Raw genomic sequence first — 72,089 nt, 5'->3', positions numbered from 1 at the left:
TTCGACATTGCTTCGATTACTGGTCTTCGACCAACTGGAGAAACATTTGACCCCTATGAGATGAGCAAAGATACCATTGGTTACGACAATCAACTTCATCAACTATATAACTGATCACCATAACACCGAAAGCAATGACGTTTCTGACGAAGAACATATTGCCTTCTTGGCAATCTGGTTATCTCGTTGCATCTTCTGCTGCAAGTCGTTGAAGGTGGCAAAAAGGTTTTTAACTCTGGAGAATCAGTTTCATGCTAGACACAACATATGCCTTAGTCAGCTAATACTGGGCTGGCTTTATAAATCCTTGGGATATGCTACCAAATTCTTAAAGAAATATCAACTAGGTACGAACCTATTGTTGGATGGTCCATATTGGTTGCTTCAATTGTGGCTCAATGCTACTTTTGAACCTTTGCTTAAAACCCATAACACATTCAACAAAGATGATGAATCCATTAGAAATAGGAGAATCGAAGGAACTCGACTGGCCCTATTGAATCCTACTGATGAGGGACTAAGTTTAAAGGAAGCCTTTACTGGGTACGTGATGATGTTCGCCAAAAGCCAAAAATTCACTCCATCTATGGCTCATTTCGCCAACAGAACTCATGGTCCCGAATGGTTCACCATAGAATTCCCCTCTCCTTCGACATATCAAGAATAAAAATCTTTGGCCATATGGGAAACATTTCTCATCCCTAGGTTAATTGCGACTAGACTTAGGCCCTCAAAGGACCAGTTCAACTTTCTTAGTTACCAACCTAACCTTGTCTCTCGACAATTTGGCCTTAACCAATTGCTTCCCAAACCACTCTACAACAAGAAATGCGCTCTCTACCTTTACAACATGAATTTCTCTGAAGCTGAATGCAATGAACGTCTGACTCAACATGCCTCTGAAAAGTTGCCCAGCTGATTCCTATCTCATTTCGACCATCCTTTTATTGTACTCAAGAGTTTGATACGTGGTGGAAGGATTATTATACTACAGAAATCCTTAACGTCCCTTCCCTTTCTCGAAATCTAACCAACGTTTTTTCTTCCATACAAGAGAGATTCAAGAAAGGTACAACAACTCACATAAAGGAAATCCAAGCATTCCATAAATACTTTGAAACTGCATACATACTTGATGATCTTAGTCAAACCATTTGTGAAGCAACAATTACCTTAAAAGAATTTTTTATGAAGAAACTCCCTGATTTAAAAATCCCTTTGTGTGTCAAACACGAAGACAAGTATGAGTTAGCTTTCAAACTTCTACCAACAAAGTTCCCACGACTGCCAAGTGCTAATTTTGGCTTGGCGTTTCGACCTTCATTCCCATAATGGTTCGTCTGTGGGTCTGATCTAGCTCTTCTAAAAAAAATCACAAAAGCTTATCAAACCTGTGGTTCCGACTAAGAACACTATGGAAAATTTCAAAGGTCACCTTCATGTTAACATAGAACATGTTCGCATACTTTTTCTGATACATGAAGGTGCAAAAATGGGGGGATTTTTTCGACCTGCTCTTCTCAAAACTCTTTCGACATACTTCTAACTTTAACAAATGTATTAGTATCTTATTTCCTTTTAGTTGTTGATCGAAAGAAGCAAATAAAGGATAAAGTTATCGCTGCTAGGGATGCTGTTGTGGTGAAGGAAGCGGTTGCTGCTACAAAGACTATTGCTTCAGCCAAAAGTGACACTCAGGGTGTAAACGCAACTCTCAAAAAGGTAGGAACAAAGGTTTTAAACTTAACTTGAAGAGTTTTTACTCCATATATAATATATATATTTTCTAATACCTTTATCATTTTCAGGTTAGCAAAAAACCTCCTCCCACTCCCAAGAAACGCAATCAGACCAACCAGCCACCTCTAGCGGCAGAAGAAGATGTCGAAGACCAATCACCAGATACTTCCAAACCCATGAAGAGTTTCTTATCTCTCTAGTTTACACCACACAGAGTTGGACTGCTAGCACAATAGGCACCGTAAAACTTTGTATGTTTAATAAAGAATATGACTTTAACCTTGATCAAATGACTGACTTGTTACAATTTCCTCATGGAGAGGGTGTTATTTGTGAAACACGCTTAGATAAGGACTGGGTACATGAAGTTGGTCCATTATGGGAACAATTAATCGAAAACTGGGCTGCTAGTTTTGAGGGCAACAACACAACTCAAATCCATAACCTGACCGTATGCTATTTTCGCCAAATTTTGGCACACACTATTTATGGTCGGGATAATGAAAGTAGAATTAATTGTAAGGAGTTGTTTTACATATATTCTACTTTGAGCATACACGGGTTAATTCAACCTTGTTCATGTTGGCCCACATGCAAGCAGTTTGCACCACAAAGAAGGGATCCATTTCATTTAGAGGAGTAATTACCTCCATAGCTCGCTCCCTTGGCTTAGATATGAAGCTTTCTTCGTTCGACCCACTACCCATGCTCTCCCTAGATATAGATGCACGCCGTTATATGTAGTTAATTAAGAATATGAGAGATGAGATATATTCTTTGATGATAGGAAACAAATAGGTGCCTAGTATTGTTTTACCTTGCCCAAACCGCACTGATGTGTAGGTGAGGGCCAATTGGATTTATAACCTGAATTCCGTTGCTGATGTCAGATTGGTGCCCATGGAAATTCTTGAAAATGTTACTGCTAATGGTGATACCGATGATGAGTTTGACTATAGAGAGCGAGCCTCTCTTGTACAAGAGCATCCACCATACCACTCCCCATATATACCTGATTCACCTGCACACACCACACATTTTTTGACCATTTTGCAGGTACCTCTTTCGGAGCCACACAATTTCACTTGATGGTATACTCGGTGAGATGTGTGCCTGGAACATTATAGATGTCGAGAAAGATATCATGATTTGTACCATGATGTAACAACAAACATAAATGATGCAATATATGCATCAAATGCATCAGACACCCACTAATCAATCTCCACAAGAATATAACTACTTTGCTATCCGGATAGCCCTTGATGAGACTCTCCAAGAGCTCTAACGCTAAAATGATATTGATGCAGAACGTGATGTGAAGTTCCAAGCTATACAACAACATAAGCTTGACATGATGACACATATTCAGGATATCCAGACCCAACAACATGACTATGCAGGGCGGCCTGAGCACAATATAGGGGATCTGATCGAACAGATTCCGACATTACTGGTGATGATGGACGATATGATACAATATACGCATCATGTAGGAGTGCCACCTCCTCAGATTCATGGTCGTGGAAGGCATGGTTGGAATCTAGGTTGTGGCCGCCACTGAGCCACCTTATCCCCGATTCTTTCTTCCTTTTTCTAATTTGATCAAAAGATTGTGGAAAATGTTTGGTTTAAGTATGGGGGAGGAATTTTATTGCTTTTGAATTTATTGCTTTTTAGTTAGAATTTTCTTTTTCCAATTTATTAGGACTTTGCATTTTTAGTCAATTGTTGTTAGTTGTTGTTAGTAAAGTCAATGCATGTGTTGTCCAGTCTTTATGCATGATTTATTGATGTTTATTGATTCTCCCATTTTCTTGAGCCATAAAAAAAATCACTTTGAAAATCATTGCATGTTTATAAAGTATTAGGCCACATATGAAATTGAGGATAGATTGTAGAGACTTGAGAAAACCCCATAAAATCGGTATCGTTTTAGCACCTTAAGTCTCCTGAATATGGAAGTCGATTTGAGTACTTATTATGTAATAGTCTTAAATTCTCATCCTTTAATAGTCCTTAAGTAGTTTATTTAGCAGTCAACATCATCCTAAACACACACTACACAAGAAGTCAATGCAAATAAGTGTATGATCTTAACCTAAAAAAAGAAAGAAAACAATGAATGAAAATGAGTGTTCCTTCTAAGTTAGGTGACCCTCACCCGGTCATTTAACCCAATGATGCAAACCTCTTTAGTTGTTGATATTTGAGCCAAACTGCAAGAAAAATAAAATAAAATAAAATAACAATGAGATCATAGTCACTAATAAATTATCTTGATATGACTGTGAAAGAATAACAAGCTTAATATGATTGCGCTGAATGAAAAATGACGAAAAAGAGGATAAGTAAGTTAGGCGTAAGCATAATAATATGATTCAAATTGGTTTGCATAAGAGAGAGGTTGTGACCGCACAATTGCAGACTTGTGTTCTTACGATACCATTGGTGTACGAGTTAGTACCTATCAATATAAATCCTAATCGAAGTAGAGTTTGTGGCCCAATATGAAAATTTGAATGCAATTTCTTTTCATAAGCCTTGACAATAGATGTTGCGGTTTTCAAAGTTTTTTTTATATGTATAACAACATTGCTTGAGGACAAGCAAAGGTTTAAGTATATGGGAGTTTAATAACCATAAAACTTATAGCATTTTCTGACTCGAATCACATGCATTATTACCTGTTTTATATCCATTTTGCGTTTATATGTAGTATTGTATTTGTATTTTGATTGTGTTGCAGAGATTCTCCATTTGAAGTTGACATAAGATAAAGTGAAGAAAAATTGACCCAAAAGTGGAGAAAAATAGCACATAAGCATGAAACACTTCAAAAGTGATGTTTACTAAATGTGGCGTTCACCACAGGGGCATGGCGCTCGCCATAGCCCCCTCACTTACCACGTCACCCATATTGAACTTATGGCGAACGCCATGAGGCCATGGCCATTTTTTTTAGTTGTTGCATGACTGAGTTTCTCCCATTCACCCACTTTTTTCTTAACTGATCTCTACACGAATTCTTCATCACTTCAGCATTTATAACATTATATATAGTTTTACCTTTTAGACTTTAAAGGATCCAAGTTTTATTTTAGAGTTAAGTAGGCAGAAAAATTTAGTTTGTAAAATGCTAAATTGCTCATCCCGGATAGTTAGCACACCATAGTTTTCAGAGTTTTGAGTTTGTACTTGGATCAATTACTGTTTAAGCATTTCTTTTAATTCAATTGCATTCGATTTTATTCAAATTTTTTCGCTTTAATTTCATGCACTGCATTTATTTCCCCTAAGTATTTTCTTCTTAAATTTCATGCACTTATTTACTTCAAGCTTTAAATATTATTTTTAATCATTTCCAATTATTACTGTTTTTGTTTCTAAACTTTACTTATTATCATCAGTTTTGGTATCACTTATTTAATATATATATATATATATATATATATATATATATATATATATATATATATATATAACTTTGCATGCTAGTTTGTGATATTATCTTGAATAAACATCAATTTATTATGTTCATGTTTCTATTTTGCAATAATAATAATAATAATAATAATAATAATAATATTATGAGCTTTGTTTAAATTATGTCTTGTTAAAATTCTTAAGAGTCTGGATGTGAGGACCGTCGTTCCGATGGGACTCAACAAATCAAATTGGTGTATAATTTCAATATTAACTTATTTTTTCAGTTCTGATTTTTAGTTTTAACTTAAAAGATTTTGCGTGAAAGCGAAAACACTCAGGTATTGATCAACAATGCGACATTGTGAGACTAGTCACCGGATCGTAAAATATGGGTTTAATTTCAAAAAACTGTGGTTGCACTTTAGTTATTAATTAGAATTTATTAGTTTTCAAAAATTGTTTTGAAATTGTAATATGTGGAGCGACAACATGACTTTTACGGTTTCGAAACATAACATGGGTTGTGCGAAAGTGAGCAGTCTTTTTAAGTTAATAATTTCTTCCAAAAAATATTTTAAAAACCAAAATAAACGCCAAAGATTTATTGAGTCCTATAGGAGTGATTGAAAATTACATTCCAGTCTCGCTTTTAATTATCTTCTGAAACAAACTTTAATTCTTTCCCCTTCTCAAAACAAGAAAAAGTCGACCAACCTTAAATTTACATAGCAATAGTAGATATAGGTTAAGTTGACCGAAAAGTTTATGTGGGGTTTGATATCTTTTGTATTACTTTGATAAAGTTCGTGCACTTACGGATAAGCTACCACACGGGTTAACACATCAAAAATCACAATCAAATCATTTTTTTAAGGTTTACATGCATGCACTGCCGCCATTGAAGGTCCTGAAGAGTTGTAGAAAATTCAGCGATTGGTTGACATTGCGATTTTTAGGGACAAGAGTGCCACTTTTATAGATGTCGTCTACCTACGATACTTCAAGGACTTCAACCGGATCCATGAGTACAGCTATCGGGCCACTTGTTTGGTCTACTTATACTCGAAGTTATCAGAGGATTGTAGGTGAAAGACGAAGCATGTCACATGCAACATCACACTGCTGACAATAATATTTATTGGTCTTTTAATGTTTTTGTGTCATTTTCATTTCATTGCACTGCCATTACCGATGATTCGTATATTCTAACACTTTTCAGGCTTGGATCCCCCAGCACTTCCCACGCATCTTCGGACGGGCGGGTGTACCGACTTACCATGAGGATATGTCGTGTGCTTCTGCATTTTCCCCGTTTTGAGGGAACCAGACGACATAGGCATTCAGAGTGTATCTTGACCGCTTGGTTGCCGAGGACATGCACTTCAACAACTATGTCGATGACCGTAAGACGCAACCATTTGACGATACAATGATATACTCATGATGGTTGGCTTGCGGATCACGTTTCATATGTCGATGACCGTAAGACGCAACCATTTGACGATACGATGACCATTAAACTCTCTTTTCAAAACATTTTCTAAACAGTTCTCAAACACTTTTTCAGACAAGAAAAACATAAGTGATTAAGCAATTAAGAGCCCATGGATAACCATGGATACAAAGGGTGCTAACACCTTCCCTTTGTATAATGTACCTCCCGAACCCAAAATCTAATCAAGGTCTTTCCTGTTCTTTTTCGCCTTTCCTTATTGGATAAAAGAAAAGTCGGTGGCGACTCTTGCTATCCGCGATATTTGCTTTCCAAAGCAAAAACACACAAAGTCAGTTCACCGTATGACAGAACTGGCGACTCTGCTAGGGAATCCATCTGAGGGATATAAGAGGAAATCTGGGGATCAACCACCAAATACCGAATCTTCCAGAGAGGACACATCTGCTGAGGAGGAAAGATCACTGCTCTGCTGAAGGGAAAAGGGGTAAGTAACCCCAACAAGCACTCTACTTGGTGGGATAAACCACAACAATATTCTGGAGGAAGAGGACTCTGTCATACGGTGAACTGACTTTGTGTGTTTTTGCTTTGGAAAGCAAATGTCGCGGATAGCAAGAGTCGCCACCGACTTTTCTTTTATCCAATAAGGAAAGGCGGAAAAGAACAGGAAATACCTTGATTAGATTTTGGGTTCGGGAGGTACATTATACAAAGGGAAGGTGTTAGCACCCTTTGTATCCATGGTTATCCATGGGCTCTTAATTGCTTAATCACTTATGTTTTTCTTGTCTGAAAAAGTGTTTGAGAACTGTTTAGAAAATGTTTTGAAAAGAGAGTTTAACTTTGTAATGATTCTTGTACGAATGTATACAAAGTATTTATCTCGTTTAATTTTGAAAGTTGTTTAGAAAAATATAACTTGGCAATGATTCTAGTACGAATGTATACCAAATGGTGATTTTCTAATAGATGTTTTGCAAAGTGTGAGGTGTGAAAAGTATTTTAAGTTGGGAGTCAGCATTTAAGAGTTATACCTACCCAAGGTCTTTATGGGTATTTCCTATCCTTATGAAGGTAAAATTGTCCTTACTACTGAGAAGTAAGTAGTCTTGTCCTTTGGATGTAAGGGACATCGTAGGGTCATCGATTGGTCATTGAAGGCAACATTTGTAAGAATACCTTAGCTTTCGAAGGGACGATCATCATTTAACCGTAGGCTACAACGACGGGCCATCGAGGGACAAAATCATATATCCGCAGGCAACATCCGAGGGACTATGATTTATCTTATAGTGACATGATGATTTAATCGAAGGGTCTTTGCTAAGTGTATCCCCACATTCACAGGACATGACCGTAATACCGTAAGGCAACAAAGAGAGGGCCAATATCATATATTCAAAGGCAATATTTATAATCAGTTAGGTAATTAGGATGAATCTCCACAAGGGTATCCCACAAATAAAGTAGAATACCTAGCAAGCTACCTTCTTCGGGAGTATGTGAGCCCTCACAAAATTCAGCAAACAGGTCAGAATACCAAATGGGGTGCGATTAATAGTTGCACCGAACAAAGGAATCACAACAGTAATAATGTCAGGCAAATAATACATAGCTATGATAGAACATGTCAGATAAGCACAGAACAGAACGGAAAAAAAAATCAGCGACTGTCATGTTCGCTACTGCCTCGCCTAGCGAAGGCTTGGCGAACACTCGCTACATGTTCGCTTAGCGATGTGCTAGCGAACGGCTGCGGGTTTTGAGTTTAATAACAGTACGATTTCAGCAAGCTCCAAACCCTATGGCATCCATTACAGAAATTACATGGTTAAACATTCAAGACATCCATGCATACTTAAATCCACATGCAAAACCTAAGATATATTTATAAATTCAATCGTAATGTCACATGTAAATTGGGAGCATAAAGCGGTAGTGGTAGTGCAAACCTGTTTGCAATTGAATTGCAACGTTGAATTGGCAGATCCCTCTTAGGGTTGGTGTCGGATTAAGTTGGGCGGAGGTAACCTTTGTGCAGATGAGTTTCCTTTAGGGTTTCCTTTAGGGTTGTTCTAAATTCTCTTGGTTAGCCTCCAGGATTTTTCCGGTTGCCTCTGTTAGGGTTTACTTGTTCCTTCCCTCTGTGTGTTTTTTTCTGAATGAGGTCTTGGTATTTATAATAGTTTTTGTGACCTAATGGACTCAGAATGAAGCCCAGAATTTCTGGTATTCGCAAGCTTCGCTAGGCGAGTGGTGCAGCGAAGAATTCGCTAGGCGAAGGATTTTGCTCGCCTAGCGAGCAAGCCAGTTTAAGTCATTTTCTGGATTTGGCCACCTGTGCGCTGGGTCTTTGTTCCTTTAAGATTAATGTCTTGAAAAATGAGTTGGAGTGCCTTGAAAAATGTCTTGCAAGATTAACGGGCAAATTTTGGGGTATGACAGCTACCCCTGTTCAATATTCATAAACCGAGAGAGTTAGAATGGTATGTATGCCATTCGTGATCTGGAGGTAGAAGATTATTGAACACTTAGAATGCCCCAAAAATTTGCGTTTGTTAATTAAAAGTTAGTCTTGATGGAGGTGGGCTTAGAGATGTCATCCAGAAAGTATGATGATGGGGGCTTTAGAGTGCGTCGTACATTAGACCATATCTGAAGACATGGGTGTCATACTGGGTCTTACGCTAGACCGTATAATGAGTCATCCATTAGGTGTTGTTAGGGTGAGCTGAGTCTGATGAGATAAGGATCCGAATGGGTCATACGCTGCTGGGGATAAAGGATCAGAATGGATCATACGCTAGATCGTATCTGAATTGCAGAATGAACCGTCCGTTCGGCTGCATCTGGAGAGGTAAAGATCAGAATGGATCGTACGCTAAATCGTATCTGAGTAGCAGAATGAGTCGTCCATTTGGCTGTATCTGATGATAAAAGGTAGTCGTACGCTAGACTACACTTCAGAATGTACCGTACGCTAGGTAGTATCTGAGGAATAAAGATCAGAATGGATCATACACTAGATCGTATCTGAATAGCAGAATGAGTCGTCCGTTAGGCGGGTGACTTCACTGGGGATGGAAGATCAGACCGAATCATACGCTAGATCGTATCTGAGTAGCAGAATGAGCCGTCCGTTAGGCTGTATCTGGAGAAATAAAGGTCAACATGGATCGTACGCTAGATTGTATCTGAGTAGCAGAATGAGCCGTCCGTTTGGCTGTATCTGATGATAAAAGGTAGTCATACGCTAGACTACACTTCAGAATGTACCGTACGCTAGGTAGTATATGAGGGGATGAACATCCAAATGGGCCGTACGCTAGACCGTATTGGAACAGTTGAAGGAACCATACGTTAGGCTGAATCAGAATGAACCGTACGTTAGGCTATATTCTGATAATATTTGTATATGTTGTATTTGCAATAAATGTCTGGGATGGGCTTAAAGATGCCATCATTAGGAGGATGTCAGAATGCTCATCAGAATGAACATCCATATGGATTATATCTGAAAGATGCATCTGAATCTAAAATATAACCGATGAGGGTGTCCGTCTGAATGAACCTTTATTTTGACTGTATCGGGAGGATAATTAACCTGAAAAAGGTTAGCCTCATGCCATGTCATGATGCATGCTTGTGAAAATAAATGTGAATATTGCATGCATGTATATGATGCGAAATGACGCATGAATGAATTATGCGTCTGAAAATTTTGCCAGGGGAAAATAAATCCCCATATTCTGATTGGAGATATTTGTATTGATGACCCTTTCTTAGCTGGGGATATTTGATTTCTTGTCTGATGGTAGAAATATTCAACAGGACCTGGTTGGGGGATAAAAGAGATGACCAGTCTGTCTAGTAATGCCAATTTCTTCTGGGGAATAACTGGTTTTTGCTGGGGCATAGGATTAGCAACCGGATTCATCGGAAAGCATGGTCAGACCTTCTCCTCGGTCCTGAAGTCTTTTAGTAATTGTTATTTCTGTTTTATGCATGTATTTTTGATAAACTTCGATCATATTCAAATGCATATATTAATTCAAATTAAATCAATGGACGTTTACGCAAACAAAACAGAAAAGTAAAACAAAAGCATCTTTTGGAAATAAAATTGTATTGATTTTGGAAGATGGCCTATAAACAGGCAATTTGAGTACAAGGAGACAGAAATCCTAGTAAGAGGAAATTGTCAAGAAAACAAAGAAAAAGCTATGCAGAAAAAGTCTTATTGATTTTAATTCCACTACTGTCATTATGTCTTCAAGCCTCTCATCTCCTGCTGTCGGATAGAAGTGATTGGCTTGTTTAGTCCCTTTGACTTGGGTGAAGCTGACCGAGAACGGGACATAGTCATACGCTTTAATCCCTAATTTTTGCCTGGACCGCCTTTTCAGGTTTTCAGTCCACCAGGATACCATTTTTTGCCCAAGCCGCCTTTTCAGGTTTTCGACTTGCCGGGTGTACATTTTTATATGTTTATCCCTAATTTTTGCCCGAACCCTTTTGGTTCGCCGGGATGCCCTTACTTTTGCCTAGATACGTCGACCTAGCGGGTCTCTTTTATGCGTAGTATTTTTTAACTATGTCTGCGTTCACGGGATGTGGGAAGTCTTCGCCATCCATTGTAGTAAGCATCATGCCTCCACCAGAGAATACCTTCTTAACTACAAACGGCCCTTCGTATGTGGGAGTCCATTTGCCTCTAGAATCACCTTGTGGTAGAATGATACGCTTTATTACCAAGTCGCCAATTTGATATACCTGTCTCTTGACTTCCTTATTAAACGCCTGGGTCATGCGCTTCTGATATATCTGTCCATGACAAACAACCGCGAGTCTCTTTTCATCAATCAAATTTATCTGATCGAGTCGAGTCTGAATCCATTCATCTTCATCTAAGCCTGTATCTTTCATAATTCTTAAAGAGGGAATCTGAACTTCCACTGGTAAAATGGCTTCCATTCCGTAGACTAAAGAGAAAGGAGTTGCCCCTATCGAAGTGCGCACTGAAGTGCGATAACCATGAAGAGCAAAGGGTAATATCTCATGCCAGTCTTTGTATGTTACTGTCATCTTTTGTATGATCTTCTTAATATTCTTATTAGCAGCTTCTACGACGCCATTCATCTTTGGCCGGTACGGAGAAGAGTTATGGTGTTTTATTTTGAACTGCGTGCAGAGTTCAGTAATCATCTTGTTGTTCAAATTAGTACCATTGTCAGTGATAATTCTTTCAGGGATGCCATACCGACAAATAAGACTATTCTTGATGAACCGTGCCACCACATTCTTGGTGACAGAAGCAAATGAGGCTGCCTCTACCCACTTCGTAAAATAATCAATAGCAACAAGAATGAAATGATGTCCATTAGAAGCAGTAGGTTTAATCTCTCCAATCATATCAATGCCCCACATTGCAAAGGGCCAAGGTGCTGTCAACACGTTCAATGGAGTAGGAGGTACATGTACTTTGTCCGCATAGATCTGGCACTTGTGGCAAGTTCTGGAGTGATGGTGGCAATCAGCTTCCATGGTAGACCAATAATACCCTGATCTCAGAATCTTCTTGGCCATCGTATGTCCACTAGAATGAGTCCCAAAAGTACCGTCGTGTATGTCTTCCATAATCTTTTCTGCGTCCCTTTTATCCATACAGCGAAGCAAAGTCGAATCATGATTACGTTTATATAATACTCCATTACTCAAAAAGAATTTAGTGGAGAACTTTCTCAGAAATTTTCTGTCATTTATGGATGCCCCTTCAGGGTATTCTTGAGTTTCTAGATATCTTTTTACTTCGTGGAACCAAGGTTTCTCTTCTGCTTCAAGTTCATAACAATATGTTGGTTCATCTAATCGTTCAATGGTGATCATGGGAGCTTCATTGTCCCATCTGACTCTGAACATAGATGACATGGTAGCCAATGCGTCTGCCAACTGATTCTCTTCTCGTGGAATATGTTCAAATGTAATCTCTTCAAAGCATGGGATTAATGTTAACACCCGCTCTCGATAAGGGATGAGATTCGGATGTTTAGTGTCCCATTCTCCTTTGATCTGACTGATTACTAAGGCTGAGTCCCCGTACACACTCAAAAACTTGATTCTCAGGTCTATAGCAGCTCTGAGTCCCAAAATACATGCTTCATACTCAGCCATATTGTTGGTACAGTCAAAACATAGTCTAGCAGTGAAAGGCGTATGACAACCCCTGGGAGAAATAATTACAACACCAACACCATTGCCCAATGCATTAGAAGATCCGTCAAAAACCATAGTCCATCGGGATCCCAGTTCGGGTCCTTCATCCGGTCCAGGTTCTTCATATTCAGTAACAAGCATGACATCCTCATCTGGGAACTCAAAATTCATAGATTGGTAATCATCAACTGCTTGATGAGCCAAATGATCAGCTAACACGCTTCCTTTGATTGCTTTCTGAGTAGTATATTGGATATCATACTCTGTTAAAATCATCTGCCATCTTGCTATTCTTCCGGAGAGGGCAGGTTTCTCAAATATATATTTGATAGGATCCATCTTAGAATTCAATAAAGTGGTATGATTCAACATATATTGTCTTAGTCGGCGAGCAGCCCAAGCCAAAGCACAGCAAGTTTTCTCGAGCAATGAGTATCTTGTTTCACAGTCGGTAAACTTTTTGCTAAGGTAGTATATGGCATGCTCTTTTCGACCAGACTCGTCATGTTGCCCCAACACACACCCCATTGAATTTTCTAACACGGTCAAATACATGATTAGAGGTCTTCCTTCAACTGGTGGCATCAGAATTGGAAGTTCTTGGAGATACTTCTTGATTTTGTCAAAAGCTTCTTGACATTCATCATTCCATACCATCTCTTGATTTTTTCTCAGTAATTTGAAGATGGGTATGCAGGTAGCAGTCAAATGGGAGATAAATCGGGCAATGTAATTCAAGCGTCCCAAGAAACCTCTGACTTCTTTATCTGTACGGGGAACTAGCATTTCTTGAATAGCTCTCACCTTAGCCGGGTCAACCTCAATTCCTTTACCACTGACAATAAAGCCCAAGAGTTTACCGGATCTTACTCCAAAGGTGCACTTGTTCGGGTTCAATCTCAACTTGTATTTCTTCAACCTCTCAAACAGTTTGTATAAATGATCGAGATGTTCTTCTTCAGTATGAGATCTGGCTATCATGTCATCCACATATACCTCTATTTCATGATGGATCATATCATGGAACAAAACCACCATAGCACGCTGGTATGTTGCCCCTGCATTCTTTAAACCGAATGGCATTACTTTGTAATAGAAAGTGCCCCATTGCGTCACAAATGTAGTTTTCTCCATGTCCTCAGGTGCCATCTTAATCTGGTTATAACCTGAGAATCCATCCATGAATGAGAATACCTTGTGTTGAGCGGTGTTATCTACCAGAACATCAATGTGCGGAAGTGGAAAGTCATCTTTGGGACTCGCTTTATTCAAATCTCTGTAATCTACACACATTCACACCTTACCATCCTTCTTTGGCACTGGTACCACATTAGCAACCCATTGAGGATAAGAAGTAACAGCCAGAAAACCTGCATCAAATTGTTTCATAACCTCGGCTTTGATTTTCTCAGACATTTCAGGACGCATGCGACGAACCTTTTGCTTAACAGGACGACAATCTTCCTTCATTGGCAAACGATGCACTACTATATCAGTATCCAGTCCTGGCATGTCTTCATAAGGCCAAGCAAAAATCTCTATATAGTCATGTAACATCTGAATCAATCTTTCTTTGACACTGTTTTCCAAGCCTGCTCCTATTTTGACTTCTTTTTTGTCTACTTCGGTACCCAGATTTACAGTTTCAATTGATTCCTCATGCGGCTGTATAGTCTTTTCTTCTTGCAGTAACAGTCTGACAAGCTCTCCAGGTACTTCACAATCTTCCTCACTTCCATCCTCGGCTTGGTAGATCGGATTTTCAAAGTCATAATGAACAGTAGCAGAATTATTATCAACAGGATCCAAAGTGGATATGGATCTGCAATTTGTTACGTGAGTGTGTGTAAGAAAGCATAGCTTGTTTAAAAGATGACAGGAAAGATAAAGAGCGCAATATTTGAATGCCAAAAGTCCATTGATTTATTGAATGTGGATATGCTTATGAAAATGACAAAACCCTTAACAAATTAGCTATTTGTGCCCCGGGCATAGACACAATGCTTTAAGAAGTTCAATTGTAAAAATTAAAAATTTGCAACACTAAAATAGGCAATAACAATTACTCCGGACTAAAGGAAATCGGGATAGTGTCTTCAGCTTTCCAATTATTGAGTCTGTCACCAATTGTTGGGAAAATCCAGCTATCCAAGTCGCAATCACTATCAACATCTTCTACAGCATTAATATGATCTTTGACTACCTTTTCAGAGCTAAATCCCAGGCCAAATCTATCAGACTTGTACGGTACATCGATCAGTTGACCCCAGCCAGTACGACCACCATCTTCGACCACGGCTTGAGCGTCTTTCAGAGAAGTCATAGCAGGAGGAGCACGAATAACCTTAGGCATACGGGCGGTTGGCTTAAGGACAAGACTGGTCGGAGGAACTACTTCAAATGACTGAGAAGGAGCCTCAAAGAACTCACCATCCATCTCGACGTATCTGAAGGTATGCACACTACTGACAATATACTCTTCTTCTCCGCACACAGTGACAATCTTACCCTCTATTGGATACCTCAGCTTTTGATGGAGAGACGAAGCTACAGCACTTGCCCCATGAATCCAGGGGCGTCCCAGCAAGCAGGAATAGGCAGGACGAATGTTCATTACATGAAAGGTAGTGTTGAAGACTTGAGGTCCTATCTTGATAGGGAGAACCACTTCACCATGGACAACACTCTTCGCACCATCATAAGCATGCACCACAACGTCACTAGGCTTCAGCTCAATGCTTTTACAGTCAAGTTTATCGAGCACAGCTTTCGGTAGCACATTCAAAGAAGAGCCATTATCGATCAACACATGAGACAAGGTGACCCCCTCCTTACACTCAATGGAGATATGTAGAGCTTTATTGTGATTCTTTCCTGCTGGTGTCAGGTCAGCATCGGAAAAGCCTAGGCCATTGTCAACAGCCAAGTGAGCAACATAATTTTCGAACTGATCGACAGATGTCTCCTGAGGTATATGAGCGGTCTTCAAGAATTTTATCAATGCATTGGCATGAGATTCAGAAGATAGCAACAAGGATAACATCGAAATTTTAGACGGAGTATGCCCCAACTGTTCTACCACATCAAAATCACTCTTGCGGATGATTTTCAGCATTTCTTCCATTTCCTGTTTAGCAACATCTTCGGTAGTAACTTCGACTGGTGTCCTTGACTGAGAAGGATTGATTACTGGTTCTTTTCCTCGAGTTTCAGGGACGGGAGGTGAGATTTCTGGAGAAAAGATCCTTCCGCTTCGAGTAATTTTACTAGTCCCAACAATGTCAACGTCATTAGGATTAGCAGAATTATCATCTTGCTTTATGCCGTGGATGTAAACATCACCTCCATAATTCCACGGAATGGCTTTGCTTGAGGAATATGGTACTGGGCCAGGTGCAGTAATAATTAGGGGAGCTACCTTGGGCTCAACAGTAATCTTCACAGGCACTCTAGTAGCGGTAATCTTCACTGGAACTTTGGATCTGGCAATCACATATGTTTCTTCAATAGGGTCTTCCACCTTAGGAATCTTTTCAAAGAGAATTGTACGATCATCCATCAGTTGTTGAATACCATTCCTCAATTTTAAGCAATCATTGGGTCGGGGTATACAGAGATCGCAATTTTCAGCACAACCTGGAAATAAACTAGCTTGCAATAAATTCTTCTTGATGATCATGAGAGGAGACGCTAAGTCAGCTATATTAGAAATGTGAGAATTGTCATCCACAACATTAACAGTCTTGTCATGATTAGGCGTAGGAGCAGTGATGACATTAGGAGTCTCCGGAGGATCAAATTCAATTTCTCCAGTGTCGATCATATCCTGAATCTTATTCTTCAACAACCAACAATCGTTTGTATCATGCCCGGGGCTATCAGAGTGATATGCACACCTGGCATTGGGATTATAACGAGGAGAAGTAGTGTTGGGATTTGCAGGAGGATCTCTGAGGGTAATTAAATTTGCTTTTAGCATACCCGGCAGTACTTGTGCTAAAGTCATATTGATCTTCGTAAACTGTCTTCTTGGCCTGTCTTGTCTGTGTTGGAAGTTTTGAGATGACGGTGCTGTAATCGTAACTGCTCCAACAGTATGGTCACGATTTTTCTTGTTATGACCCCTTTGACCGTACACAGCATTTGATTCGTTCCTCCCCTGATAGGACTTTTTGGTGCTTGCAGAGGTAGCCACCTGTATCTTTCCACTTCGAATGCCACTCTCAACACATTCACCCGTTAATATAAGTTCAATGAAACCCGATGAGGAACTTCCCAATAGATGGCTGTAGAATGGGCCAGTCAATGTACCCATGAACATGTCCACTAATTCTCGATCAGTCGTAGGGGGTTTGACTCTGCCAGCCAAATCTCTCCATTTTTTGAGCATATTCTTTGAAGCTTTCTTTAGATCCCATAGTCATATTCTGCAATTGTAGCCGAGTAGGCGCTAATTTAGAATTATACTGGTAGTACTTGTAGAAAGTTGTCGCTAAATTAGTCCAGGTGCGGATGTTAGAGCTCTCGAGCTGATAATACCACTCTAACTGTGTGCCAGACAGACTCTCTTGGAAGAAATGGATCCATAGCTTCCTATCAGTGGTATACGGCTGGATCTTTCTCACATAAGCTCTCAGATGCATCTGAGGACAAGACACACCGTCATACTTAGTGAAAGTGGGGACCTTGAATTTGTGGGGAATGACCACGTCAGAGACCAGACCTAAGCCTTCGAAATCCAGATCGGGCGCCTTCTGACCCTCCATAGCTAGCATGCGTTCTTCCAACAACTTATACTTATCATCTTTTGGAGAGTACTGTTCATTTTCATAGTCTTCATCGTCGTCCTCAGGGTCGAAGGGATCAAAATTCTCATCTTCCGAATCATTTTCTGTCTCATCTTCTTTATCCTTCAGAATTCTAATCTTAACTCCTGCGACCTGTCCTTTAAGCCTTCTTCCCGGGTTAATGTAACTCACAACTTTCTTGTCTTTCTTCTTCTCGAGCAAGAGAGCCTTCAGCTCATCCTGCCCCTTGGATAAGTTCAAGATCATCTCCTGGAATTGAGCATTATGAGTCTGGAGATCTCTGACAGTTTGTTCGAGAGCCATCTTTCTGTTTAGAAGGAAGACCGTGAGAACATTGATCTTTTAGAGTACCTGTTATGCAATGTTATGTTATGCTATGCAATGTATGAAATGTTTTCAAGGACTTTTGGAATTTAACTTTGCGTAAACCACCAAAAGAGGGAAACTTTTATTAATAATTTCTTTTAATCAATGTTCATTACAAAAAAATAATAAAAATACAATGAAAGCTCAAGTCTCCCAGGGACGGCTTCTTTTTGGGCGGAGATATGCATTGAGTCTTCGTTCCTCATTAAGCTGGCTGGTGAGCTCTAATACTTTCTTCCTTTCTGCACCGAACTGAGTTTCAAAAGTGTCCCTTTCCTCTCTCAACTGGGTCCAGGATTTCTTCAATTCTTCAACATTGGTAGGCATATCTGGATAAGGAATGATCTGAGGGGTACCTCCTTCTACTTTTGGTTCAACAATCAGAGGTCCGATCGCAAGATATGGCATGATAAGCTCACGAGCTCTGGCGCGTACCCATCTGAGATAAGGTTCCATAGGAATAGAGTTTTTCTGTCATAAAGTACTTCTTTTCACCATGCCGCAAGCTCGTACAAACCTTTGACGGAGACCTTGAGAGTCGTTGTCATAGTCAAACACAGTGCCTTGAATAATTATTTCATGTGGACCGTCTCTTCGAGCATAACCAAACTGACGTAGGGCTAAAGCTAGGTTATAAGTATTACCTCCTCTTATCCCCGGGAGTGGTACGTTAGAGAATTCTCCGCAACGGTCAATGATGATAACATTTTCTTTGGGTTGGGGACACCAATGGATGTCAGAATGGGAGAGCGACATTATCCTTTGAGACCATTTCAAATTTTGCTCATTCTTTAAGACTGATTGAGGAAGGTGCGAAATAAACCACCTAGATAATAAAGGTACGCAGCACATGAGAGTCCCTTGCCTTTTCATAGTACGAGTGTGAAGGGAATGCAAAATGTCTCCAAGCAAGGTGGGCACAGGGTTATGAGTGAGAAATATCTTAACAGCATTCATGTCTATGAATTGATCCGGATTAGGAAATAGCACCAAACCATAGATTAGTAGGGCTAGAACCTCTTCGAAAGCATGGACATTCATAACTTTTAGGAATTCTCGGGCCTTATTTATCAGAAATTTGGCAAGTAAACCCTTAACTCCACTTCTTGTTACCCAATTAGTTTCAATGTCGGACTTTGTCATGTGTAAAGCCGCGACAACTTCTTCAGACTTTGGAATCTTTTCTAAACCATTGAAAGGTGTTTGATCAAGGATAGGTATCCCAAGCAGCCTGGAAAACTCTTCTAATGTGGGTACCAACTGATACTCTGGGAAGGTGAAGCAATGATGTTTAGGATCGAAGAACTGGAATATAACTCTCATCATATCTTCTTTGAAACCAGTGGTAACTAAATTGAGGAGAGAACCATGTTTCTTGATGAATTGAGCATGATCGGGCAGTTCTGACACTAAATCCTTGAGTTGAGGAGAGATCGCTACAAGATTGATCCGGATGGTCTTCTTGGAAGCCATAGCCTGTTTAACAGAGCAAAGTTAAACCCCTAAGTCCTTAAAATGGTTAGTACAATGTCATGATGTTATGATGTTATGATGTTATGATGTTATGATGTTATGATGTTATGTAAGTAACAAACACAAACAAGTCACACCGCAATCATTCCTGGGTTTTTAAGGCTTGCATGAGTTCCATAGGTAAGTACCCTCCCCACTGAAGTTTGGTTGGTTCCACCTGTCCTAGAATAGTAATCGGGTTCTAGAAGGATCTCAAATCATCGACCTTTCCTTAAGTCCACTTCAGTGCAACACCAAGCGGTTGACCAAAATTTCCCTAAAGTCCAATCTCAAAGAGTGTAGTATCGAGTATCAACCAACCCCAGTCGGAACCGAAGTCAGTTATCTCACTACTTTCTAATGGCTAGGATGAGTCAATTATGGTTCTAAAGGTCTGGTTAATGCTTTGATGACACCACGCAGACGCCAAATTTTTCCTCAAGTAAACATGAGGAACATCAGGACATCCAAAGTGTCACATTAACCGTAGCCATCATTTTAACCATTCCAGTATACGCCGGACAGTCGCGATGATCTTTTGCTACTTACCTAAGGTACACTAGATCCGGGTGTAGGATCTTTCACTCAAGCATAGAATACCCAAACAATCCCTTAAAAGTAAATCAGACGAAGGAACAATTTGAAAACATAAATGACCTTATTTTTTTATTTTTTTAAGGCAACCTCTCTTTTTAAATAATCCCCAGCAGAGTCGCCAGTTCTGTCATACGGTGAACTGACTTTGTGTGTTTTTGCTTTGGAAAGCAAATGTCGCGGATAACAAGAGTCGCCACCGACTTTTCTTTTATCCAATAAGGAAAGGCGGAAAAGAACAGGAAATACCTTGATTAGATTTTGGGTTCGGGAGGTACATTATACAAAGGGAAGGTGTTAGCACCCTTTGTATCCATGGTTATCCATGGGCTCTTAATTGCTTAATCACTTATGTTTTTCTTGTCTGAAAAAGTGTTTGAGAACTATTTAGAAAATGTTTTGAAAAGAGAGTTTAACATTGTAATGATTCTTGTATGAATGTATACAAAGTATTTATCTCGTTTAATTTTGAAAGCTGTTTAGAAAAATATAACTTGGCAATGATTCTAGTACGAATGTATACCAAATGGTGATTTTCTAATAGATATTTTGCAAAGTGTGAGGTGTGAAAAGTATTTTAAGTTGGGAGTCAGCATTTAAGAGTTATACCTACCCAAGGTCTTTATGGGTATTTCCTATCCTTATGAAGGTAAAACTGTCCTTACTATTGAGAAGTAAGTAGTCTTGTCCTTTGGATGTAAGGGACATCGTAGGGTCATTGAAGGAAACATTTGTAAGGATACCTTAGCATTCGAAGGGACGATCATCATTTAACCGTAGGCTACAACGACGGGCCATCGAGGGACAAAATCATATATTCGCAGGCAACATCCGAGGGACTATGATTTATCTTATAGTGACATGATGATTTAATCGAAGGGTCTTTGCTAAGTGTATCCCCACATTCACGGGACATGACCGTAATACCGTAAGGCAACAAAGAGAGGGCCAAGATAATATATTCAAAGGCAACATTTGTAATCAGTTAGGTAATTAGGATGAATCTCCACAAGGGTATCCCACAAATAAAGTGGAATACCTAGCAAGCTACCTTCTTCGGGAGTATGTGAGCCCTCACAAAATTCAGCAAACAGGTCAGAATACCAAATGGGGTGCGATCAATAGTTGCACCGAACAAAGGAATCGCAGCAGTAATAATGTCAGGCAAATAATACATAGCTATGATAGAACATGTCAGATAAGCACAGAACAGAACGGAAAAAAAATCAGCGACTATCATGTTCGCTACTGCCTCGCCTAGCGAAGGCTTGGCGAACACTCGCTACATGTTCGCTTAGCGATGTGCTAGCGAACGGCTGCGGGTTTTGAGTTTAATAACAGTACGATTTCAGCAAGCTCCAAACCCTATGGCATCCATTACAGAAATTACATGGTTAAACATTCAAGACATCCATGCATACTTAAATCCACATGCAAAACCTAAGATATATTTATAAATTCAATCGTAATGTCACATGTAAATTGGGAGCATAAAGCGGTAGTGGTAGTGCAAACCTGTTTGCAATTGAATTGCAACGTTGAATTGGCAGATCCCTCTTAGGGTTGGTGTCGGATTGAGTTGGGCGGAGGTAACCTTTGTGCAGATGAGTTTACTTCAGGGTTTCCTTTAGGGTTGTTCTGAATTCTCTTGGTTAGCCTCTAGGGTTTTTCCGGTTGCCTCTGTTAGGGTTTGCTTGTTCCCTCCCTCTGTGTTTTTTTTCTGAATGAGGTCTTGGTATTTATAATAGTTTTTGTGACCTAATGGGCTCAGAATGAAGCCCAAAAATTCTGGTATTCGCAAGCTTCGCTAGGCGAGTGGTGCAGCGAAGAATTCGCTAGGCGAAGGATTTTGCTCGCCTAGCGAGCAAGCCAGTTTAAGTCATTTTCTGGATTTGGCCACCTGTGCGCTGGGTCTTTGTTCCTTTAAGATTAATGTCTTGAAAAATGAGTTGGAGTGCCTTGAAAAATGTCTTGTAAGATTAAGGGGCAAATTTTGGGGTATGACACCATCATGACTGAGGCACGCAAGGTATTAATGTACCAGAGACATCACCGGAGGACATGGGATATTGAAGGCCGAGGAGCCAGAGGAGATGTAGTTCGACATATGCAGTGGTGGATTAGTATATAATAGTTGTACTTTGGATTCATTATAAATTATATTTTATTTTCACTTCATGCTACTTTATCGTGTATTTTGACTTTATTTATGTATGTTATTTTTGGACCATCTGATTTATATATGTCATTTTTTCATATCAATTGTATGATTTAAATCTCGTCACATAACATGATACATAACATTTATAATTTTTCATCTAAATAAACATAAACAAAATATACATGCATTGTTCTCTTAGGTTACGGAGATATATCTCCGGAATAATAAACGTGTTACATGTCTTTCAGAATGGATACATGATGTATGTTTTAAACAGGGTCGACCTTGTGCATGTGCAGCATGTGCTGCAGCACAGGGCCTCATATTTTAGGAGGCCCCAAAATTTGAAAATTTCATTTTTTTATAAATATTAATAAAAATAAATAAAATGTTAATAAAAAAACTTAATAATAAAAAAAAGTATTATGATAAAAATTTAATACATACAAAAATTAAGATTCATCAAAACTCAAAATAATTATAATTAAATTTATTTTTAATTAATACATAATTGTATTTTTGATATTTTTTATTATTATTATAATTGTATTTTTAAAAAAAATTGAGCCTACTTTTAAAATTAGAATGGGGCCTCCGATATGATTGGGCCTGGTTTTAAAATATTACGGATATGTATATCCGAATTAGAAAAACTTTACCCCGTACCCCTACAATTGTACCCACACCCCTACATTTAAATTTTTTTGACCAAAATACCCTCATATAAATAGGGTATATTTTTCATTTCTAATTTTTTTTACCATTTTCGTCTGAAGACTTCCGGAAAACAAATTTTTCACTTTTTGGCATTGTAAACCGGAACACTCAGAGTAAGTCTTCCGGTTCACGTAATGTATACCGGAACACATGTCTAAAGAGTTCCGGTTTGTTGCCTTTTAGGGGCACTGAACCGGAAGTTTTTTAGAAAGTCTTCCGGTTTGGTTTGTTGTATACCGAAAGTCTTTCTTAAAGACTTCCGGTTTGGATGGTCTAAACCGGAACTCTTTTAAAAAGTGTTCCGGTAGTCATCCTTTTTTTTTAATTCACCGGAACTCTTCTTTGAAGTGTTCTGGTGCGTTTTTTTTTATATAATTTTTAATAATTTTTTTAAAATGTTAAAAAGGATAGAATGAGAATTTTTAAAAAATTGTAGGGGTATGAGGCTAACTGTAGGGGTACAAGGTAAAATTTTCCCGAATTAGTTAACGTTTTGATTTGAGATAAAGTACGTTCGAAGATATATCTCCGGAATTTGAAAGACATTCTATATTTTCTATAAAATACTTTTTCATCCCATGGGATAAGATAAAGTTATGCTTTTCTTTCATTGGTTAAGAGGTATGAAGCCCGGACTCGGACACGGATATAGGACACGACACGGACACGAGGACCCCGCTAATGTAAAAATCATAGGACACAGACATGACTATATATATTTTATATATTAATATAATAATACAATTTATGAGTAAAATTTGTAAAGAGCTTATGTTTATGGCTAATGCTAACATGTGCCCCAAGGGCACAAGTTAATGATACACTTATAAAAATATTCTCTTGAAGCGCGTGCATTTAATTTCTTAAAATTTAAAATTTTGTTTTCTTCCACACAAACTTTTTAATAGTAGTAACCTTAACTTGTGCCCTAGGGGCACAAGTTAGCAAGACCCTTATAATAAAGTATTTTCAAGTATTCTTATAAATTATTATTAATTATTAACATTCTTTTGGGTATTTTATTTTTTCTAAAATAAAAGCAGAAGCGTGATTCGGTACGAACTACAGAGGTCGAGTAAGTGAGAAGAGTAGAATTCCGGCGAAGAAGAAAAATGGGAGTTGAGAAGCAAATCATAAGACCAGGAACCGGTCCCAACCCACGCTCCGGTCAAAACGTCACCGTTCACTGCACCGGTTACGGTAACCACTCACTCTTATCTCACTCTTCCTTTCAATTTTATCTCCAAACCCTAGATCCACCCTTTGTTTGATTGATTGATGCCCTAATTGTTTGTGATGATGATGATTAATCAACAGGTAAAGACGGTGATCTATCTCAGAAGTTCTGGAGCACAAAGGATCCTGGCCAGACACCATTCACTTTCAAAATCGGCCAAGGTTCTGTCATCAAAGGTATTATTCAAACCCTACATCAATAATAATTTAAAATTTTGAATAAAGTAAACATAATCACAGAAGGGTTGGTTTTGGACACGGAGACACATGAACTTTCAGAGGTATTAGCACTTTTGTTCTAAAGTATTCAAAACTTATTCCCTATATGATTTGTTCAAACTATTTGTGTTTGTAGGATGGGATGAAGGTGTCCTTGGCATGCAACTCGGCGAAGTTGCTCGTCTTCGGGTATATTATCTATTCCTAGTTATTTACTTACAACAACTTGTTGTTGCTTATGTTCGGTTGGATTTACTTATTTTTGAGCTTATTTATTGAAATAAGCACTTGTGAATTGTGATATTGTTTTAGAGAGCTTATAGAAATTGCTTATATGTTCATAATTACGGTTAAGAAGACAATTTATAGTTTATATGAAAATATTTTGATCTTATTTATAATGTAAGCACTTCTATGATAAGGGTTATATGCTACAAGTGCTTAATTAAGATGTTTGTTTTTACTCACACAAGATGGAGATCCACTTTGATTTGTATATATTAAGTGAATGTTTGGTTTAAATTTTGGACGAGGCAAAAGCAATTCTAGAGGTGTAGAATTGATTTTGAAATGATTTTGAGGTGTTTGGTTCTTCTGAAATAGAATTGAGTCTGCCCTCAGAATTGATTCTACTTGGTTAGAATTTGTTGCTTTTGAGTATAAAAGTGAATTTTACAATGAAATTTACTGTTCAATTCAATTTTGCATAAAGTTATCCAAACAAAAATCACTTTACATTCAACTCACTTTTAACCATAATCAGTTCACTTAAAATCAATTTTTTTCTCACTGCAGCATCAAACATACGCTAAACTTTATCAACCTGATTCCAATTGATCAATCAAATGCTCTTATTGAGTATATCATGTTTATAATTTTTTGCAAATAAAAAGACTTTAGTACTTTGTCAAATAGTTATCAATTTGAATAATCCGACTGTTATTCACCTTGTTTATAATCTTGCAGTGCTCTCCTGATTATGCTTATGGTGCCGGTGGTTTTCCTGCCTGGGGAATAAAGCCCAACTCTGTCTTGGAGTTTGAAATTGAGGTCTTAAGTGCACAATGAAAACCTTTTTAGTCTTTCATATGGTAAATTATTAGTATGAGTTGAGGATCCTCTATTTCATCAGACATGTTTAATGGTGTCCTTGCACTATGAATGATATTTACAGTGGTTGAGTTGTTGAACTTGAATACTAAATAAGACTCCACTGATGTGAAACTCTTCAGTATTAATATTTGCTAGCTTTTTTACTATATCCTCCTATTTCTTTATCAATTAGATAATAGCTTATGGTATCTGTTTCTGGCTTTCTGCTTCCGTGTGAAAGTCTTGAGATGGTTTTTGTGGATCCAGAAATTTTTTTACATGAATTTAGTTGGTCCACATATTTGTCAAAGGATTTATATCGTATAGGATTGTTGTAGAGGTCATCTTTGGATAAAGGTTATTTTATGAGATTATAAGAGAAACTGTTTTTTCTTCTAGAAACTCTAATGTGAAAACTTTTTTTTTTTCTTGAAAGGTTCTGTGTAAGCTATTGAAAGGTTCCTGGAATAAGGCTCTAAATAAGCTCTTATTGTTGCAGGAAAGCTCTCAGAAGCACCTTGCTTCTGGCCTCCTGTATTCAAAAATACTGTTGTATAGATTTTGAGAAACAATATTGGGTATTAGAGCTGGGATTTTTTTTGGTTACATCAACTTTTTTCTATGATTTTCAACCATCTAGAAAGTAAACATTAAGTACAAGACATGGTTGCGCTAAGAGTATAAGATTCAAGCTAGAAATGAATTAATTCTTTTGTATGTTTCTTTCAAATAATACATTCAAAAGAGTTAAAGACTCTTTTAACTCAAATTAACTCAAAAAACTTATTTTTAGCACAATCATGTCTAGGAGAATTTAACCGGCCAACCCCGTGTTATACTTGATCCCCAAAGAAATAGGTTTTTATAAAGTATGAGTAGATACCGGTAATTTTGAAAAAAGTGCAAAAATATTGGAAAATTTAAAATTTTTGGTAAAAAAATTATAACTTTATGAATTTTTATCAGAAAATTTGAAATTTCTAGTTAGATTTTTATTGAAAATTTTGAAATTTCTAGTTAGATTTTTATTGAAAATTTTGAAATTCTCGATATAAATATAAGTTTTTATTAAGGATATTGAAAATTTCAGTATTTATAACATGATTTTTTTTTTGAAATACTGGTATTAGTTCAAAGATACATAATTCTTAAAAAATTGATATAATTTAGTACCTATAATTTTAAAATTCAAAAATTTTAGTTCTCTTTTTCGACCCAATTTTATCCATGCATAATTTTGAAATATGTGAAAATTGAGATTATTTTAGATATTTATTTAAAAAAATAGATTATTTGGATAAAAAATTCAGGTGATATTTCTTGTTTAATATATATTCTTATTTACTTTTATTTTTATTGAAATATGCAGTTTTAAAACTTATTTTATTAATAGTGTGAGGTGTTATATTATTATTTTTATATTTTTTACTAAAACTTATATTAGTTTAATATAATGCTATTTTTTATTTCATATTTATCACACTTAATTAAATATTACTATTTTGTAATCTTAAAATAAGCACACTACATGTTATATATTTTGATTTTGTGACATACTATAAATATATAATCATGTATTGGTAAAAATTAAAAGAAATAATTTAACTCAAACCATATGTTATTTTTATCTTTGGAATCCATCTTTGGAATCAGGGACGGATATATATTTTGTAGCATTAAGTATGTGCAATAATTTATTTTAAAAAGAAAATATATAATCTCACAAATGTTCTATGCAATTTATAAAACTTGAATAATATTTAATAATTTTTTATTTTTAAATATAAATACAATTATCATTATAAATAAATAACTGGGATTTATAGCATAATTTTTATTTATTTATGGGTAATTTAGTTAATTGTTTAATTATTTTTATAAGTAAATATTTTAGAGTTTATATCATTAATTTTTTTTTAATGCAACCTTAATACTTCTTAACCACCACACAATTTTTTTTAAATGCATATAATTTGCGAAGATGCATATATGATGCACCAATTTCTGAATAAACATTGAAATATTTCGTAGTTGCATCTCTGAAACAATTTAAAACATATAATACATCCCACTTAGAAGTCATTTACATTTGAATTGTATCAGAGATGCATCTCAGGTATATTTCGGAGATGCATCTCCGAAACGTATTAGAACAGGTATTTCATGGTATATGTTGTTTATCTGTGTTCAAATGAAGATTTAAAATATGCCGTACAAATGTCATACAAAAATAGACGTACATAATTTCATATGAACAAAAAATGTCATACAAAAATAAAATACCAATAAATGTAAAAAATATCGTACAATCGAGGATCAATAAAGTAGTAAGACCGTCAAAATAAAGTGCATATCATAGTACTACAACTATATAATAAGAGACTACTGTGTGTGTCTGACAAGCTATCCCCTACCTCCTGTGCCTCGTTCACCTCCTGGCCATCAATTTGCCTGTCCTCCGGCGCTGTCTTCGGTACAACAATATCCTCTACGCCTCCGTCATGATGACATCTAGGACATGCCTCACATCAAATCCATCAGAGAAGATACCTCTGTCAATGCCTGCATGCGCAATCTCCACAATGCGACGACTCCTAGGCAAGACATCCTCATCATGATCTAACTGTGCCTGCTCATCCTCTAGTATCTCTTGATGAACTGATCTCGAAGGATCTCATGAAGCAGCATGCACCATGTACGATTGTGACACCTTGAAGAACCACGTGATGTACCCGTCCACGTAGCTCCAGTCGCTCGGAGCTATGGTAACTCGTGCCTCCTCCAGTATCAGATGACTCTCATTATCATTAAACATGTCCTCTATCTGTCTACGTGTCAAAGGAAGAGGTGCAGAGACAATAAGGTGTCTGAGAATGGTCTAAGTGTAGCCGAATTGCCGCATGACGTGCTCGAGCAGATGAGGAGCAGGGATACGCAACACGCATGCCAACCATCCAGAGTATAACACAATCTCGTAAAATGACTGCGTCTGATGGTGATCAACATAACTGTTGAAGTACATGTCCTCAGCAACCAAACGGCCAAGATAGACTTTTTTTACGAGATTATAAAAAACTTTTTTTCTTCTAGAAACTCTAATGTGAAAACTTCTTTTTTTCTTGAAAGGTTCTGTATAAGCTATTGAAAGGTTCTTGGAATAAGGCTCTAAATAAGCTCTTTTAGTATGGGCTTATTGTTGTACGAAAGCTCTCAAAAGCACCTTGCTCCTGGCCTCTAGTATTCAAATATAGTGTTGTATAGATTTTGAGAAACAACGTTGGGTATTAGAGTTGTGATTTTTTTTCGTTACATCAAGTTTTTTCTATGATATTCAATAATCTAGAAAGTAAACATTAAGTCCAAGATATTTTTCTATGATTTTTAACCATCTAGAAAGTAAATATTAAGTGCAAGACATTGGGTATTATATCTGTGATTTTTTTTCCTTACATCAACTTTTTCTATGGTTTTCAACCATCTAGAAAGTAAACATTAAGTACAAGACATGTTTGTGAGGAGTGGGGGTGTTCTCGGTGCATTTTGAACGGTTTTGACGCAAAAAGTCATCCGACCCGCAAGAGAAAAAAACATGCGGTTTGGTTTGGTTCGGTTGACTTTTAGAAATAAAACCGAACCAAATTAAACTAATGCGGTTTGATTCGGTTCAGTTGGTTTGGTTTTTTATAAAAAAACTATTGAGCCATAAATACACATATAGATGACTAGATAACTTCACATTTAGTCATTCATACACTACCAAATAACAACAAAACTCATCATATTTGGACAACAACTTCCCATTTAATATGTAAAAATCAGATTAGACAAAAGTTGAATAATAGACATAAAACAATAGCATAAAATAATATCAAAAACATTATAATAAAAAAATAGAGGAGATAAGAGACCAGTGAAGATGAAAAAGAAAGAACAAAAGAGAGGAGAGATTAGACAAGAAGATGTGCGATAAAAACAAAATTGGAAGAAAGAACTATTGCATAAAAATGAGAGGGTGAAAAAGAAAGAATATAACTAACTAGATATTAGACAAGAAGATGCAAGATGTATTTAGTGTGGAAGACGTGATATTTCTATGAGTGATTTGAGAAAACTGAAACTGAAACCCTGAGTGTGAGGAATAGAAAATCATTCCTAATCGTAAGGTTAAGGCATAATAGATTTAGATTTGGGTTGGATCTGAGTTAAGTGAAATAGGTTGTAACATAGTGCGTTTGATCCGATTTGGTTCGGTTTGCATAATACAAACCGCAAACCGAACCGAACCGAACCATGCGATTTTGTTAAAAGATGATCCAAATACATCCGAACCAAATGCGATTTTTTGAGGTTTTGGTCTGGTTTGATTTGCAGTTTTCTATTGGATTGGTTTGATTTTGAACACCCGTAATGACGAGTATAAGATTCAAGCTTGAAATGAAATAACTTTTGTATGTTATTTCTATTATGATGTTTCTTTCAAATAATACATTCAAAAGAGTTAAATAATATTTTAACTCAAATTAAGTTAAAGACTCTTTTAACTCAAATTAACTCAAATAAAAGCACGCATAATATGGTAGTGTCAGGTACGACGTGGGGTGGCCGGATAAATTCTTGTAAATATAATTGTACTAAAAGTAACTTATTTTTAGCACAATCATGTCTAGGAGGATTTAATCAGCCAATTATGCCTTATATCTAATCTCTACAATATACGTGCTTTATGCTTGTCCAAAGAAATCAGTTTTTATAAAGTATTAGTAAATACTGGTAATTTTGAAAAAAGTGCATCAATCCTCATCTGGTTGAGGAAATGCATCAATCTTCCTCTCGTGGTTAACAAACTTCTGCGGATCATGCTCCTAAAATTTGTCAAAAATAATCAATGTCAGAAATTAAAATTAACGTAAAATTTAATAAAGAATCCAACTAATGCTACCTCTCCATCCCAGATATGTATGATAATATGGTCTGAATACATAGGCAGTAAAGACAAATCAACTGGACCACCTTCAAAAGCCTTTGGCTCATCATCTACACTAGCCTCATCCTTCAGAGGTGGCACTGGATCATTAACATCATCAGTAGAGGTATGATAACATGTGAGACCGGATCAACATCATCATCGGTAGAAGGTGGCACTGGTGAAACCTGACGCCTGCAGGAGGATGAGGGAATGATGCGTCAGATGGTGAATCACGTCCCCTAAGGGAAGAAGAAGATAGAGTGGCATGAGGTGAAACACGAGCCTCATAAGTAGACGACTCTGTCTGGCCAGAGGGACCAGGAGCCTCAAGAACCTGCTGACTCTTCTCCCGCCAAACGGACGCGTGCTGAGCAACCCTGTCATCCCTCAGTCTATCATGTTCATTAGCCATTATGTTTGAAAGTTATAGTAAGACAAACCATTAATGTAGACAAATAACACACAAGCAAGATTATATATATATATATATATATATATATATATATATATATATATATATATATATATATATATATATATATATATATATATATATATATATATATATATATATATATATATATATATATTGTAGGAAATTCAGGAGATCCATTTTCGAAATCTCCTGCAGAAAATTAAATGTTGAAATTTTTTGGAGATGCATCTCCGGAATTTTCTACAACTCAGGAGTTGCGTCAATGGCGTAATGTACCACATGCAACCTCAAAAAATTTATTTTGATAATCAATTTTAGCCAACAAACAACTAATACATTATGACTAAACTATCTTAAATGTGATTTCTACTCATTTTTAACCCTAATAATTGATTTTTACTCATTTACATAAAAACTCAAACATTTATCAAAAACTCAAAAAACTTATAAGAAATTGATGATTTTGATGAAGTTGGATGGTGTTACAGATGAAGAATGATGTTTCCTTGAGTTTCCTTGAGCCTTATTGAATGAAATTTGACTTGGTGTATAAAAGAAATTTGAGAGTGGTTGAAGTTGAATAAATGTAAAATGTGAAATGAAAAAGAAGAATAGTCTGACGCGACTTAACCTTTAAAATGTTGCATTCAAAAACATTTCATACCGTTGATGTTTCTATGTAAAAATCGTTAAACGTAATTACATATTTCTTATTGATCATCATAATAATTTAGATATAATCAAATAATTTCATTTCTTAAAATGATATCAACTTAATTTTAATTTTTCACTCTTTTAAGAAAACATTTTATTCTTTTTTGTTTGTTCCTCAACTATGAAAGAAATTATAAAGAATAAAAGTTTTTCATGTCTGGTAGTGGTGACCCTTAATTTGTCTTGGTCACTCATATTCTCACAAGTGAAAATTATAATTCATGACACAATGTCATTGACTATGGCTCTAACTAGTTGAGACAAATTTGATTTTATCTGACACTCAACCATAATGTCATTTTTAGTAGATTTTTACAATATTTCAATTACTTTTTCTATTAACTTCACATATCTTGTAATAAATTATATATAAATCAAGATCATTGTAGTATGTTTCTATTCACATTAAAATCATGCTAATAAGACAAATCTACGATGTTTACAGTGGAAGTTGTCGGGACAAGAAGTGAGCCAAAGGCGACACACAAAGACACAAAAAATGGAAGAAAATCATTGTAAAAAACGTGTCACAACCAGAGAGGATTGGGACACGATCCTTAGAGGAAAACAAATAATTTTGATCTTATTTAAATCGTGGCACGATGAGAAGGCATCATGATGCAATCATATGATAAAAACGTCGAAGAAGTGTAATCTGATTTAATCATGGAGTGATGGGATACCTTCGCGCAATTTCCGCGGTTTCAAAACCATATTTAAGTAAAATATGATTCTATTTGACGAGGCTCTAAATTATAATCATCGAGAGACTATTATCGGATTTTAGAGGTCCATGATTCATTATTGGAGTTCATTTCTTCCCTTCTAATTCACACATTCCTTATCTAATTTTTTGGATATGAATGTTGATTTCATGAGTAGTTATGTTTCTTTAGATTAAGCTTTTAGAGATGAATTTATGTTGAGTAGCTTGAACAATATAGTTTGCTTTGTACTAATTTATGCAATTGTCTTTCTAATACTATTCAATAAAGTTGGTTCTTAATGCTTTCATACACTAATGAATGTTTTGATTGATCACAAGTTTTGAATGATTACTAATCCTAACTTTTACAACTCGGAGCCTAACTATATTGTTAGACATCTAATAGTCATGCACATAGATTATTAGTTGATTTATGATACTAGGAACTAATAAATTAACAAACCTTCTTTAATTGAAAATTGACCTAAGACGCCTGTGGAATTGTAATTAAAGAAGAGAGTTACTCACCCAAAATATGAGCGTCACTATTTTGTTTATTCATCGTGATATTACATAAGTGTTAGAACAACTAGAAGAATAAATAAAAATGAAAGTAAAAGGCAATGAACACAACCGATCTTTGTTAATATTGTTTGGCCAATGATGCTTGTAGTAGCTATAGTTTCTTTTATTTTTGTCTAATAATTAAGATTAGTTAGGGTTACATTTATTAGGGTTTCATCAGGGCTCAATTTATAATAATACTCTTGAAGTTTCCTACTTATAATAATTTCCACAATATCAACCATACTAAATAGTACCCATAATAATCTCCACAATATGAGCCATATTCAATAATCTCCATCTTGGCGAATGTCAAACTCTTATGAAGATTTTCTGAAAGACGATCACATTTTGGCAAATAGGAATCTAAACCTCTTACTTAACATTGAGAAACATGTAACAAGTTTAAGCAATGCCTAAACTTATCATTGAAGGCTGGCTTTGTCAACATCTTAGCGATATTTTATGAAGTATGAACATTTTCAAGTAATATATGTCCAGATGCAAGCAACTCTCTGATCTTGTGAAACCATACATCAATATGATTTGTCATGGCATGATACACCTGATTGTTTTCCAAATAAATGTCACTTTGTATCACAGTGCAATCGAGCTCCACCTTTCTCAACACCCAATTTTCTCATCAATCTTGTAAGCTATAATGCTTATTTGATAACTTCACCAACCTCCATGTACTCTACTTCATCTTTTGACCTCTTATCATCAATATCATAAGCATAATCTAAATCAACATATCTTACAGCAAAGGAATCACCTTGTTCACTGCTAAACGTGATACCATGATTCGTTGTACCCTTCAAGTACCTAAAAATCCACTTGACTGCATCATAATGAAGCCTTTTTCATTTTGGACATAAACTTACAAAGTTGGCATACAATAACATACATTAAACAACCAACAACATTGGCATAAGAAACCTTTGACATATACTCATGTTATGCATCTATCTTTGGACACTAATTCAATGAAAGCTTAAAGTGATTCCCCAATGAAGTACTTATAACCTTCAAATTACTCATGTCAAACTTGTCTAACGCATTTTCAACATAGATTTTTTTGAAAGAGTCATAATTTTCAATAATATTCTTAGTATAATCTAAGTCTTTCATGTCAAAGTCTTTTCCCAACTTAATTTTTAGTTTATTTATGTCATGTAAATGATTAGTAACTATCAACATATCATCAACTTACTTAACAGAAAATAAAAGAGTCGTCATCAAGGCTCATAACATAAACACAATAGTCATACTCACACCTTATGTAGCCAATCTGATGCATGTATAAATCAAATCGCTTGTACCGTTACCTTGGAGACTGATTCAAACCATACAAAGACCTCTTCAAACTACAAACTAGTATGCCATGTCCAATGTCACTGAACCCATATGACTGATCCATGTGAACTTTCTCATATAAATTACTATGAAGAAATGTTGTCTTCAAATCCATCTGCTTTAAATACATTTCTTGGCTGACTACCAAGGCTAACAGGACCCTGATAGAAGTACATATAATGATCGGAGAGAAAATCTAATTATAGTCAACCCTCTTTCTGTTGTGAATACCCCTTTTCTATAAGACGGGTCTTGAACTTTTTCTCTTTTTTTGTTATTGATAATTTTCTCTTGAAGACCCACTTACAAATGATGACCATTTTCCCTTTAAGAAGTAGAACAAACTCCCATGTATGCTTTTTCTTCAAGGACTCCATCTACTCCACCATTTCATCCATCCACTTATCTCTCTCCAAGATAGTTATAGTCTATCGAAAGCTAGAAGAATCTCCAGAATTAGTAAGAAGTGCATAGACTGTCAAGTCTTCATACCCATATATTTCTGGTGGTTTGGTTGAATAGTGATTTATGTCATGTACAAGAATATAATCCTCTAATCCACCTAAAACTTCAGATTTATGGTCAATTTCAGAATCACCATCTGATTCCTCTTATGGTTCAGAAACTACTGCATACTAGTGGTGGATCAACATCCATTTGAATCACCTTTTTGTTGAAACTTTCTCCTTCAAATGCTGACATATCTGTTGTAATTGACTACTTCACCATGTTCTTTTTAACCATATCCCATAACTTGAACCCCTTCATACCTTTTGTGTAACCAACAAAGACACACTTCTTCAACTTTGGGTCAAGTTTGGACTGATCTTCACAGGATATATGCACATAAGCTGGACACCAAAAAATTATTAAGTTGCCAATATCAATAGAATTACATGTTCATACATCATATGCAACCTTCCTCTTCAATGAAACCCGCCATGACATGTGTTGATAAGATAACACACCATGTTAACTGTTTTTTCCTAGAAACCTTTTGATAGTCTATAATTTAACAAGTGACACCTTCCTTTTAAGTTAGAGACTTATCCATTATGTTTACCATATCATTTTATTGTAGTGTCTTAATAATTGAGAAATACCTTTGAATATCGTGTTCTTCAAAAAACCTCTTTAAATTTGAATAAGTGTACTTTATCCCATTATCTAACCGAAATACTTGATTTTTCAGCCTGTTTGATTCTCTATCTTTTCCTTCCATAACTTGAACTTGGTAAAGACTTTAGATCCATGCGTCAAGAAATACACCAAAACCTTGCGAGAAAAATCTTCTGCGAAAATAAAAAAATACTTGGAACCATCCATGGAAACCTCTTTAGTAGGCCCCTACACATCTGAGTGCACATAGTATGAAATTCCCTTTATTTTGTGCTTTATGGTATTGAACCAAACATGACATTGTTTCCCAAGTACACAATACTTTCACAAATTCATCTTGCAACTATGAATATCCTTCAATAGATTTCTCTTATGAAGTTCCATCATCCCATGCTCACTGAGATGACCCTAGCGCATATGACAAAGTTTGAGTGCATAATTATCAGACATAACTGATGCAACATCACCTGCAACACTGTTTCCAAATAGTTTGTAGATGTTACCCACAATCCTCCTTTCATTTATCACAAATAATTCACCTTTGTTAACCTTAATAATATCCCTATCTCCATCAAACTTGTAGGAGAAACCATTTTCCCATAGAGTATCTAGGGAAATAAAGTTCTTCCTAAATTCTGGAATATCTCTAACATCGTTCAGTGTTCACACGTCACCATCGTCCATGGAAATTTTTATTTGTCCTATTCTAATGGTAGTACATACTTTATCATCACCTAGATAAACAAATTCAAAATTACCTGAACTGAATATAATGAACCATTCTCGGTATGGCATCATGTGGTAAGAACAACCAGAGAAATAATCCACACATTTGTGCATTTACTGGTGCAACATATAATATCTCTGCTTTAATGCTAGAATCATCGGTTTGAACCACATTTGCAGAACTAAATGAGTCCTTCTTTTTGTTTGGATATTCCCCTCTTCCAATGGCTAATCTATTTGCAACTATAACACTAAACTGGTTCCCGATTCTTAGATTAAGACCTCTTATTTCCATAGCCTCCATTACTCTTGTTCCACCCACGATTTTGAAACTCTTTCACATACAGACCGTTGCCTTAAGTTTCTTTCTCTAAACTTTGTCTCCTTTGAGAATGGGACAAAAATGCAGTAGTAATCACATCAAAACTAATATTGTCTTTCCCGTAGACAAGAGTAGTCACCAAGTAGTCATAAGAAGCTAGTAACGAGTACAACAAGATAATTATATTATTGAGTACATTAACATGTTTTCAATTTGATCCTTCCCGCATCTTTAGAATATATAGTTATTGCTTCGCGAATAATTTATTCACCTGTGTCTTCGACATATACTGACTCTCAAATTTATCCCAAACTTGCTTCGACGTCATCAGCTTCAGGATATGATACATCATCTCGTCTGAAACACTTAGGTGAACAATCTTGCGACCTTCTCCTTTATCTCTATCTAATTAGTATCCTCAATGTCATTCAGTTTCGTCTCACACAACGCCTTTTATAAACTTTGCTGAGCTAACATATCATTAATCCTCAATTTCCATAATTTGAAATTACTTGTCCCATCAAACCTTGCTACTTTGAATTTTGCAGCATGGTTAACCGTCATCTAATACCAAATGTTAGAAAAAAAACCAGTAAAAAAGAATAAAGCGAACAAAAGTAAAAGAAAATGAACACGATTGATCTTTGTGAATGAAATTCTGTCAATGGTGCCTACCTCTGCGACTATAGAGCAATTATAATTCCTTTTATTTTTGTCTAATAATTATGATTCATTAGGGTTACATCGTTACATGTAATATATATAATGATAGGGCTCAATTTAAAATAATACCCTTGAAGCCTCAACATCCCCAATATTCTACCCATAATAATCTCCACAATATGAGTCATACTCAATAATACCCATAATAATTTCCATAATATGAGCCATAGTCAACAATAAGCAATTACAGAAATGAGACGAAACTACTGAGTAATAAAAAATAAAGAACTAAAAAAAGGTCTAAGCGTGTTTAAATTGATAGTTTTTTTATTTCTAGTAATTTTCAATTTATCTTTACCAATTAATGTGATATCCATACGCCCACTCCTTTGTTAGTGTTGCACAATCGGAGTAAAATTGATAATTGTTGGGTAGAAATTATACAATCTCCGACAAATCTTTATAAATTTTATTGTTGACGATATTTAGTACACTTGGTGAATTTAATCCGCAATTTTTTTATGATGTTGGGGATTGTTGAGTAATTTTAACAAGGCAAATCTCTATATCACTAAGTTTTTTTTTTGTATTTTAAATTTTAATCTTTCCTTTATTTGTTTTTTGTTTAAGTCTACAGTGTTTATGATGTATTTTCATTGTTTTTGTGTATGCAAGGTAAAGTATTAGATAAACTATTTTTTGATTTAGAAATTGAGAAGAGTGCAAAGGTAAATTAAAAATCAATCATTAGCAAAAAAAAAGCAGCATAAAAAGAAAAATTATCGGATTGAGATAACAAGAATGTGCATTCACCACAACCTTCTCTACATTAAAGAAGATATTATGTGCATTCTGAAAGTCATGCAAGACCTCCACAAGGGAAACCTAAGTGTACCCAAAAACATTTTGACAGAGGAACCAACAGAGAACAAATCACTCAAATATTCCACCCAACGAATCCAGTCGCCTTTGATATAAAAATAAATTATGTTCTTACAAGTTTACGAGATACACAATTTGATAAAAGACGAGTTATGGATCCATATGTGAGCAAATTCCAAAAAACTTGTTCTCTATGTTGTTAAAATAAAGTAATTTAGAATCAGATTAAACTAAGATTTATCATGCTCATCACTACGAGAAGAGCAAAATGATGGATACATGTATTGCCAAGTGGTGTCATACATACATACATAACAATAGCTTGAATAAAGTACGTAAAATAATAAATTGATATGATGGAGAAAGTATGAAACTGGTCTTATGTGAGGTCGAAATCAAGTAGCGAGTTTTTCATTCAAGAAAGCATTCAGCGAAACTCTTAAATGATGTCGTTTTATTTTATGCTGAATCTAAAAAAAAGATATAAAAACATTGAACTTAGGCTTTAGGGTTTATGCTGAATTTGGAAAAAAATATAAAATAATATTAAACTGTGGCTGCTGGGATTCGAGCCCAGGTCTCCACGGCCACAACGTGGAATTCTTACCACTAAACTACAGCCACTTGATGTTGGTGCAAATGAATATTATAATACATAACTATTTTTAATAAAATTGTTTTTTTATCATTCTTGCAAAGCATTCATCTTTATTGATACAAAAAAATTTCATAATATTTAATTTATGTTGTTGAGAATGTTCATATTTGATGATATATGGTAAGAGATATTTCTTTTACTTTACAATTTGTTCTATAGAGTTGAATGGAACAAAACTCTAATTCTAATATACTATTATAATTTATTTAAGATCTATCAAATTACATACTATCAGATCTTTAGTGTTATACTCCAAATATTTAGTTTTAGACATGAGTAAGGGTGTTGGAAATATCATATTAGAGCACAAAAAAAAATCAAATATCCAACCTATGAAAATCAATGTCCACCAACATTATCATTTTACCCTTCTTTTAAAATTTAACACAACTAAAAATAAAGATACTTTGGTATTTTCACTTATTGTCTCCTTTGCCATGCACTATTCACACCATTTATATCATTCATCACATCACTTTTTCTTCTTCTTCTTTTTCTTCTACACACACGCATGCGCAGACACGTGCGCACACACACACACTCGCATGTACACATACACATGCACGCGCGCGCACACACACACATACATATGAGTTTTCAAGCCTCTATATCTTAAGAAAATATCCATAAAAATATTTAAGAGACGTTCCAGTTGAATCAGGAACTATCTGAATGATTTTAGACAAAATTTTGTATTGTTCAACCGATTGACACTTATACCTAATTGATTGGGTCAGTGCAAAAATTGTCCTTAATTATTTGTGATAGTCTCTTAATGAACATAAACATCTATGGATCTATTTTTTCTTTCCTTTTTTACTTTTCTAATCGATTATTTTTATGTCATCCAATCGATTGGAATAAGGTGTCAATTGATTTGGCAATTAACTTTTCTTTTTTGCGTCACATTTTAGTTTATAAATAGAGACTTTTCCCTTCTCATTTTCACATCCAGAAACGTGAGTTCACTATCTCACTCTCTACAATGTTTTTCAACTTTCTCTCACATATTTTAGTCGTAGCACTTCCGAGAAAGTCCTTTTGTGTAGCGATGAATCTTTTGTATTCTGGGTATTATTGTAAACTCACCAAGAAATATTTTTATCTTTATTGAATAATTTATCCATTAAGGATTGTTGTTTGGATTCGAATCGAAAATCTTTAAAAGCTTTGGTTTGGAGATTTAGATACTAATTCGCCATTTTAGTTCGAAAGCTCAGTCCTTTCAAAAGTTTTATTCGATTCGAGATCAGTTTGGTATAAAATCTCATTAGTTTGTGGTTATCATGTAAAAACACCGATTTGGTTCGAGATAAACCCTGTATAAAATCTCATCGGTTCATAAGCTCTTCTCGATTAAAAACTTGCTTAGGTTCAAGATAAGCCCGATATAAAATCTCATAGGTTCTTGATCAGCCCGTCAAAATCACAGTTCGGTTTGTGAATTCAAGAAGGTTTAAAAGCTCACATAGGTTTGAGATAAACCCGTATAAAATCTTGCTTTAACTTGAGGACACGAATTTTAAAGTTGTTATTTGAAAAGAATACTAACCGCTTCAATCTGTCGTTTGAAATGAAGACTAACCACTTCACTCTGATGTACATTATTTGATTGGAAGTTAGCCATAAATTTCAGTTTTTCTTATATAAGGGGATTCGAAAGTTCAACCTACTAAAACCTTCTTAGGATTTACTAGATACTCTCGAGAAAAAATCTTGGATAGAAGATTAAGTATTTTCTTTTTGACATAACCTCTATAACTTATGGTGTTATTTCTCTATCCTTAACTCTTTTTTTTCCGCGTTCTTAATTTTCGCTGCTTATTTATAAAACATTTTTAAAATAATTTCGAACATTAAAAATATTTTTCAATTTTTTTCAATTTTTTTTCTTCTTAAAACTCACAATTCAACTCCCTCTCTTATATGAAATCACATGTCCAACATTGTGGTATTCTTGTTTTCAAGTGTTTATGTTAACTTATTTTTCTTTCTTATAACAAACTTGTTATGTTAGTTCCACAATGTTTTGTTTTGTTTAATTATATATTTTTATACTTTTAAACACGATTACATGCTTTTGTTTCTTTTTAAGATTTTTGTTTACTTCAATGCTTTCTTATGTCAGACTTAATATCAGTTACTTCAATGCTTTTTAAGATTTTCATTGGTTATTTATTTCTGACAAGTTTACACTTTATTTTGGAGTGAACATTTTTTTTCCAATTAGATTTCATCATTTAAAATATCACCTTGTTGGAATTCACACCACAATAGCTATCAATTGAATTGATTCAACAAAATTATTTTGCAGTGGAATGTTACTAACGTACAAATTATGGAAGAATTATACTAGATATTTTCTTAAACTCACTACTCAATTAAGATTGGATTATCCGTTGTTTTTAATTAATAGAATAAAAACAAACCTGTTTATATTTAGTGTATATTAATTTATTATAATTATATATTAGTATATTGATTTGTTGTAATTATATATTATTAATTTTTTAAATTAATAAGTGAAATCTTGTATATTATTTAAAAAAGAGATCAAGAAAATTACTTTCTTATATTAATTATCAAGAATTCAATAATTCAGCCTGCGACTGGTACATTATATTTGTTTATATCATCTTAGTTTTAGTAAGATAATAAGGTGTTTAACCCCTTGATTATTAATTTAAATTTCTTTTTCCAATTACAATCATATACATATCTAATTTTCATTACTAATGCTTAGAATAGAAGTAGAGTGATGACTAATAAAAATACGGAGGAAATTAAAGATTTTGAGAAAAGATATAACAATGTTTTTCTAACCTATGCAACATTGTATAGGATAAAACAATTAACTCACCACTTTCTTTAATATAAACTATCATATTAATTTATTTATTTTAAATATTTTTTTTTCTATCTTCTCACCCAATTAATAGACCACCATAAATTAAAGAAAGTGGCTCAGAGGTATTTTTTTTTATCTTTTATCAACCAAAAAAAAAATATATTTATGAATAAAAACAAATAAAAATAATTTCAAGCATCATACGATCAAACACAAGTAAATTAGAAACAACATTGAACCTGAATTTAAATTACCACTGTAGATTAGAAACTTCGGTTCAAACTAAGACTTTAAACAAGACTCCAAAAATTTAAATAAGACTTTAAATAAAAAATAGGATTCAAATTTTATTGTGCTTGAGATTCATTCTTCCTCTTCTTGGTATTTGATGACTAAACATAACCTTCTTTGTCCGGATAAGTTGTAATATTGTGGTCAATTCTCTTGCAAAGGGTACAACTTCTTACTTTTGTTGACACTTCGATTCCACTTTTTAATCGTTTTGTTTTGGGACAACCTTTTATTATTGAACGTGTTGGATTTTTAATAAAGTCTACCACATTCTCCACATTTTCCAAATTCTCAATTGATGGACCCTTACCTTTATGTCCTTCTTCACTAAGCATCGTATTTACTTCGATTGATCTTTGAAATTCATCTAGACACCAACGTAACGGCAATTACCTTATTGAAATCTGAAAGCAATCTTTATGAAGGAATATTGTCAATACATAACGACAAAGAATGCCCAAAAACTCAAAATGCTTACGACTACAACCAACCACATCACCATCCCAAAAGACTTTATGCTTTTGTGAATGTTGTTCATTGTAATATTTCATAATAAATTCTACACGATTTTCTTCACAAATCTTGTATTGAGTTACTCTCTTAAATTCCTTCTAAAACTTCTTAAAAATAAATTTTGTGAAAATATTATGAACTTGCTCCTCTAAAAGGGATAAAGATCTAAGTGAATATCCCATACATGTATCCAACATGGTGTGATGTAATTGTTGTTGCCCAACGTCCTCAATGGCAAGATCAACCTAAAATATTAGATAATATTTTTTTTTAGAATTTTAGTGCCACTATCTATTAAATAGTATCATTATGAAAATAATCAAATCTACGTGTGTGAAAACATTAACAAGATGACTAAGCTAAATTAACATATAAATATTTACTTGCTTGAAAAGTTGAAATAAACACGAACAAGATGAAGTAAATCCTTTCACAAATCCATTTATACTCTTGGATCTTCCCATTACTGTCATACCCCCGAAGAAATGTCCACGAAGATAAGTTGGTATCCAATGTTGCTTAACTTCGTACAAGTTTTTTATGTGCTTGTTTGCTTCTAGATTGTACTTGAAAACAATTATAAACTATTCTTCTTCAAAATCATCAATATTGTCAAGCTTATAAAAATCAGCACGCCATGATGAATATCGATTTCGAAGAATTGAAGTAACCCAACCACTAACAATGAATGCAAATTGGAAGCAAGAGTTTTCATCCCTGTCACACTTACAAAATTGTAAAAGATCATTAGCATCACCATCCAACTTATCTTGGTGAATCTTATTGAAGAAATTATGAATATCTTTCCGAAGAAATGGAAGATCTTCTCAAGCTCCATAACACGTGTTATTTGCCTGACTGAAAGATCTGCTTTTTTAATAACAAAATTCGCTTTTCATCTTCCTTGGATATGTTGCGGTAAGATGCAAGGAAGTGCACTTGATCTGGAGGTAGTAAATCATGATTGTGGTTGGATATAAATTCAATAACCTGCCTTTCTTTTGGAAAAATATCAAAGAATTTCTTCAAATTGTCATGCCCGCTTTGCATCCACATCTTGAAGATTGTCAATTTCAATTTCAATTAGATTGTCATGCCCGCTTTGCATCCACATCTTGAAGATTGTCGATTTCAATTTAATTGTCATGTCCGCTATGCATTCACATCTTGAAGATGGTCTATTTCTATGTTCTTTAGATGCATCCCTTTTTTTAATAAACCGACCTTTCCGGATTGAGAACCCACTTATTTTGGTATAATTCTCATAAAATCCAAAAGCTTTTTTCTCACTTAAAAAACATTGCCCAATAAAAGGTTCAAAACAAACCACTTCTTGATCAATATTACTCAAATCAATTATTTTATACGTGAATTATCACATGTTTTATTATTTGGAAGATTGTTCAAATCAATCGAATATGTGACCCTTCAACGTACATAAATAAATTTCATATTATTACTAGATTGGTAAAAAAATAAAATGATATAATATTATCCATATTTGTCTAGCTACCACAAAATATTATTATTGAAATTTTAAAAAGTGGACTAATGGTGTGCATAAATGCATCATGGTTCTTATAAGCTTGTGTGCATTAGTGCATGCCTTTATATAAGTGAGTGTGTGAGTACCATTGAAAAAATGTATAATAACTTACTGTGGTGCAACGTCTATAGTAGTACAAATGGATGAGTCTTGTCCACTTGCCATATCCTTGACAAAGTTTTTTAATACTGAAGGAGAAAACGAATTGTAATAAAAATAAAGAAAGAAAAATAGTTTAACTACAATATATTTTATTTAGAAGATAGCTTTTCAAAAGATCAATGGAAGTGGCTATATTTTTTTTCCCATTATTTTCTTTTGTTGAAATATACATTTTGTAATTATGAGTATAAGGTGGATGTTGAAGTTTTGTATCAGAATCAAAAATCAACTTTTGTTTTGGTGATGCAAATTGTACACAAATTTTAGGAATCTCTTACCTTAGTCAACACATAATAGTTGTAATTATCAAATTTTATAATTTATTTATAATTTTATTTAGCCTACAGATATTATTCAATTAACTTTGTGAATTTTTTACAAAAATAATCCACTTTTTCATTGAAATTTTCAAAATATTTCCGGTTTCAAAAAAAATCTCAAACTACTCAATTTTTAGGAGGAGACGTCAATTCAATTAGCGACTCCTCTTAAAGATTGAATGGAGGCGCCAATTGGATAGGCTAGGGCACACGCCCTAGCCAATCCAATTGGCGCCCATGTGTATTACTTGAGAGGAGGCGCCAATTGGATTGACACCTCAGTGTAAAATGCAATTTTTTTGGTAAATGGTCTACGTGATACATAAATTTGAAATAAGACCAATTGACATTAATAAAATTTTCCGTTTACACAAAAAAGTCTAATGGTGATGACCGAGATCACCTAATCGACCGCCGGTCCCACATCCCCTAGCTACCCTAACCCGTGGCCCTAACTCATGTTGATGATTCACCACTGGTGTTTGAGCATTTGAGGGGCCAGGAGCGTCACTACCAACTACATGAGATGGTCTGTTGAGGTAGTCAGACAAGTCGGCATAGTCTTCCGTATGCATCGAGGGTGTATCGCCGTAGCTGAGTTCATGACCCATTCCAAAGTAGTTGGGTTGTGGTTGACTCATTGGTGGGCGACCGAGACGGTTGAAGGGAGACATGGGTGTGAATGATGCGTCGAGGAAAGGTTAGAAAGATTGTTGGGGTGTTTGGTAGAGATAAGGTTGTTGGATGTTTTGGTTTTGTGAGGTTTGAGCTTTTTGGATATGGTAGGAGGAGGGCGGTTGGTGTTGAATGATCGTTGAGTGTTCTGGCTAAGGCGACTTTGGTAGGGTGATTGGGTGGGTGCGAAGCGATGTTGGGTCTCAGGTTGATGGTTAATTTGTTGGTGGTGGTATATGGTATACTCTTGGTATTGGGGTTGGATGTATGACATGTTTTGGTTGTATGTTTGTGTGTTGGTTGAACGGAACGTGCGACGGACAGGGGGTTATGTGTATCCGGTCTGACATTGTTGTTGGGGGTGTGATGTTGAGGTGTCAGGTGTGTAAGTCATCTGGTGTGGGTCATAGAGGTACATATCCTCGGCGATGAACTGAAAACCAACCGATATGTACCAAGCCATATAAGTACGACTTAGTTTTTCTTCATTTGGCATGATTCCGTCAGTTAAGACATGGTCATGACGGTGCTTCCATTTGCGACACTCCAATCTTGCGAAGCTTTGCCATGGATTGAAGTTCCATTGGTCGTTAACTTTGCGCATATGCCATTCTCATAGGCTTGCTGGGGGATCTGAGATATTTTGGGGCATACTGAACTGCAACTTCACACGATCACTGTTGTGCATCTCCACAGTTATGAACCGTATTATCGGTGTGCATGCAGTCCATACGACCGCGTCTTCAGCGTTGACCACATGGTCATGATCCAAATTAAGGTATGGACGCCAAATGAACTGAAATGTGAAAGAAGATAGGATTATAATCTAGGTAGAAGAAGTTAACAAATTATAACGAAATAAATTAAGTTATTATCCTTACGTCTGTCGGTCAAAGGTGATCCAACAGATTGCGATACTGAGTAATACAGTGTCTAAGACATCTGTTATAACTGATACCACGTGCAGACTATCTACACCAAAAAGGTAAGAATATTAGTTAGAGATAATAATCTTTAAAGAAGTAAGTAAAGATATAGCAATTTAAACAACTTACTTTTGTGCATACGGGAATGTGAAAGGGTTGTTGTTGACGGGTGCTAGGGATGATAGTCTTGACCAACCTCATGCTTGTAGCAAAACAGCACATCCAGAAAATGTAGATATGTCTTTGTGTAAGTTTTTGCACAAGGAACTATAGAGATAGGCTAGACAAGCAGATCCCCAACTGTAACTTCCTATTCTATCTACATGTCTAAGTAAAGGTAAATACATAATATGCATGCTAGAACCACTACCTTCGGGAAATAAAAGCGACCAATTAACAACATAATGTAACACCTAGTTTTTATTATTCGAGCATCTTCGGTAGAATGCTCATCTAAGTATAAACTATTATAGTATGACTTAAGGCGTGAAAGTAGTATACCTTAACCTCTTGAGTTATCATCTAACAAATCAGTCTCCAAGAGGTCTGTAACACCCCAATTAAAATAAGATAATCATTTAATTTAAATTAATATTTTATTTATTAATTTAATTGAATAATTGAAAGTTGGATTATTATTATTATTTTGGAATAATCATTATTGGGTTATTATTTTATTGGAATAAAATAAGTTGGAATAATAAAAAAGTCCCATTTGTGGTAAAAAGGGTTTTCACGTGAAAAGGAACAGAGAAGCGGCTGAAAGTGGAAAAAGGCAAAGAGGCAGAGCAAGAGAAGAGGAAAAGCTTGAAGCTAACGGAAGTGCCGGATTAACTCAGGTAAGGGGGGTTTATCATCGATTAACGGGTATTATGGGATGATATGTACTGGGTAGTAATAAACTATTGTTTTACCTCTGATTAGATTGATGTATGCTGAAAATGGTGAAATATTGGATGAGCGAAATTGGGATTTTTAATCGAAGGAATTCGTGGAAATTATATGTAGTGATGTTAGGATTTGTGAAATCGAATAGGGGATGATTCGGGTTAGATGATATGAGTAATATTGTGTAAAATTTGGACTGTGGAAGGGTGCATTGGATAGATCTCGTAGCAGAGAAAGCCATTGCAGATCTGAGAGTTCTGGTTTCTGGTCATACGCGTATGGCACTAGGCAATACGCGTATGAGATGGCTGGTACGCGTATGGCACTAGGCAATACGCGTATGGATGAGGAAGATGATGTTTTGAACGTATTTTGGTCTCTGTTGGTACGCGTATGGGAATGTGATACGCGTAGCATACGCGTATGGGCGTGGGCATTACGCGTATGGATTTGGTCAGGCGTGGGCAATACGCGTATGGGCATAGGCAATACACGTATGGGCAGAATTGTGATTTTTCTGTGCTGTTGTTGTGCAGTTTTTGGTTGTTTAGGCTGAGTGATGTACTTAGCTGATGTATGATGTAGCAGGGATCATTTCCCGTTGTTTTGAGTAGTATAGGTATTAGTAGAAGGTGCTAATACTGTATTTGATTATGTGGCATGATGTGATATGCTTTTGTGATAAAATGTATTAATGATGTGTGATGATAAGCATGATGCTGTGAATGTACCAGTTATGTATGCATTTGTGAATAGACTGTTTTATGGCTTAGAGTGTGAGCTTATGTCTATTCTTGAATTGTTGCTGTTGTTGTTGCATTGCTAGGTGATTAGCATGCTTATTCTAGCCTTTGGGGCTGTAGCTAATTCCCATGGTGAGGAATTAGTGAGTGAACCATGGTGGGTTTGTTGTTGATGTTTGCATGCTAGATGATTAGTGTGCATAGTCTAGCCTTCGGGGCTGTAGCTAATTCCCATGGTGAGGAATTGGTGAGTGAGTCATTAGATCTCAAATGAGTGGGACTAGTGAGCTTAGTAGCCGTATCTGGATTTGATCGGTGAGCTTGAACTGTATGTTCAAGAATAGTCGGTACCGCATGTGTGGAGTCTCAATTCATAATGAATGTATGGCATATAATATGAATGGATGTATTCCAGTATTATATGTGTGTTATGTGTTGTGTTGTTGATGTTGAGTATGGTTGAGATTATACATATGCTATATGTTACTGTTGAATATGATGTTTGAACGGATATTGCCGTTGCTGAGTGCGTAGTCTGATTAGGGTGAATTGATGTGTTATTTACTTAGCATTACATGTTGTTCTATAATGCTTATTATATTGATTGAGGAACTCACCCTTACATCTATTTTTCAGGTAACGAGCAGTGAGTTGAGTAGAAGCTAGTGCTATGGAGTCTAGTGTCGTCCTTAGTGGGTCATGCTCTGGTAGATGTAACATCGGGAGGGAATGTTTGACTATGTTTTAATTTAGTTGTTGATTCAACTTTACATGTAATGTAGTACATGATTTGAATGTCGATGTTTTGTACCCGCTGCGAATTATGCAAAAGAGTCTTATTTTGATTTAATAAATGAGCATGACAGGATATTTTGATAATTGTTGTGAAATGATTGTGTGACACCCTTCGGGGCATAATTACTCTGATTGATATGTTATTATTTTAATTAAATATTTTGGGGTATTTAGAAGGGTGTTACATTAGTGGTATCAGAGCATAGTCGGTCGAGTCGAGTCGTAATTATTCTGTTTCCCCTGTACGGTATAGGTGTTGTGTAACCTATCAGTACTCATTGTTTCAGTTTGTTGGGTTTTCAGAATAGAGATGGCTGGAAGAGGTAGAGATGATGCTGCAATTGCTGAGGCTCTGGGTATGCTAGCTGGAGTACTTGGAGGAAATCCGAATGTTGTGGGAATGGGAGCTGCTCGTCAACTGAGTGAGTTCCAGAAGAACAATCCTCCAATGTTTAAGGGAGCATACGATCCAGATGGCGCTCAGAAGTGGTTGAAGGAGATCGAGAGAATCTTCCGAGTAACTGAGTGTGCCGATAACCAGAAGGTCAGGTTCGGTACGCATATGCTGTCAGAGGAAGCTGATGATTGGTGGGTTGCTACCCGCACTGAGTTGGAATCTGCTGGAAATGCTGAGATCACTTGGGCTGTGTTCAGAGAGAGATTTCTGAGGAAGTACTTTCCAGAGGATGTCAGAGGAAAGAAAGAAATAGAATTCTTGGAATTGAAGCAGGGTAACCGGTCTGTTACTGAGTATGCTGCTAAGTTCACAGAGCTGTCAAAGTATTATACTCCCTATAGTGAGGCTACTGGGGAATTTTCCAAATGTGTGAAGTTTGAGAACGGGTTGCGTCCCGAGATCAAGCAGGCGATTGGATATCAGCGGATCAGGGTGTTTTCTGATTTGGTTGACTGTTGCAGGATTTTCGAACAGGATTCCAAGGCTAGAGCAGAGAGCTATCAGCAAAGGGTTGATAGGAAAGGTAAGAATCAGATTGATCGTGGAAAACCGTATGCAGCTGGCAAAGGTTTCCAGCGGCAGAGTGGGATGAAGAGGCCTAGTGGGGGAGACTCTAGTGCTCCTGTTAAGTGTTATAGATGTGGTCGGGCTGGACATCGTGTTCATGAGTGTACCAGTGCTGAGATGAAGTGTTTCAAGTGTGGAAAAGGTGGTCATTTGGCTGCAGAGTGTCGGTTGAAGACTGTGACTTGTTTCAACTGTGGAGAAGTGGGTCATATCAGTCCACAGTGTCCTAAGCCGAAGAAAGAGAATCAGTCAGGAGGCAAGGTCTTTGCTTTATCGGGTTCTGAGACTTCTGCAGATGATCGTTTGATCCGAGGTACGTGTTATATTAATGGCTTTCCTCTTGTAGCTATTATTGACACAGGCGCTACTCATTCCTTTATATCTTTGGATTGTGCTGTGAAACTTAAGTTAGAGATATCTAAGATGCTTGGAAGTATGGTGATTGATACTCCTGCGAAGGGTTCAGTGACTACTACTTCAGTTTGTTTGAGTTGTCCTTTGAGTATTTTTGGTAGAGACTTTGGGATAGACCTTGTGTGTCTTCCACTAGTGCAGATTGATGTTATCCTGGGTATGAATTGGTTGGTGTTTAACCGAGTTTCTATCAACTGTTTTGATAAGACTGTGATATTCCCTGAGATTGAAGAAGGAAAGGATTTGTTTCTATCAGCGAGGCAGGTGAATGAGGAAGTAGCAGATGGGGCAGAGTTGTTTATGCTGTTAGCGACTTTGGAAGCTAAAGATAAACTGGTGATCTGTGATCTGGCTGTGGTGTGTGATTTTCCTGATGTGTTTCCTGAAGAAGTGAATGAATTGCCGCCAGAGCGTGAAGTTGAGTTCTCGATTGATTTGGTACCTGGTACTAGACCGATATCGATGGCTCCGTACCGTATGTCTGCTGTTGAGTTAGCTGAATTGAAGAGTCAGCTGGAAGATCTGTTGGATAAGAAATTTATTCGTCCGAGTGTGTCACCGTGGGGTGCACCAGTGTTGTTGGTTAAGAAGAAAGAAGGTACTATGAGGTTGTGTGTGGACTACAGGCAACTGAACAAAGTGACGATCAAGAATCGGTATCCTTTGCCGAGGATTGATGATTTGATGGATCAATTGGTTGGTGCGAGTGTGTTCAGCAAAATAGATTTGAGATTTGGGTATCATCAGATACGTGTGAAAACTGAAGATATTCAGAAGACTGCTTTCAGAACAAGGTATGGACATTATGAGTATTCTGTAATGCCTTTTGGTGTGACTAATGCGCCTGGAGTATTTATGGAGTATATGAATAGGATTTTCCATCCGTACCTAGACAAGTTTGTGGTAGTGTTTATTGATGACATTTTGGTGTACTCGAAATCTGAAGAAGAGCATGCTGAGCATTTGAGGGTGGTTTTAGAAGTTCTACGAGAAAAGAAGTTATTTGCTAAACTGTCTAAATGTGAATTTTGGTTAGAAGAGGTTAGTTTTCTTGGTCATGTGATTTCAAGAGGTGGTGTTGCTGTTGATCCTTCTAAGATAGAAGCGGTATCTAAGTGGGAAGCTCCGAAGTCTGTTGCTGAGATTCGAAGTTTTCTTGGTTTGGCTGGTTATTATAGGAAGTTCATTGAGGGATTTTCTAAGTTGGCGTTACCGTTGACGATGTTGACTAGAAAGGGGCAAGCGTTTGTTTGGGATTCGAAATGTGAAGAAGGTTTCCAAGAGTTAAAGAGAAGGTTGACTACTGCTCCTATCCTGATATTACCGAGTTCGTCGGAACTATTCGAGGTTTATTGTGATGCTTCATTGTTGGGTTTAGGTGGTGTGTTGATGCAGAATAAGCAGGTTATAGCTTATGCTTCGAGACAGCTAAGGGTTCATGAGAGGAACTATCCGACGCACGATTTAGAGTTGGCAGCTGTGGTGTTTGTTCTGAAGTTGTGGAGGCACTATTTGTATGGGTCAAGATTTGAGGTTTTCAGTGACCATAAGAGTTTAAAGTATTTGTTTGATCAGAAAGAGCTGAATATGAGACAGAGGAGATGGTTAGAATTTCTGAAGGATTATGACTTTGGTTTGAATTACCATCCGGGTAAAGCAAATGTAGTGGCTGATGCGTTGAGTAGGAAATCATTGCATATGTCTATGTTAATGGTTAAAGAATTGGATTTAATTGAGCAGTTTAGAGATTTGAGTTTGGTGTGTGAAAGTACTCACAATAGTGTTAAATTGGGAATGTTGAAGTTAACGAGTAATATTTTGGAAGAGATCAGAGAGGGTCAGAAATCCGATATGCTTTTGGTTGATAAGTTGACTCTAGTGAATCAAGGTCAAGGTGGTGAATTTAGAGTTGATGAGAATGGTGTTTTGAGATTTGGTAATCGGGTGTGTATTCCGGATGTTACTGAGCTTAAGAAGAGCATTCTTGAAGAAGGACATCGTAGTGGTTTGAGTATTCATCCTGGAGCTACGAAGATGTATCATGATTTGAAAAAGTTATTTTGGTGGCCGGGAATGAAGAAAGAAATTGCGAGTTTTGTTTATTCCTGTTTGACTTGTCAGAAGTCAAAGATTGAGCATCAGAAGCCGTCTGGGCTAATGCAACCGTTGGCTATTCCAGAGTGGAAGTAAGATAGTATCAGTATGGATTTTGTTTCTGGTTTGCCGAGGACAAGTAAGAATTTTGAGGCTATATGGGTAATTGTTGATAGATTGACGAAGTCGGCTCATTTCATTCCGATCAGAATGGATTATCCGTTAGAGAGATTAGCCGAGTTGTATATTGAGAAGATTGTAAGCTTGCATGGTATTCCGTCCAGTATTGTTTCGGACAGAGATCCTAGATTTACATCGAAGTTCTGGGAAGGTTTGCAGAGGGCTTTGGGAACTAAGCTGAGATTGAGTTCTGCATATCATCCGCAGACTGATGGTCAGACTGAGAGGACGATTCAGTCATTAGAGGATCTTCTGAGAGCTTGTGTTTTGGAAAAGGGAGGTGCTTGGGATTGTTATTTACCTTTGATTGAGTTTACCTACAACAATAGTTTTCATTCGAGTATTGGTATGGCACCGTTTGAAGCCTTGTATGGTAGGAGATGTCGGACACCGTTATGTTGGTATGAGGCCGGTGAGAGTGCTGTGGCTGGACCGGAGATTGTTCAACAGACTACAGAAAAGATTAAGATGATTCAGGAGAAGATGAGAATTGCTCAGAGTCGTCAGAAGAGTTATCATGATAAGAGGAGGAAGTCACTTGAGTTCCAAGAGGGAGATCATGTGTTTCTTCGTGTTACTCCGATAACTGGTGTTGGTCGAGCTTTGAAGTCGAAGAAGTTGACACCTCGATTTATTGGTCCTTATCAGATTTTGGAGAGGATAGGAGAGGTAGCCTATCGTATCGCTTTACCGCCATCGCTTGCAAATTTGCATGAGGTTTTTCATGTGTCTCAGTTGAGGAGGTACATTCATGATCCGTCGCATGTAGTTCAAATAGATGATGTACAGGTGAGAGATAACCTGACTGTGGAAACATCACCTATGAGGATCGAGGATCGAGAATTGAAGCAGTTGCGGGGTAAAGAGATTGCCTTGGTGAAGGTAGCTTGGGGAGGACCAGCAGGTGGCAATGTGACTTGGGAACTTGAGAGCCAGATGAAGGAATCTTATCCGGAGTTGTTCGCTTGAGGTATGTTTTCGAGGACGAAAACTCTTTTAGTGGGGGAGAGTTGTAACACCCCAATTAAAATAAGATAATTATTTAATTTAAATTAATATTTTATTTATTAATTTAATTGAATAATTGGAAGTTGGATTATTATTATTATTTTGGAATAATCATTATTGGGTTATTATTTTATTGGAATAAAATAAGTTGGAATAATAAAAAAGTCCCATTTGTGGTAAAAAGGGTTTTTCACGTGAAAAGGAACAGAGAAGCGGCTGAAAGTGGAAAAAGGCAAAGAGGCAGAGCAAGAGAAGAGGAAAAGCTTGAAGCTAACGGAAGTGCCGGATTAACTCAGGTAAGGGGGGTTTATCATCGATTAACGGGTATTATGGGATGATATGTACTGGGTAGTAATAAACTATTGTTTTACCTCTGATTAGATTGATGTATGCTGAAAATGGTGAAATATTGGATGAGCGAAATTGGGATTTTTAATCGAAGGAATTCGTGGAAATTATATGTAGTGATGTTAGGATTTGTGAAATCGAATAGGGGATGATTCGGGTTAGATGATATGAGTAATATTGTGTAAAATTTGGACTGTGGAAGGGTGCATTGGATAGATCTCGTAGCAGAGAAAGCCATTGCAGATCTGAGAGTTCTGGTTTCTGGTCATACGCGTATGGCACTAGGCAATACGCGTATGAGATGGCTGGTACGCGTATGGCACTAGGCAATACGCGTATGGATGAGGAAGATGATGTTTTGAACGTATTTTGGTCTCTGTTGGTACGCGTATGGGAATGTGATACGCGTAGCATACGCGTATGGGCGTGGGCATTACGCGTATGGATTTGGTCAGGCGTGGGCAATACGCGTATGGGCATAGGCAATACGCGTATGGGCAGAATTGTGATTTTTCTGTGCTGTTGTTGTGCAGTTTTTGGTTGTTTAGGCTGAGTGATGTACTTAGCTGATGTATGATGTAGCAGGGATCATTTCCCGTTGTTTTGAGTAGTATAGATATTAGTAGAAGGTGCTAATACTGTATTTGATTATGTGGCATGATGTGATATGCTTTTGTGATAAAATGTATTAATGATGTGTGATGATAAGCATGATGCTGTGAATGTACCAGTTATGTATGCATTTGTGAATAGACTGTTTTATGGCTTAGAGTGTGAGCTTATGTCTATTCTTGAATTGTTGCTGTTGTTGTTGCATTGCTAGGTGATTAGCATGCTTATTCTAGCCTTTGGGGCTGTAGCTAATTCCCATGGTGAGGAATTAGTGAGTGAACCATGGTGGGTTTGTTGTTGATGTTTGCATGCTAGATGATTAGTGTGCATAGTCTAGCCTTCGGGGCTGTAGCTAATTCCCATGGTGAGGAATTGGTGAGTGAGTCATTAGATCTCAAATGAGTGGGACTAGTGAGCTTAGTAGCCGTATCTGGATTTGATCGGTGAGCTTGAACTGTATGTTCAAGAATAGTCGGTACCGCATGTGTGGAGTCTCAATTCATAATGAATGTATGGCATATAATATGAATGGATGTATTCCAGTATTATATGTGTGTTATGTGTTGTGTTGTTGATGTTGAGTATGGTTGAGATTATACATATGCTATATGTTACTGTTGAATATGATGTTTGAACGGATATTGCCGTTGCTGAGTGCGTAGTCTGATTAGGGTGAATTGATGTGTTATTTACTTAGCATTACATGTTGTTCTATAATGCTTATTATATTGATTGAGGAACTCACCCTTACATCTATTTTTCAGGTAACGAGCAGTGAGTTGAGTAGAAGCTAGTGCTATGGAGTCTAGTGTCGTCCTTAGTGGGTCATGCTCTGGTAGATGTAACATCGGGAGGGAATGTTTGACTATGTTTTAATTTAGTTGTTGATTCAACTTTACATGTAATGTAGTACATGATTTGAATGTCGATGTTTTGTACCCGCTGCGAATTATGCAAAAGAGTCTTATTTTGATTTAATAAATGAGCATGACAGGATATTTTGATAATTGTTGTGAAATGATTGTGTGACACCCTTCGGGGCATAATTACTCTGATTGATATGTTATTATTTTAATTAAATATTTTGGGGTATTTAGAAGGGTGTTACAAGGTCCATGCAAATTGAATTTGCATAGTTGGTTTTACCATTAACAACCTTACCTTCAATGAATAGTCCCAAAAGCATGTAGACGTCTTCTAACGTCACGGTACACTCACCGGTTGGGAACCAAAATGTGTGTGTCTCTGGACGCCATCTTTCGCATAAAGCAAGAATGAATTTGTTATCTACGGACCAAGACAAAATCTTGCTTATATGACCAAAATCGGTGAGTTCAAGGCCGTCACCGTCATGAATGTATATGATCAAAGCTTCTCGGTACTACCAATGGAGGAATATTGGCCTCCATAGGAAGGTGATATAGTTTGGCACAATGACGAGATGCTTAGAAAGAAAAAAGGAATGCCAAACAGCACACGTATCAGGACATAAATGGATTGCACAGATAAAATGATAAGATTAGGTAGTATCTGTCGTCAACCAGGACACAACAAGAACAACTGTCCCAATCGAGGAGCATCATCTAGGTCTTAAGCTTTTTGTAACATTGTATATCTGTAACCTTCAATCATTATATATCATTAAGTTTTTATTACAACGAGGTTCACAACAAACATCAGTACAAAATAAGCTATCTGAAAACAGAAATATTTCTAACTGATTACAACAATCAAATTGATGTCATCTCGACCGAACATCATTTCCCTAGCATCTTTATCAGTCTTCATTCGCATCCAACCAAAGATATTGTCGAGTCTCTCAATATACTTCTAATTTTTTTCCTTCTAGTATTTTCCCATCTAACCAACAAACCAACTCCCTCTTCAGTTGATCGAATGTAGTGATGTTCCAGAACAACATCAGCATCTGAGGTTTGTCTCTCACATAAATCACCTTTTCGTATCGGCGACGAACACCAAACATGATTGTCAAATGATTAAATGAGATGTGGAACAATGACTCACAAAACACATCTATTTATAATAAAAAAAATTGCATTTTACACTGAGACGTCAATCCAATTGGCGCCTCCTCTCATGTAATACACATGGGCGCCAATTGGATTGGCTAGGGCATGTGCCATAGCCATTCCAATTGGCGCCTCCATTCAATCTTTAAGAGGAGTCGCCAATTGAATTGGCGCTTCCTCCTAAAAGTGGGGTAGTGTCGCAACCTGAAAAAGGAGATGCGAAAAAACAACCGGCGAGAAAGAAATGACAGAAGAGTCGCCACCGTGCGTTATTTATCCCAAAGGAGGGAAAGAAAACGCTCGAAGTAAACCTGGAAAAGGGAAAGGAAAAGACAAGGTCTCGCAACCAAATCTTGGGTTCGGGAGTCGATTATGCGAAGGGAAGGTATTAGCATCCCTACGCATTCGTAGTACTATACGGGATCCACTTTTGTTGTTCTTGTCTAAAGGGTGTGGGTTTATCTAATGTACTATCTACTAAAAGAGGGGTCAAAAGAAAATGACTCGCACGGATGTCGCATCCACTGCATACGTATCTCATCTGAATATGAGAATCAGAGTCTTCGTAGTTCGGCTACCTATGGGTTAAAGAGGAGTGTGCTCGCTAAGACATCGCGTCTTATGCCTACGTATCTCATCTGGAATGAGAATCAGAGCAAACCGTAGTTCGGCTAACTACGGGTTAAGGGTTGTGTTTTTTAGATGAACGACGTTACTACGCAATCTACCGGATGCTCGACCTTTGGAGACTTACTCGCCTGTAGTAGAAGGAGTTAACGTGTTCTTAGGAGAAGAAAAATCAATGAGTTTGTTTGTGTTTTAGGAATGCTCATGCAAAAAAGGAAGTCCTAGACGAAGGAACAATGCTACCTTAATTGACATGCATACGAGGGACTATACGAAGCCTAGCAATCCTATGGGGAGACGATTACACCATACAAAACAAACATGCATAAAGTAAAATGCCAACAAGGGGGTTCAAACATATATGGGTAGGGCTTTAGTCAAGAGGGGTCATATCAACCTCGACAAACAAGCCATGGATTAGGTAATCAAATGGGCTCTTAACCACTGACATTGAACGTCAGGGTGAGCAGATCAAAAGGGTAATGAGGATAAGACCTCATAGCTCTTAACCCTGGACAGGGTGAGCTCATGACAAAAAGTGGGGATTCAGAAAGGTGGAACCCTCTCCACTGACTGACCGGACAAAAGATCTTGGGCTTTTGTTTTGAAGCATCGACACGTAGTGCGAGCATAAAGAACGACACACTGAATAATGGGGGATTGATTACTAATCCCTTTTATCCGTCAATTGCCTCTTCGTGGAGGTCTTTAGCACTGGTGCCTCCTTTTGGAGGTCTTTGGGCACAAAAGTAAACAAACAAAAGAAAACATTGCCTCCTATCGAGGTCTTCCGGCTAAGAAAGCGGTAAAATGCGGAAAAGATAAAGGGATCAAGAGGTCTACCACACGGATAAAGATCCGAAGTAATAATAGCTAAAGAAATAAGAAACCCAGAGATCTCTCGAGCTGGCACCATCAAAGAAAGCAAGTCAATACAGGTAATCGGAATAAATCTCCAAATGGTATCCCACAAATAAAGTGGAATGCCAAGCAAGCTATCCTTTCAGGAGTCATGTGAGCCCTTACAAAAAACTCAACAAACAGGTTAGAGTGACAAGATGGGGTGCAATCAAGAGTTGCCCCAAATCAAAATGTAACCACATGAATCATGCCATTAAAATTCACAAAAAGAGCTCACAGAAAGCAACCAAGTGTAGGAGACCTAAACCTCTTGTCAAACACATGCATCAAAAGGGTATCAAAATTCAAAGTCAGGGGGCAAGGATCCACACATCAAGGCATGACATACATACATGTGCCCATATGCAAAACTTAACGATACCCACTCTTCCAAATTCACTCATAATACCTCATACATTCAGAAATTTCAGGTTGAAAGTATAAAGTAGTGGAAATAGGGCATACCTGATTGGGGAGGATCGATTGAAATTGAATTGCACCGTTGGCTTTGCAGAACAATCTTAGGGTTTATATGAGAGAGAATTGGTTCTTTGCAGATGAGTTCCCTTCAGTCTCTGGAGGTTGCTCTGAATTAGTTAGAATCTCTCTAGGGTTTTGTTCCAAGGAAACTTCAGAGTGTTTTCAGCTTTCACCAATTCTCCCTCTCTCTCTCTTTCTTTTTCCTTTACTGAAATTTCAGAATTTATAACCTGAGTTTCGTGGCTTTGTGGGCTCAAATGAGAGAGGTCCAAGTCCAAGATTTTTCTGTTATATTTTATTTATTTATTTATTTATTTCGTTTTTCGTTTTCTTTTTTTTTATTTTTCGTTTTTTCGTTTTTTTATTTTTATTTTTTTTTATTTTTTTTTTTCGTTTTTTTTATTTTTTTTATTTATTTATTTTTTATTTTTTATTTTCAAAACGCGTGGGCTTCGCCTAGCGAGCATGACAGTTCAAGAAATTCCTCTGAGCGTAGGTGATTCTGGTGGCTTTTCTTGGGACTCGCTAGGTGACCCATTCTGCTCGCCTAGTGAGCATGACAGCTCATGAACAAACTTTTGCTCATTCAAGATTAATATTTTGACTGATGAATAGACCCCATTTGAACATGTTGGAAGTATCTCAAGTCATTCCCTTGTGTTGACTGATCACCCAGATAGGATCCACAAAGTGTCTTGAATGATATTCAAGCTTCTTGGATCTAATTCCGATTGACATGATGAAATGCAATATGAAATTTTAAATGACCTAAAAATGAATGCATGAATGAGGGGGGTAAATTTTGAGGTATTACAGGTAGTTTGAGAATTTTTTTGAAATCATGAGTATTTTGGAATTTTCCTTGAAAAAATGGGTTATTTTTGTAAAAAAATCTAACTTTATTGCATTAATATTTTGAACCTGTTTGGATGGGATTATTTGACTTTACCTACTACCATAAGTTTTGTTGACATTGTTTGAAAAACTTAATCAAAATAATATATATATATATATATATATATATATATATATATATATATATATATATATATATATATATATATATATATATATATATATTTTTGAACTTTTAGTTGATGAAAATAACTTACAATATATAAACAAATTAAATTTATTTTATCTTTTATTATAAAAATAACTTATACAAATTTATTCATAAGCACTTATTTTAATACATTTAAATAAAAGACTTATGAATCTAACCATATCATTAGGATTAAATGAAGTCCAACTTTCATAACAATTTCTTTTTATGGAAGATTAATAACGATTCTTAAAATGTGTATTACCTACACATTACTTATAATTTATTAGATAAAAACTTGTTGAGCACGATTTTGAAATTTGAAAGTCGATTTGTGATGTACCAAAACAATCTCAAGGGGTGCAAGCATAAGTCATTGTGATATGCATGGATTGAGTCAGTTTGATTCTGTGAGTTTCTGCTCTCAAACTTGTATGAAGTTTTGAAATATTCAAACATACATTTCCACATTATTAAATTTCATATAATTTGTAAATTAGCAGTCAGTTTCTGTTCTTTGTTGTTATCTCTAATTAAAACTAATCTCTCAAGTAAAATAATATGATAGACAAAACTCATATTTAATTTTGATACCCTTAAAAAATATTCACGTAATGATATTATTTATTAAAAACTATCAAGAACCGATCCTCATGCATTTACAAACCTCATGAGATTTGGTTTCCTATGAAACCCTATTCCCATTTTACAATCTTCCCTCATCTGATCTGGATGCTTTTTCTTTTATTTATTTATTGAAGGAATCAATTTATGCATAAACCTTTACAAGAATTCAATCCACCTTAATCTAGAGAGAATGATTATGACAATAATGAGGATCACAAGAGTGTAAATTATTGACCTAATTCAACTCATGCTCTTACAAGATCCACAAGAATCATAAAGGCTTTTGTTTATTTTCTAGACTATGTTTGATCCATCAAATAGACTATTCAAAAATCACCTTTCTTTATGCCAGTTTATATAACACTTATAGAGACTTTGTTCTTCAAGTTCGCTCCTCTAAGCCACAATATTTTTATGAAGTTATTTTACAAGCGGTTTGGAAAAGAGCAATGTCAAAATAACTTATTGCATTATAAGTTAATTGTTCATGTGTGAACTTATTGAATGGATCACCTAATTAACTGATGTAACTTTCACATAACCAATTGTGATAGGTTGGTGTGGTGATGTGATCTATTCTCATGCTTCTTGTATGTTCCTTCTTTGAGTGAAGGGAGATCTAGTTGGACATACACTTTTTTTTTATTTAGATAATAGGCTTCGATCTAGGGGAGGGGGCGAATAGATCACTAGTTAAATTTTTTGAATAAAAAATAGTTTTGAAAAGTTTATGGCAAGCGGAAGTAACTCGGATCGAATCGTCTAACCGAACCTCTATCGAAAAACTCAAATATGAGTAAATACTATCAATATATGATAATGAACACAAATTGATCAAAGACTTTGGATCACTACCAATTGAATGCTAAGCTACAAGGATAGTCTATTTCCAATGATCAATCGCATAAAAAACTATTTAGACAAATCATCGAACACCTTGTGTGCAGTTGATTTTGTTTGAAAATTTATATGATTTTGTTGATCTTAAAATCCAATCACAATCTTAAAGTTTGTGATCAACTCAACAACACCTCTTTCAAAAGATAATAAAAAATATTATCCAAACAAATTGATTGCACGATCGATGAATTCAACAATTTGCAAACGGAAAATAAAAGAGATAGAGAGGGAGAAAGAGTACATAAGGATTTATTTAGGCAGTTCCCCAATCGACCTCGCTATGGATACGTCTGCCCTCGAATTGAGATAATGAAATTAACCTTACTTTACAAAAGTATGTATAAAATAGAAATGTAGCAATCCAACCCTACAAACCCTAAGTTTGATGTTGATTGTGACAATTTCTCTTCCATTGATCAAGTAACCCAACAATGGCAATTTGATTCACCGTCTCACGTTACTTCTTTGTAAGAAATCCCTTGTTCTTCAAAACTTTCACTCGATCGAATCCAAATTGTGAATTATTGTAACCCAATAATTACCAATATGATCCACCGTCCCACACCACTCCTTTGCAAGAACCTTTCGTTCTTCAAAGCCTTCACTCGATCGGATCCAAATTGTGGCATCTTGTCCAAAACCTTCAAATCCCAAATTGATCTTGAAGGAAAACCCCAACTCAATTTTCTAATTTGAAACCCTCAAAGATCTCAACCCAATTTACAGTTCAATCAACCTAAATTCGACGTTATTAATCCTAATTCTAGATGGCACCAAAATAAAGAATGATTATGTGTAGTTTGTTTGTGTGTATGCATAGAATAAGGTTGAAGATGATGAGAATACTTTGAAATACTGGTTTCATGTAGGTTTACTCTAGAATCTTACTAGAAATGATGCATGTATGAAGTATTTATATGCATGCATGTATGAAGCAAAGGGAATGCAAAAGGAATAGAAAGCAATGCAAATTTTTAAGATTTTCAATGTATGTGTCGACCTATGTAAGTCATGTGTCAGCACATACGATGCATGTGTCGACCTATAGAGGTGGAACATCAAACAGAGCCTACATGCTTTAAAAATGGAGTACACGAGCTGACCTAAAAATCGGATGTGTTGACCTATAGAGAAAACTTCCTTCTATGTGTCGACCTATAATGCGTATGTATCGACACATAGCTGTTTTTCACAAAAAAAAATCAATTTTTGATGCATGAAACCTTTTCTTTGATGCATAAACCTTTTCTAAAAATCTTCAACATGTTGTTATGCTTCCTCTTACTAAGATGCACATTTAGACTTAGAGGATACCTTCAATATACACAAACGCTAAAGTATCCTTGTTTTGACATCATACTAGATACATCTATCGAAAAATTGCACTCACATACTCCCCCTTTTTGATGATAACAAAACTTGAAACGATGTGTTTCATGTCTTCTTGAAAGTTCCCCCTAAATGTATGCATCATAGCTTCATAGCTGTATATGCTTCTCCCCCTTTGTTAACACCAAAAAGAGACAAAGCAAGCTATTAACAGTATCACATGGATACAATATATACAATATACCATACAAAGGCGTTTGTAAGGATAAGAACGTGCACTCACATATATGCTACATACATGAAGATACACAATAGAAATTAACATAACATAAATAGAATGGCAATATAACAACATTACACAATTGTCATCTAAGGTAATACACATAGTAACACCATTGTCTCATATTTAAAGCAAATAGTAACATTGTCAAGACATAACTAAAAGCAAAAAAAACCAACAAGAAACAATGCATGATGACTCAAGGTATGAACTTCATGAACGAAATACTCCACAAGACATGAGACTCAAAGATACAAAACACAACACTTCATCGTCCTCCGCGCCCCCTAGGCATTGGCCTTACTCCCCGATGCCAACCTTTCCCATCATTACCTAAATGATGATCGAAGAAATCACACATTTCTTGGTAAAATTGAGCATAATGATAATGATTCTCATTTTGGGCCGAGATCATATGATTAATCCTAGAAATCGTAGTTGCATGATTTGAAACCATCTCATACTGTATAGACACAAGACTTTCTGTCACACAAGAAGTAAAGGCTTCAAAATTGGCATATTGTGCAGTCATGTGCTCTTGCATTAGACACAATATCTCCACTTAAGCAGCCTCAAAGGCATCTCGCCTCCTACAATCTTCCTCATAACACTCATCTAGCCTAAGCTGCATGTTTTGTAGCATAGTCATGATGGAAGACGGATCACCAAATCCAGCACCAAAGCTATTACCATGAGCATTCTCATGATTAGCATCTTGCATAACATTACCATCCTCAGAAACACCATGAGAAGTACTAATTGGTTGATCATCAACCATGTGTCTCAACAACATCATCACCAAACTCTGCATGATCATCGAAATTATATATCTTCCTACCATTCTTACACATACGGAAGTAGTACACCCAACAGTTTACGTCCCAAAAGTAACCCATGTTGGTTAGGGTATGTTGAGAGAACTCTTGAGCCTGGCCTGAAGATCTATACTGAAGATTCGACATCCCAATGTTGAAATAGTTCAAAATCTTGGCAATCATGGAAACATAGCAGAATGATGTTCCTTTGTGCAGTCCTTGATTGAGAACATTTGAGACACAAAGTAATTATCCCAATTAATCCTAATCTTGTTCAAAAGGATATAGACCAGAAGAACTGCAGCACCCTCTATTCTTGGGAACCCACCATTCTTTGGGCGCAAGACATGAGAAACCAGCCACAACAAAGTCCTAGGAACCATCTTCAATTGACCAGTTGTAACAGGATCATAGCAATCGTCGAAATGAGGAGCCCTAAGTAACTGATTCAGATGTATGTTCCACTTAAAATGTTGATGAAGGTTGGTATCCGTCACCAACAGTTCAACATCAGCATCAACAATAGTAATACCAAATAAAGACTTCTAAAGATCATTAGTGAACTCATAAACAATTTTGATTATGGTAAACTTGAATGAAGAACCACACCTATCATGTAGCCCCGAATAACACACAAATAAGGTTGTTGTCGCACCTCGGAAAAATGGGGATACGACTTCAAAGCGAAGCGCGATCGCACGCTCGCAATGATGGACTGAACAGAGTCGCCACCGAATTTTATTTATTCCTAAAAAGGAAAGGGGAAATATCGATAAAACCCAAGACAAATGAAAGGATAAGATATGGTCATCGCAACCAATATCAGGGTTCGGGAGTCGATTACGCAAGGGGAAGGTATTAGCACCCCTCACGTCCGTTGTACTCAACGGGAACCATTAGGTCAGTTGTGTGCGTTAATGTTAGTTTGAAATATTAGGCTTTTCAATTTATTAGGTGGGAAAGAAAGAATAGAAGAGAGGAAAATGTTTTTGGATTTTTTAACGAAGGACTAAACCTAAGTTTTTTTATTAGTGGGCCTGACAAGATTTACAAATCCTGCTCCTACGTATCTCAAAAGAGAAATCAAGGCTTACGTAGTTCTGGGTAGAAAATGTTTATTTGTTGGTCGATTTTAGCGAAAGTCATACTGTATTAATCAACGAAAACATTATTTTACCCAAAACAAATGAGGAGTGAACGCATACCACACATCGAACGGATTTATAAATCTACATTCGGAAAAGCGTCATTTATCTCTACTCAACAATCGTGGCCGAAACATTGTTTTGTATCATCTTAAGACAATATACCTTTCATTTATGAAAAAGATTTTTGATTAGTCGCACGGCGGCGAGAAAAGGGTTTGATTGGTTGGATGTATTTTGAGTGATGGCGAGAACTTGGATGAGCGAGATATACATCCCGAATCCTAGCCTCAGGAGTGCGTGGTATACACCATGTTCCATTTCCATCTTTATTGAAAGAGTTTAAGATAGGAATTAAGTATTTTGGAACTTTGATTGAGAAAGAGTTTGAAGAAACCGCATTGACAATTTTAGACGATGGCGAGAGCTAAGATTGGCGAGATATACATCTCGAATCCTAGTCTCAGGAGTGCATGGTATACACCATGTTCCATTTCCACCTTTATTGAAAAAGTGTTAAATAAGATTTAAGTATCTTAGATTTGATTGAGAAAGGGTTTGACGAAACCACATTGACAATTTTAGACGATGGCGAGAGTTAAGATTGGCGAGGCATACGTCTCGAATCTTATCCTCAGGAGTGCATGGTATACACCATGTTCCATTTCCACCTTTATTGGAAAAGTGTTAAGTAGGAATTAGGTATTTTGGTTTTTTGTTGTGAAAATGACTTGACCCTAGATCAAGTGTTGATGGACGTTTAAGAGAAATTTGGATAAGTGTTTGAGAGAACAAAGTGGATAAGTTTGGATGATGGCGAGAACTAGGATTGGCGAGATATACATCTCGAATCCTAGTCTCAGGAGTGCGCGGTATACACCACGTTCCATTTCCATCTTTATTGAAAAGTGTTTAGATAGGAATTAATATTTTTGAGTTTTTGATTATGAAAAATAGCTTGACGTTGGATCAAGCATTTGATGAAGTTTTTGAAAGAAATGGAATAGAATAGGAGGGAGAAATGAATTGATTTGTTTATTGGGAAAATACTCGACGTTGGATCGAGTCATATTTTTTGTATTTTTTTGGAAATGGTGGATTTTATTCTTGTGTTAGTATCTAAAACAAATAGAGAAATAAAACAATACAAAATCATATATACATTGGGGAAGTGGGGTACATTTTGTCAAATGGGGATTAAAAAATCATGAAATAATTAAATCGGGCCCAAACAACAAATAATGTAATGCATGAGTGTAAGTGCAAGAGAACCGGCTCATTGTAAGAAAGCCCAAGAGTAAGCTATGTGAGGTTGATGGCGATGCTTAAAAAGCAATCGACTTACAAGGGTGTGAAAATGGGCTCGATATTGAATCGAGAAAAAAATGTGATTTTTATAGTTTAAAATAGTTTTGAATGAATGATGAAATTAAAAGAAAACAAATCTATGTTATGATAATGGAACTATGAATATAATAAAGCATAAACATAAAAGAAAATGCTAAAAGAAATAAAAATACTACACATAGGTATCGAACCCACTCCACTAAAGACCATAAAAACCACCCCCTCTCCACTAGGCCATCTATGATTAGTTATAAGCTAAATGACAACTTAGATATAAAAATCAAAACAGATTAAAGTATGAATTAAAATAAAAATAAAAATAAAAGTGGGGTGGTTTATTTATTGGACGGTTAATTAAAACAAAAAGGAGGAATCCCAAAAGGTGACCCTAGCCGCCTGGCTGTTGGGTTCAAAAGATTAGGGATTGAGTACACAAAAATAACAATTAATTACAACTAATACCAATAAACCAAATTTAATGACCAAATGAGAAGTAACGTTCACTTAGTGGAGATTCAATGGTCTGCCTAATAAAAAGCAAATAAATAATAATAAAATAAAAAAAGAAAAGGAAAAGGTAAGGACAACGAAACTCAGTTCTCAAAACCTCACGCACGAAATCTCTCTTCTCTCAATCTCTACCAGCAAGCTCTCTCCATCGCCCTCAATGAAATCTCTCCCTCATCGCTCTCTCAATCTCCAATCTCACTCAATCGCTCACTCCATCGCTCTCAATGTCTCTCTCTCTCGCCCAAACAGCATGAAAGTTTGAAAGGAAGCTCACCTTCGGTGAATCGGTAGCTCAGGTAAAGACCGAATCTCCTTCCTTCGCCTCCTTTCAATCGATTTCTTCTCTGGTTTGGGGGATTAGGGATTTCGCTTTTGAAGTTTTTCGCCGCTCCCTTTTTCCTCAAATTTTTCCTCCTCCGAATGATTCACTCTTTTTTTATTTATGTTCTGCTGATTAGGGTTTCGAATTGGTACCTTGGGTTCCAAAAGAGTATCTCTGTAAAACCCTTTTGATGCTCAGAAATTGGGTTGTCCTGTTTATGCTAGATTCGAAAAGGTATTCTGAAATCAAGTTTTCTTCAATTGTTTTGTCTTAACTCTATTTTGGGTATTTTCTTGGATTTTACTGCCTTTGCTAATTACTTTATTCTTTTTACTGCAGTGAATTTCTTGTAACAGGGAAGTTGTGGATGAGGTTGAGGTTCAAGGTGAGTATTGTCTGCATTACCATCTGCGTGTAACTATTGAATTGGGCATAAATGTTGTACGGTTTGGTTTGTTATTCACAGGGTTTGGTTGCAGAAGGTTCTGCCGTTGCATTGTGGAGAATGAGGAACTAGCCACATAGTATAAGCGTGCCAGTAACAAGAAACCATCCCGCGATTGCCAGGATATACACAAGGACCTGCATTCCGAAAACTGAGAACAGAAATCCAAGAATGTCAAAACTATCATAACTGCGGCTATTATGATGAGCGCCATCCTCACAGACTCTAATAGATCTTGAATGTTGTCTGAATTCTCCTTTTGATTTTTCCTTTGGCTTTGGGGTATTGACTGTCGTGATTTGGTTTGATCTTTGCAGGTTATGGCTGGTGTGAACGGTTATGGACCAGGGGCACAATTGAAACAGGACGGGTACATCTCGCTGCAAGATGACCAAGACCTTGTTAAGCCAGCGGCACCAATGAAATTCCACACATGCATCATGCTGTAAAATACATATGTACCGGCAGAGTTATCAAATTAGACGAACCAGCCACCGTCTTATTTTGCACCATTTTGGAACCAAATCTCTCAGCTCCTTAATTCGATCTTGGATCAGTTGCCTGTCTCTTGGCCGAGGTCTGCAACTTTCTCCGGGTCTAGCCCTCTTCTTGCTGTTCTTAGATGGTTCAGATGACCGTTCGAGTTGCTCACTACAAGCACTGGGATGCCGTGAGATGTGCAGATGTCGGTGACATTGCTAATACCATCAAAGAACGGGGCATGAACAACAGGCTTGCCGAGCGTATTCAGGTAAAATGAAACTTCAATGAAATGCTATTGATCACCTTCGGAACAGAAAGAACTTAGTAATGCAACACACTTTACATGATTTGTTATGCAGAAATTCCTGAAGAGACTGGTTGATGATCATGGAAGCATTGACCTCGAGTGGCTGAGAGACGTTCCACAGAGAGTATTTGCTGAGCGTAAGAGGACTGGGATTGAAAAGTGTGGAGTATGTGCGCCTGTTAACACTGGATGAGAAAAGCTGATATCATTGTCCGTTATAGGTACCCAGTGTTGGAGTCCATACAAAAGTATCTCTGGTCTCGATTGTGCAAGATTTGGAAAGGTAAGTTGCATTTTCTTATGAGAAACCAGCACTATTTATTTGAAGCCTATTGTGACTTGGGAATGAACTGTAAATGCAGGCCTTCTGCACAAAAAGCAAACCAAATTGCAATGCATGCCTAAGTGTTTTGCACAAGGTATCTAACCGATCTATTTCATCTGAAACTTGACTTGAAAACTCTTGAAGTAAGCCTTGCTTGAATATTTATTTTGACATTTCGCTTCTTTGATCGATTTGGCAGGTTGGTTTCCCGGTGCGCTGGCTAATGAACAGACTCTTTTGCAAGGTTAGTATTGATATGAGATTTGACTTGCTTCAATGGCGTGAGTATGCACATGGTTGGACCAAAACCTTCATGGCTTATATCGTATATTGCAAGCTTGCTTTTATGAGTTTAAAACTTGAGTCCCTTCACCTGTTTCAGGTAGCATTGTAGCAGAAATACTCCAGCCTGAACTTCGGGCTGCGGCGGCTAGAAGAAATGCAGAATTGTCATAGCTTTGAGATGCAGGGAACAACATTTGGAGGAGGTTCCACGTTGTGATTAGCAAATAGTTTGCCGGCTTTTTCATCATCATGTAAAATAACAGCTTCATACAATTCTGTCATAATTATACACAAGTCATTTCATTTTTTGATTGGCTTATGGTTATCACAAGGCTGCAACTGTGTTTGTTACAGTTTTGCAGGAGGACATGTGGAGATTCCCCCAGGTCGTCGACAAAACATGGATCAGCACTAGCCTGTACGTGCCAAAACTCAGACATGAACATTCATTACTGCTGTGGATTGTTGTGAAGTTTGAAAGATTCTTCCAGTTTGGAATAAGGTCCACGAGAGGCGAATCAATGTTGAAGAAGGTGAAACGCAGGTTTTGCTATCTGATCTTTCGATTTCACTTTCACATCTAACAGTTGACTGTTTTCTGATAAACTCGACGCCTTCCCCGTATACGAATTCTCATCTTGAAAAGCCGCAAGACTTTTCTGTAGCTACAGCGCCTAAATCTTTAACTCTAATAACTACTGTCGAACTCGCTTTGCAGACTCTTGGAAATCTTGCAATTTTTCATCCATAATAAAGAAAACCTCTGTCAAATGTTTCGGAATCTAAAATGCCAGACAACAGATCAAATTCCATGGACTTCTCAAATAAGATTTCGATGATCTATTTCTGTTAAGGCTTGAAGGGATATCTCGAGTTCTTGTTTAGTTGAGAATTCCTTGAGCGAGTAGAGTTTTTCTAAAACAGCATCCCCGGTGTAAAATCCATCTTCAACTTTATTAACAAATTCATCCATTGTTAATTGGTATCTTGCGAACCCCCTTGGTTCAGAAATTAGCAGCTAGTTCTTTTCCTGGAAAGTCTATCTGGAAGGACTTTTAGCTACCACTCATCTCCAAAGTACTGTAATACCAATAAATGAATCAACTTTTTCTCATCCTCCAAGGTAAATAAATAATCAAAAGATTATCTTTTTGCTTATGAGGTGACACTGTCTCCAATTTGTGTGAATAAATGAGGTGGAAGAGGAAGAGGTAAGCAGTAAAGTGCAAACAGATAACTGGTCAAACAAGAGCGGAAAACTACAATAGAAAAATCAAGGGTTAAATACACTTTTCCCCCCTGTAATGTTAGCGAGTTTAGGATTACCCCCCTGTAAAAATATTTTTTGTAAACCCCCCCTTATGTTATGTAGATTCCTTCATAGAACCCCCTAATATCCAGGTGGCATGGAATCTAATAAGAGGTCCTACACCTGGCATATTTTTAATTTTGTTAAAGTGATTATGTGTCATTTTACACTTTTTAATTTCAAATACCCCCTTAGAAAATTAGGGTTCTGAACATAGCAGGGAAGACGAAGACGAAATTTCCAGGGGAAGACGAAGACGAAGAAGAAGAATGCAAGGAACGAAGCAAACGAGAAAGACGACCGCAGTGAAGACGAAGATGAAGACAACCTCAGCGAATACGAAGAAGCGATCCAGCTCAGTGAAGACGAGCTCAGTGAAGTGTCCAAAGTCCGAGGTTAGTAAAAATTTGAAGTTCATCAATGTCGTAGGGTAAAATTTTGAAATCAACAATCTTTGACATGTGGGTATAATATATTGACAGGATTCACAACACTTTAGTGTTACACTCCACCATGGGGGTGAATTTTACAGGGTTTTTGAAGAAGAAATTATATACAGAGGGGGTACGGATACGACAGTTAATGGGATACATGTTTCAAATTGGAACATGGATAACATTGAGAAGTTGTTGAGTAGGTTAGGGTATAAGGCTGATTGTGTTAGGGTATGGACAAAAGTTTTAGAAATTCAAGATGGTTTTTTTCTGATTAGGAAAGATGATGCTGTTGATGATTTTGCTCTATACTTTAGTGCAATGAATGTGAAAGGAGATTTGTATGTTGAACATAGTACTGGGAACATGGACCCTGCTGATAGGGAACCTAAATGTGTGAATGATGATGACCACCCCCCTGATAATGGAATTGATGGGTTAGATGAGGAGAAGGTAGAGGGGTTAGATGACAGTGAAGATGAAAGAGCTACTGCTTACTTTGATGGTTTTGAAGGAATAGATGTTACTAAGCCTATTAGGTGGGAGCCCAATAACAGTATGGAGGAGCCCAATAAGAGTATGGATTCAGATGATGTATACTATAGTGATGAGTTGAATAGTTCTGACCCAGATGATTCTTGTGATGAAGAAAGGCCCAAGTATGCTAGGTTTAGGAAAGAGCATCTAAACAAAGACTTTATATTCAAGTGGGGTATGGAATTCAACACACTTGATGACTTTAGGGCAGCTATCCGTGAGTGGTCAGTGCTTAATGGGAGGGAAATTTCTTTTGTGAAAAATGAGGGAGATAGGGTAAGGGTGGTGTGTAAGCATAAATGTGGGTTTTTAGTCTTATGCTCTAAGGTGGGCCACAAGGAGACTTTTGCTATAAAAACACTTGTACATAAGCACACATGTGCTAGGGTTTTGAACAACAAGTCTGCTAGCTCAAAGTGGGTGGCCAAGCATGTGGTAAAGAGGATGCAAACTTCTGATACAGTCAGGATAAGAGACATCATCCAAGATATGAGGCAAACATATTCTGTGGGTATTACTGTTGCAAAAGCATGGAGGGCTAAGCTAATTGCGAAGAAGATAATTGAAGGTGATGCTGACAATCAGTATGCTTCCATATGGAGGTATGCAGAAGAACTAAGAAGGGTAAACCATGGCAACACTGTGAAGATAAATGTAGAAAGACCTAGTCCATCCATACAACCAAGGTTTGGGTCATTTTATTTCTGTTTTGATGGCTGTAAGAAAGGCTTTATTCATGGATGCAGACCATTTGTGGGGGTTGATGGATGTCACTTAAAGACCAAGTATGGTGGACAGTTACTTATTGCTGTAGGCAGGGATGCTAATGATCAATACTTCCCTTTGGCATTTGGTGTGGTTGAAAATGAAACAAAGGAGAGTTGGAGATGGTTTATACAACTACTAATGGAGGACATTGGTCAGGATAGAAGATATGTATTTATCTCTGATCAACAGAAGGTATGTATTTAACTCTATCTTTCTGTTGCAAATTATTCTATTCTCTAAATGTTGAAAAAAATTCTATTTTGTATCAGGGACTTGTGGCTGTATTTGAAGAATTGTCTGATACTATTGAGCATAGATTATGTCTTAGGCACTTGTATGCTAATTTCAAGAAAAGGTTTGGTGGAGGAGCCCTTATTAGAGATTTAATGATGGGAGCTGTTAAAGCCACATACTATCAGGCATGGGTCCAAAAGATGAATGAATTGAAGAATGCAGATCCCAATGCTTGGACTTGGTTGATGGCTGTTCCTACCAAAAGCTGGTGTAAGCATGCCTTTTCTTTTTACCCTAAATGTGATACATTGATGAATAATATCTCAGAGTCTTTTAATGCTACCATTCTAGCTGCTAGGGACAAACCTATACTCACAATGTGTGAGTGGATAAGAAAATATCTGATGAATAGGTTATCCACCTCTGCAAGTAAACTAGAAAATTGGCCACATAAGGTGATGCCAATACCTAGGAGAAGGTTAGATAATGAGGTGTTCAGGAGTGGTCATTGGTTGCCAACATGGTCAATTGCTGAGACTTTTCAGGTTACACATAGTTACAAC

The 72,089-nt window shown here is 36.5% G+C and overlaps 1 protein-coding gene and 1 non-coding gene across 2 annotated transcripts; one reads left to right on the top strand and one right to left on the bottom strand.

Moving 5' to 3' along the window:
* Nucleotides 1-23,988: 23,988 nt before the first annotated feature.
* On the top strand, nt 23,989-25,710 carry LOC127084320 (peptidyl-prolyl cis-trans isomerase FKBP12). The gene is made up of 4 exons (XM_051024747.1): nt 23,989-24,196; nt 24,314-24,409; nt 24,588-24,640; nt 25,418-25,710. The coding sequence occupies exons 1-4, from the start codon at nt 24,109-24,111 to the stop codon at nt 25,517-25,519; spliced, it is 339 nt and encodes a 112-aa protein (XP_050880704.1). The 5' UTR covers nt 23,989-24,108; the 3' UTR covers nt 25,520-25,710.
* A 12,839-nt stretch (nt 25,711-38,549) lies between these two features.
* TRNAH-GUG (transfer RNA histidin (anticodon GUG)) lies at nt 38,550-38,621 on the bottom strand. The gene has a single exon. It is a non-coding gene; the product is annotated as a tRNA-His (tRNA).
* Between the last annotated feature and the right edge of the window lie 33,468 nt (nt 38,622-72,089).

Source organism: Lathyrus oleraceus, chromosome 1, assembly GCF_024323335.1.
Source record: "Lathyrus oleraceus cultivar Zhongwan6 chromosome 1, CAAS_Psat_ZW6_1.0, whole genome shotgun sequence".
Taxonomy (NCBI): domain Eukaryota; kingdom Viridiplantae; phylum Streptophyta; class Magnoliopsida; order Fabales; family Fabaceae; genus Lathyrus; species Lathyrus oleraceus.
Note: the sequence above shows the minus strand (reverse complement) of the source record. Positions and strands in the feature narration are given on the sequence as shown.

What these genes read in the sequence shown, in the direction of transcription:
- LOC127084320 (XM_051024747.1), top strand. Translation starts at nt 24,109, where the DNA reads ATGGGAGTTGAGAAGCAAATCATAAGACCAGGAACCGGTCCCAACCCA. An exon ending in CGTTCACTGCACCGGTTACG is followed by an intron (nt 24,197 to 24,313) that starts GTAACCACTCAC and finishes ATTAATCAACAG; the next exon opens with GTAAAGACGGTGATCTATCT. An exon ending in CCAAGGTTCTGTCATCAAAG is followed by an intron (nt 24,410 to 24,587) that starts GTATTATTCAAA and finishes TTGTGTTTGTAG; the next exon opens with GATGGGATGAAGGTGTCCTT.